At 43.5% G+C, this 72,089-nt stretch overlaps 1 protein-coding gene across 1 annotated transcript; it reads left to right on the forward strand.

Annotated features, from left to right (window-relative positions):
• The first annotated feature begins 2,756 nt into the window (after nucleotides 1-2,756).
• On the forward strand, nucleotides 2,757-47,963 carry LOC311231370 (uncharacterized protein). The gene is made up of 16 exons (XM_084317939.1): nucleotides 2,757-3,025; nucleotides 4,718-4,782; nucleotides 4,941-5,086; nucleotides 10,376-10,638; nucleotides 10,912-10,976; nucleotides 11,191-11,336; nucleotides 14,172-14,434; nucleotides 14,714-14,778; nucleotides 14,994-15,139; nucleotides 18,765-19,027; nucleotides 35,537-35,601; nucleotides 36,751-36,896; nucleotides 37,409-37,671; nucleotides 42,038-42,102; nucleotides 42,316-42,461; nucleotides 44,526-47,963. Exons 1-16 carry the CDS (start codon nucleotides 2,948-2,950, stop codon nucleotides 44,675-44,677), a joined length of 2,337 nt encoding a protein of 778 aa, XP_084174065.1. The 5' UTR covers nucleotides 2,757-2,947; the 3' UTR covers nucleotides 44,678-47,963.
• Nucleotides 47,964-72,089: the final 24,126 nt, after the last annotated feature.

Consider the following 72,089-nt stretch of genomic DNA (forward strand, 5'->3'; position numbering starts at 1 on the left):
ACCTCCAACAACTACAACAGTTGCTCCAACAACCACAACAGATGCTCCAACAACCACAACAGTTGCTCCAAAAACTACAACAGCACCTCCCACATCTACAACGGTTGGTCTGACGTCTAAATATTCTCGAACAACCACAACAGTTGTTCCGACAACTAAAACAGTTGCTCCATCAACTACGACAGCACATCCAACAACTACAACAGTTGCTCCAACAACCACAACAGTTGCACCAAGAACTACAACAGTTGCTCCAACAACTACAACAGCACCTTTAACAACTACAAAAGTTGCTCCAACAACTACAACAGTTACTCCAACAACCACAACAGTTGCTCTGACAACTACAACAGCACCTCCAACAACTACAACAGTTTCTCCAACAACTACATTAGTTGCTCCGACAACTACAACAGTTGCTCAAACAACTACAACAGCACCTCCAACAACTACAACAGTTTTTCTAACAACTACAACAATTGCTCCAACAACCAATACACTTGCTCTGATAAGTACAACAGCAACTCCAACAACGACAACAGTTGCTCCAACAACCACAACAGATGCTCCAACAACTACAACAGTTTCTCAAACAACTACAACTGTTGCTACTACAACTACAACAGCACCTCCAACAACGACAACAGTTTCTCCAACAACTACAACAGTTTCTCCAACAACTACAACAGTTGCTCCAACAACTACAACTATTTCTCCTACAACTACAACAACACCTCCAACAACTACAACAGTTTCTCCAACAACTACAACAGTTGCTCCAACAACTAACACAGTTGCTTCAACAACTACAACAGCACATCCAACTACTACAACTATTGCTCCTACAACTACAACAGCACCCCCAACAACTACAACCGTTTCTCCAACAACTACAACAGTTGCTCCCACAACTACAACAGCACCTCCAACTACTACAACTGTTGCTCCTACAATTACAACAGCACCCCCAACAACTACAACAGTTGCTCCCACAACTACAACAGTTGCTCCAACAACTACACCAGCACATCCAACTACTACAACAGTTTATCCAACAACTACAACTGTTGCTACTACAACTACAACAGCACCTCCAACAACTACAGCAGTTGCTCCAACAACTACAACAGTTGCTCCAACAACTACAACAGCTGCTCCAACAACTACAACAGTTGCTCCAACAAATACAACAGCACCTCCCACATCGGTTGGTCAGACTTCTACATTTTCTCCAACAACCACAACAGTTGCTCCCACAACTACAACAGCACCTCCACCTACTACAACTGTTGCTCCTACAATTACAACAGCACCCCCAACAACTACAACAGTTGCTCCAACAACTACAACTGCACCTCCAACAACTAGAACAGTTTCTCCAACAACTACAACAGTTGCTCCAACAACTACAACAGCACCTACAACTATTACAACTGTTGCTCCTACAATTACAATAGCACCCCCAACAACCACAACAGTTTCTCCAACAACCACAACAGTTGTTCCAACAACTACAACAGTCACTCCAACAACCACAACAGTTGCTCCAACAACTACAACAGCACCTCCAACTACTACAACTGTTACTCCTACAATTACAACAGCACCTCCAACAACTACAACAGTTGCTCCAACAACTACAACAGTCACTCCAACAATTACAACAGCACCTCCAACTACTACAACAGTTGCTCCAACAACTACAACAGCACCTCCAACTACTACAATTGTTACTCCTACAATTACAACAGCACCTCCAACAACTACAACAGTTTCTACAACAACTACAACAGTTGCTCCAACAACCATAACAGTTGTTCCAACAACTACAACAGTTGTTTCAACAACTACAACAGTTGCTCCAACAACTACAACAACTCCAACTACTACAACAGCTGCTCCAACAATTACAACAGCACCTCCAACTACTACAACAGTTGCTCCAACAACTACAACAGCACCTCCAACTACTACAATTGTTGCTCCTACAATTACAACAGCACCTCCAACAACTACAACAGTTTCTACAACAACTACAACAGTTGCTCCAACAACCACAACAGTTGTTCCAACAACTACAACAGTCACTCCAACAACCACAACAGTTGCTCCAACAACTACAACAGCACCTCCAACTACTACAACTGTTACTCCTACAATTACAACAGCACCTCCAACAACTACAACAGTTGCTCCAACAACTACAACAGTCACTCCAACAATTACAACAGCACCTCCAACAACTACAACAGTTTCTACAACAACTACAACAGTTGCTCCAACAACCACAACAGTTGTTCCAACAACTACAACAGTTGTTCCAACAACTACAACAGTTGCTCCAACAACTACAACAACTCCAACTACTACAACTGTTGCTCCAACAACTACGACAGCACTTCCAACATCTACAACTGTTGCTAGTACAACTACAACTGTTGCTCCAACAACCACAACAGTTGCTCCAACAACTACAACAGCACCTCCAACTACTACAACTGTTGCTCCTACAACTACAACAGCACCTCCTACAACTACAACAGTTTCTCCGACAACCACAACAGATGCTCCAACAACTACAACAGTTGCTCCAACAACTACAACAGCACCTCCAACTACTACAACTGTTGCTCCTACAACTACAACAGCACCTCCAACAACTACAACTGTTGCTACTACAACTACAACAGCACCTCCAACAACTACAACAGTTTCTCCTACAACTACTACAGTATCACCAACAACTCCAGCAGCCATAACCTCAGCAACAGAAACAACTTTAGCAGCAGAAATAACTTCAGCAGCAGTAACAACTTCAGCAGCAGCTACAACTTTGGCAACAGCAACAACTGCAGCAGTCATCACAATAGCTCCAGTTGTCACAACTACAGAATCCACAGCAGCCCCTACAAGCAATGAGGGAACATTGGGTTTGGGATTCAAAATAATGCGCACCTTTTCAAATGACCTTTTGAATCCTAACACTGTAGCATACAAGCAACTGGCTGCAAATATTATGACAGAGGTAAGCCTATCATTATGACAATATATTTTTTTAGCAGAGTAATAAGATTAATTATACAATGGCATGCAAATTTCTTGATTCTGATTGGCTGAAACAGTGAAGTTACCGGTTGTTATTTCGTATAACACACTCCACGTGACCCCAGAACCCGCCCACAACCGAATTACTTTTTTTCCGAATGAATCCGCCGTTCATTCTGTTGACAGAATCTGGCTACGGGGCAACAATAATGTGGTCAAGAGGCATGGTTTCTATCTTTAGCCTTTGGCGTGGTTTATTATTATTCACATGGTAAGCAGCAGTACTAGAGTTCTCCTCTCTCTGAGAGGCAGGTGGAAAAGAGATAGAGGGGGAGGAGACATCTCTTTAAATACTCGCCACCTGGTGGTATCATGAGTGGCTCCGCCTAGAGCGCCCTCTAGTGGAAACAGTTATATATGCAGTTAGACAGTTACTTGCAATCCTACATAGAACCTCTAACTTTAACACATTATTTTCTGAATGATACCAAGATGGCGGACAATAATCTTTATGAATCGATGTATTGATTTTCAAAAAAGATACAGTCACCTGGAATATGTTAGTTGTTTACACAATGTTTGATTACGTAATTGGTTTGTCATGACCCATTGTAAAACTAAATATAAATCGCAGGGGGGGGGGGGGTTCTGAGGCTGAGTGGTCTCTGTGTCGGTGTCCGTCGCGCAAAAGCTGCCTGGCAGTCTCATTGAATAATATAAGTCTGTAAACTTATACAGCAGGAGAAGCCGGAGAAGGAAAAAAGATATGCTGACATTGACGAAAACGAACTTATCATTGTACATTTTGATCTATGTACATGTATGATGTTACCCCGAATATTTAAAGCCAATCATTGTTTAAGAAGCACAGTGAGTTACCGGTTGTTATTTGATTGATTGATTGGAGATTGTATTAACAGATTGCAAAATGGGTACAATACAGTACAGCTCAATACACAATTGTTAAGGGGATGCAGACCAGAGAAAGACCTTCGTCTTGTTTACATCAGGGTTCCCCATTTTCAATTCATCATAACATATATGACATACATGACATACAGATAGACAGTACTGCTACATCTATACATTTATGACATACCAGATTTACAAATACAGTACTGTTTGTGATACAAGAAGAGTCTAAAAAAGAGAGTATATACATTTGATGAAGAAACTGTACATTGGAGGATGTTGGTAGGTAGGAGATTGGTAGGTGGGGGGGGGGGGGGGGGGGGGGGGGGTATTTCATATAACACACTCCACGTGACACCAGAACCTCAATGTAAATAAACCATAATCACCCTACAAAAACAGTACTGTATTTGTAAATCTGGTATGTCATAAATGTATAGATGTAGTCTATCTGTATGTCATGTATGTCTGTAAACTTGTGCATAACAGAGTGTGGCTCTATAGCAGAGTCAATTTATATGAAGTTTGTTGTTAGATGGCATGCTTTGTAGCAACCTCCCTCTGCTTCAAAAGGACACTGTCGCATGAAGCGTTTTCACAGGATGTCCCGGACACAATGGAAGTAATGCTTAATTAAAACAGTTAACATGTTCATTAATTATAATTATGTGCAGAAAAATGATTAAAGAAAAGATAACTAGTAAACTTTTCAGTGGCCATCTCAGTAACATCTGTCTGTCTCTCTCTTTCTCTATCCAAGGTGAACAGAGGTTACAGGATCATATATCCATCTACCTTTATAAGGTCAAGGGTGAATAAATTCTCGTAAGTGATCATTTATTCTAGAAATGTGTTGTCTAGAAAATATAGTACTTGGAATTACAGCTGCATCTTTAATGTGGAAGAATAAATATATAGCAACAATGGTCAATAAAAGGATTATTGAAAATTGAATGTTCTTTTTTCTTTTCTTTTGTTACTAGACAGGGGTCTGTGGTTGTCAACATGACACTAATCTTCCAAAACCAAAATGTGGCTCCTAATGCAACCAGTGCAGCTGAAGCACTGCAGACCTCACTGGCTGGCGGCAGCACCAACCTCAATGTAGATACAAGCTCTATTACCATTAGTAAGTATATACTTACTGTTTCAACCTAGCCAAGTGAAAAATCTGTATATCCTCCATACTAAAGGTATACTTTTAATAATAATGTAAGTGTGTTAAAAGTATATTTCTACCATTATGTACTTTTCTGAGAGTATACTTGAACTGTTAATAATTTTTTGTAATTTGTGTATGTAATATGTGCTTATTGTGTACTAATTAAAATAATACGTTAGTTGTACTTTAGTAACCAACCAACCTAAGTATCCATTTTGGACAAGACCTCTATTACTATTTTTTGCAGGTGAATCTGGTCAAATGACTGCTATCATTAACAGTTGCTGTAAAGAGATGTTGACAACAATGCAATTTCCATCCAAGGATAAAATAGTTTTCTTCTCTCTTATTGCAGCTAATACACATAGCCCATCTACCAATCTAACCACAACTACCAATGCAGCCACAACTACACCAGCACCTCTCACAACCACAAAAGTGCCGCCCACAACTAAAACATTTACTCCAACAACTACAACAGCACCTCCAACAACAGTTGGTCCAACAACCACAACAGTTGTTCCGACAACTACCACAGTTACTGCAGTTGGTCTAACAACTACCACAGTTGGTCTAACAACTGCAACAGTTGCTCCAACAACCACACAATTACCTCCCACAACTACAACAGTTGTTCCAACAACCACAACAGTTCCAACAACCACAACAGTTGTTCCGACAACTACAACATTTACTCCAACAACTACAACAGCACATCCTACAACAGTTGCTCCAACAACCACAACAGTTGTTCCGACAACTAGCACAGTTACTGCTAGGACATCGCATCCAACAACTACAACAGTTGCTACTACAACAGTTGGTCTAACCACTACAACAGTTGCTCCAACAACTACGACAGCACCTCCAACAACTACAACAGTTGCTCCAACAACCACAACAGTTGTTCCAACAACTACAACAGCAGCACCTCCAACTACTACAACTGTTGCTCCTACAACTACAACAGCACCTCCAACAACTACAACAGCACCTCCAACTACTAGAACTGTTGTTCCTACAACTACAACAGCACCTCCAAAAACTACAACAGTTTCTCCAACTACTAGAACTGTTGCATCTACAACTACAACAGCACCTCCAACAACTACAACAGTTTCTCCAACAACTACAACAGTTGTTCCAATAACTACAACAGTTGCTCCAACAACTACAACATCACCTCCAACTACTACAACTGTTGCTCCTACAACTACAACAGCACCTCCAACAACTACAACAGTTGTTCCAACAACTACAACAGTTGCTCCAACAACTACAACAGTTGCTCCAACAACTACAACAGCACCTCCAACTACTACAACAGTTGCTCCAACAACTACAACAGCACCTCCTACATCTACAACGGTTGGTCTGACAACTACCACTGTTGCTCCAACAACCACAACAGTTCCAACAACCACAACAGGTGTTCCGACAACTACAATATTTAATCCAACAACTACGACAGCACCTCCAACAACTACAACAGTTGCTCTGACAACTACAACAGCACCTCCAACAACTACAACAGTTTCTCCAACATCTACAACAGTTGCTCCAGCAACTACAACTGTTGCTCCGACAACTATGGCAGCACGTCCAACAACTACAAAAGTTGCTCCAACAACTACAACAGTTGGTCTGACAACTACAACAGTTGCTCCAACAACCACAACAGTGGTTCCGACAACTACAACAGTTGCTCCAACAACTACGACAGCACGTCCAATAATGACAACTGTTGATACTACAACTATAACATCAACTCCAACAACTCCAACAGTTTCTCCAACAACTACAACAGGTGCTCTTACAACTACGACAGTTGCTCCAACAACAACAGTTGTTCCGACAACTACAACAGTTGCTCCGACAACCACAACAGATGCTCCAACAACTACAACAGTTGCTCCAACAACCACAACAGCACCTCCAAAAACTACAACAGTTTCTCCAACTACTAGAACTGTTGTTTCTACAACTACAACAGCACCTCCAACAACTACAACAGTTTCTCCAACAACTACAACAGTTGTTCCAATAACTACAACAGTTGCTCCAACAACTACAACATCACCTCCAACTACTACAACTGTTGCTCCGACAACTATGGCAGCACGTCCAACAACTACAAAAGTTGCTCCAACAACTACAACAGTTGGTCTGACAACTACAACAGTTGCTCCAACAACCACAACAGCACGTCCAACAATGACAACTGTTGATACTACAACTATAACATCAACTCCAACAACTCCAACAGTTTCTCCAACAACTACAACAGGTGCTCTTACAACTACGACAGTTGCTCCAACGACAACAGTTGTTCCGACAACTACAACAGTTGCTCCGACAACCACAACAGATGCTCCAACAACTACAACAGTTGCTCCAACAACTACAACAGCACCTCCAAAAACTACAACAGTTGTTCCAACAACTACAACAGGTGTTCCGACAACTACAATGTTTAATCCAACAACTACGACAGCACCTCCAACAACTACAACAGTTGCTCTGACAACTACAACACCACCTCCAACAACTACAACAGTTTCTCCAACATCTACAACAGTTGCTCCAACAACTACGACAGCACGTCCAACAATGACAACTGTTGATACTACAACTATAACATCAACTCCAACAACTCCAACAGTTTCTCCAACAACTACAACAGGTGCTCTTACAACTACGACAGTTGCTCCAACAACAACAGTTGTTCCGACAACTACAACAGTTGCTCCGACAACCACAACAGATGCTCCAACAACTACAACAGTTGCTCCAACAACTACGACAGCACCTCCAACAACTACAACAGTTGCTCCAACAACCACAACAGCACCTCCAAAAACTACAACAGTTTCTCCAACTACTAGAACTGTTGTTTCTACAACTACAACAGCACCTCCAACAACTACAACAGTTTCTCCAACAACTACAACAGTTGTTCCAATAACTACAACAGTTGCTCCAACAACTACAACATCACCTCCAACTACTACAACTGTTGCTCCTACAACTACAACAGGACCTCCAACAACTACAACAGTTGTTCCAACAACTACAACAGTTGCTCCAATAACTACAACAGTTGCTCCAACAACTACAACAGCACCTCCAACAACTACAACAGTTGCTCCAACAACTACAACAGCACCTCCTACATCTACAACGGTTGGTCTGACAACTACCACTGTTGCTCCAACAACCACAACAGTTCCAACAACCACAACAGGTGTTCCGACAACTACAATGTTTAATCCAACAACTACGACAGCACCTCCAACAACTACAACAGTTGCTCTGACAACTACAACACCACCTCCAACAACTACAACAGTTTCTCCAACATCTACAACAGTTGCTCCAGCAACTACAACTGTTGCTCCGACAACTATGGCAGCACGTCCAACAACTACAAAAGTTGCTCCAACAACTACAACAGTTGGTCTGACAACTACAACAGTTGCTCCAACAACCACAACAGCACGTCCAACAATGACAACTGTTGATACTACAACTATAACATCAACTCCAACAACTCCAACAGTTTCTCCAACAACTACAACAGGTGCTCTTACAACTACGACAGTTGCTCCAACGACAACAGTTGTTCCGACAACTACAACAGTTGCTCCGACAACCACAACAGATGCTCCAACAACTACAACAGTTGCTCCAACAACTACAACAGCACCTCCAAAAACTACAACAGTTGTTCCAACAACTACAACAGTTGCTCCAACAACTACAACAGTTGCTCCGACAACCACAACAGATGCTCCAACAACTACAACAGTTGCTCCAACAACTACAACAGCACCTCCAAAAACTACAACAGTTGTTCCAACAACTACAACAGTTGCTCCAACTACTACAACAGTTGTTCCAACAACCACAACAGTTCCAACAACCACAACAGTTGTTCCGACAACCACAACATTTGCTCCAACAACTACAACAGCACATCCAACAACTACAACAGTTGTTCTGACAACTACATCATTTACTCCAACAACTACAACAACAGCACATCCTACAACAGTTGTTCCTACAACCACAACAGGTCTTCCAACAACCACAACGGTTGTTCCGACAACTACAACATTTAATCCAACAACTACAACAGCACCTCCAACAACTACAACAGTTGCTCTGACAACTACGACAGTTGCTCCAACGACAACAGTTGTTCCGACAACTACAACAGTTTCTCCAACAACTACAACAGGTGCTCTTACAACTACGACAGTTGCTCCAACGACAACAGTTGTTCCGACAACTACAACAGTTGCTCCGACAACCACAACAGATGCTCCAACAACTACAACAGTTGCTCCAACAACTACAACAGCACCTCCAAAAACTACAACAGTTGTTCCAACAACTACAACAGTTGCTCCAGCAACTACAACTGTTGCTCCGACAACTACAACAGTTGCTCCAACAACTACAACAGCACCTCCAAAAACGACAACAGTTGTTCCCACGACTACAACAGTTGCTCCAACAACTACGACAGCACATCCAACAACGACAACGGTTGATACTACAACTATAACATCAACTCCAACAACTCCAACAGTTTCTCCAACAACTACAACAGGTGCTCTTATAACTACGACAGCTCCTCCAACAACAACAGTTTCTCCAACGACAACAGTTGTTCCGACAACTACAACAGCACCTCCAACATCTACAACAGTTTCTCTAACAACTACTACATTTAGTCTGACAACTACAACAGTTGCTCCAACAACCACAACAGTTGCTCCGACAACTACAACAGCACCTCCAACATCTACAACAGTAGCTCCAACAACCACAAAAGTTGTTCTGACAGTTAGAACAGTTACTCCAACAACTATGACAGCACATCCAACGACTACAACAGTTGGTCTGACAACTACAACAGTTGCTCCAACAACCACAACAGTGGTTCCGACAACTACAACAGTTGCTCCAACAACTATGACAGCACGTCCAACAATGACAACTGTTGATACTACAACTATAACATCAACTCCAACAACTCCAACAGTTTCTCCAACAACTACAACAGGTGCTCTTACAACTATGGCAGTTGCTCCAATGACAACAGTTGTTCCGACAACTACAACAGTTGCTCCAACAACCACATTGAATATGTTACAATGACTAATATAACTAAGCTTTGATGTGAAGTGATGTTTACAACAATGCAATTTGCATCCAATGATAATATCATTTTCATCTCTCTTATTACAGCTAGTACAGTTAGCACAACTACCAATGCAACATCAGCAGAAGCTTCAACAACCGCAGGATCCACAACTGTGATAGCACCTACAACAACTGCAGAAGCCATCACAATAGCTCCAGTTGTAACAACTACAGAATCCACAGCAGCCCCTACAAGTAATGAGGGGTCTTTGGGTTTGGGATTCAGAATGACGCGCACTTTTTCAAATGACCTTTTGGATTCTACCACTGTAGCATACCTGGAACTGGCTGCAATTATTACAACAGAGGTAAGCCAATCAATATGACATTACTTTGTATGTTGTATTTATTAATTTATACAGCTAAAACCAGCAGTGTGTAATGGGATACACAGTACATGTAAGTTAGTAACATAATCAAATCAAAGTATTTCAGATGTTCTACAAAAAGTTGATACACATCCTTAGTAAATCAGTTTTTTCATATAGCTTAACTTGTTTAACTTCACGTTCAAGTTAACTTCAGTGGCCATCTCAGTAACATATATCTACTGTATGTGTGTCTCTCTTTCTCTCCCCAAGGTGAACAAAGGTTACAGGATCATATATCCATCTACCTTCTTAAGGTCAAGGGTCAATCAATTCTCGTAAGTTTTGATTTATTCTAGGAATGCATTATTTAGAGAAGATAGTACTTAGAATTACAGCTGCATCTCAATGTCCAATAACTAATGTGTAGTAACGATTGTCAATAGAATCCCATAGAAAGTATTATGGGATGTCCTAAGTCTATACATTTTTGTAAACCCTCCAAGCAAGGCTAATGTTTTGTTCTTTTTTCTTATTTTCTTTTGTTACTAGACAGGGGTCTGTGGTTGTCAACATGACACTAATCTTCCAAAACCAAAATGTGGCTCCTAATGCAACCAGTGCAGCTGAAGCACTGCAGACCTCACTGGCTGACGGCAGCACCAACCTCAATGTAGATACAAGCTCTATTACCATAAGTAAGTAAGATGTGCTTATTGTGTACAAATTAAAATAATATGTTAGTTGTACTTTAGTAACCAACCAACCTAAGTATCCATTTTGTACAAGTCCTCTATTACTGTTTTTTTGCAGGTGAATCTGGTCAAATGACTGCTATCACTAACACTTGCTGTAAAGAGATGTTAACAACAATGCAATTTCCATCCAAGGATAAAATTGTTTTCTTCTCTCTTATTGCAGCTAATACACATAGCCCATCTACCAATCCAACCACAACTACCAATACAGCCACAACTACAACAGCACCTCTCACAACCACAAAAGTACCGCCCACAACTAAAACATTTACTCCAACAACTACAACAGCACCTCCAACAACAGTTGGTCCAACAACCACAACAGTTGTTCCGACAACTACCACAGTTACTGCAGTTGCTACTACAACAGTTGGTCTAACAACTACCACAGTTGGTCTAACAACTGCAACAGTTACTCCAACAACCACACAATTACCTCCCACAACTACAACAGTTGTTCCAACAACCACAGCAGTTCCAACAACCACAACAGTTGTTCCGACAACTACAACATTTACTCCAACAACTACAACAGCACATCCAACAACTACAACATTTACTCCAAAAACTACAACAGCACATCCTACAACAATTGCTCCAACAACCACAACAGTTGTTCCGACAACTAGCACAGATACTGTTAGGACATCACATCCAACAACTACAACAGTTGCTACTACAACAGTTGGTCTAACAACTACAACAGTTGCTCCATCAACTACGACAGCACCTCCAACAACCACAACAGTTGTTCCAACAACTACAACAGCAGCACCTCCAACTACTATAACTGTTGCTCCTACAACTACAACAGCACCTCCAACAACTACAACAGTTGCTCCAACAACTACAACAGCACCTCCAAAAACTACAACAGTTGTTCCAACAACTACAACAGTTGCTCCAACTACTACAACAGTTGTTCCAACAACCACAACAGTTCCAACAACCACAACAGTTGTTCTGACAACTACAACTCTTAATCCAACAACTACGACAGCACCTCCAGCAACTACAACAGTTGCTCTGACAACTACGACAGCACCTCCAACAACTACAACAGTTTCTCCAAAATCTACAATAGTTGCTCCAGCAACTACAACTGTTGCTCCGACAACTATGGCAGCACGTCCAACAACTACAAAAGTTGCTCCAACAACTACAACAGTTGCTCCAACAACTACAACAGCACCTCCAAAAACTACAACAGTTGTTCCAACAACTACAACAGTTGCTCCAACGACTACAACAGTTGCTCCAACAACTACAACAGCACCTCCAACTACTACAACAGTTGTTCCAACAACCACAACAGTTCCAACAACCACAACAGTTGTTCCGACAACTACAACATCTAATCCAACAACTACGACAGCACCTCCAACAACTACAACAGTTGCTCTGACAACTACGACAGCACCTCCAACAACTACAACAGTTTCTCCAAAATCTACAACAGTTGCTCCAGCAACTACAACTGTTGCTCCGACAACTATGGCAGCACGTCCAACAACTACAAAAGTTGCTCCAACAACTACAACAGTTGGTCTGACAACTACAACAGTTGCTCCAACAACCACAACAGTGGTTCCCACGACTACAACAGTTGCTCCAACAACTACGACAGCACATCCAACAATGACAACGGTTGATACTACAACTATAACATCAACTCCAACAACTCCAACAGTTTCTCCAACAACTACAACAGGTGCTCTTATAACTACGACAGCTCCTCCAACAACAACAGTTTCTCCAACGACAACAGTTGTTCCGACAACTACAACAGCACCTCCAACATCTACAACAGTTTCTCTAACAACTACTACATTTAGTCTGACAACTACAACAGTTGCTCCAACAACCACAACAGTTGCTCCGACAACTACAACTTTACCTCCAACAACTACAACAGTTTCGACGACAAGTACAACAGCACCTCCAACATCTACAACAGTAGCTCCAACAACCACAAAAGTTGTTCTGACAGTTAGAACAGTTACTCCAACAACTATGACAGCACATCCAACGACTACAACAGTTGGTCTGACAACTACAACAGTTGCTCCAACAACCACAACAGTGGTTCCGACAACTACAACAGTTGCTCCAACAACTATGACAGCACGTCCAACAATGACAACTGTTGATACTACAACTATAACATCAACTCCAACAACTCCAACAGTGTCTCCAACAACTACAACAGGTGCTCTTACAACTATGGCAGTTGCTCCAATGACAACAGTTGTTCCGACAACTACAACAGTTGCTCCAACAACCACATTGAATATGTTACAATGACTAATATAACTAAGCTTTGTTGTGAAGTGATGTTTACAACAATGCAATTTGCGTCCAATGATAATATCGTTTTCATCTCTCTTATTACAGCTAGTACAGTTAGCACAACTACCAATGCAACATCAGCAGAAGCGGCGTTATTTAAATCCAAGTTATTATTATTATTGTATTATTATCTATAATTACTGTTTCAACCTATCCAAGTTGAACCTGTGCATATATTTTCCATACTGAAAGTATATTTTTTGTATATTAAGTGTGTTGAAATATATTTCTACCCTTATGTACTATTCTGAGAGTATACTTGCAATTGCATTTTTCTAACTTTTTATGTGTTATCATGTACTAATTCAAAGCATATGTTGATATGATCATTAATAATGCTATAAGTGTAATTTTAAGTACACTTAAAAAAAATTATTTTGCCATTTTCATCCAATGATAATATCGTTTTCATCTCTCTTATTGCAGCTAGTACAGTTAGCACAACTACCAATGCAACATCAGCAGAAGCTCCAACAACCGCAGGATCCACAACTGTGATAGCACCTACAACAACTGCAGAAGCCATCACAATAGCTCCAGTTGTAACAACTACAGAATCCACAGCAGCCCCTACAAGTAATGAGGGGTCTTTGGGTTTGGGATTCAGAATGACGCGCACCTTTACAAATGACCTTTTGGATTCTACCACTGTAGCATACCTGGAACTGGCTGCAAATATTACAACAGAGGTAAGCCCATCAATATGACATTACTTTGTATGTTGTATTTGTTTATTTATACAGCTAAAACCAGCAGTGTGTAATGGGATACACAGTACATGTAAGTTAGTAACATAATCAAGTCAAAGTATTTCAGATGTTCTACAAAAAAAACAAGTTGATACACATCCTTAGTAAATCAGTTTTTTCATATAGCTTAACTTGTTTAACTTCACGTTCAAGTTAACTTCAGTGGCCATCTCAGTAACAGATATCTACTGTATGTGTGTCTCTCTTTCTCTCCCCAAGGTGAACAAAGGTTACAGGATCATATATCCATCTACCTTCTTAAGGTCAAGGGTCAATCAATTCTCGTAAGTTATGATTTATTCTAAGAATGCATTGTTTAGAGAAGATAGTACTTAGAATTACAGCTGCATCTTTAATGTCCAATAACTAATGTGTAGTAACGATGGTCAATAGAATCCCATAGAAAGGATTATGGGCTGTCCTAAGTCTATACATTTTTGTAAACCCTCCAAGCAAGGCTAATGTTTTGTTCTTTTTTCTTCTTTTCTTTTGTTACTAGACAAGGGTCTGTGGTTGTCAACATGACATTGATCTTCCAGAACCAAACTGTGCTTCCTAATGCAACCAGTGCAACTGAAGCACTGCAGACCTCACTGGCTGACGGCAGCACCAACCTCAATGTAGATACAAGCTCTATTACCATAAGTAAGTATCTAACTATTTCCTTGGCCTCCTTCAAGACAGTCCTGAAAACCCATTTGTTCACAAAGGTCTATGGTCTCTACTAGTCGTTTCCCTGTCCTTTATTGTCATTATTATTTATTTAGTTAATTCCTTATTTGTCTTTTTTGTTGCCTTGTAAAGCGTCTTTAGTTTTCTTGAACGGCGTTATTTAAATCCAAGTTATTATTATTATTATTATTATTATTATTATTATTATTATTATTATTATTATTATTATTATTATTATTATTATTATTATTATTATTATTATTATTATTATTATTATTATTGTATTATTGTATTATTATCTATAATTACTGTTTCAACCTATCCAAGTTGAACCTGTGCATATATTTTCCATACTGAAAGTATATTTTTTGTATATTAAGTGTGTTGAAATATATTTCTACCCTTATGTACTATTCTGAGAGTATAGTTCAAGTTCAAGTTCTTTAATAGTTGTCATACAGAAGTACAGAATACTTTCATACAAAATGCTTCTTACTGTTACGCTCCAGAGACTGTGCTAGACAAGATAGTATCAAATAACATAATAACATAATATAGCATGAATTTAGAAGAAGAAAATGAGGTCACAGTGTTCGGTATAGACATATGTACAATGTTCTGAGTTACCATATAATATACAATACACAATACTATGCAGTGTACTAATGTACAGTACTATCTAGTGCAAAGCAGAAATGGGATGAGTTACAATTTTAGGTACAATTTACAGTAAGGTGTACGAGTTGTAGTGCAATCCTTCATCCATAAATATAAAGTGTGGGGAGTGGGTGCTACAGTGTGTTTGTTTAAAGTGGGTGTGTGCTATAAGTGTGTGGAGTGGGTGCTACAGTGTGTTTGTTTAAAGTGAGTGTGTGCGTGTGGATGTGTGTGCTATGTGCGTTTGGTGGTTGTTGTTGTGTAGTGTTCATTCATTGTTCGTTTAGCAGCCTGATGGCCTGGGGATAGAAGCTTCTTCTGAGTCTTTCTGTGCTCGCCTTGAGACTCCTGTATCGCTTGCCTGACCGCAGCAGTTCAAAGAGGCAGTTGTTCGGGTGACTGGAGTCTTTAATGATTCTCTTAGCCTTGCCCTTGCAACGCTTGTAGTAAATGTTCTGGAGGGTGGGGAGCCCCCCTCCAATTGTGCGTTCGGCTGAACGTGTCACTCTTTGTAGTCTGCTTTTGTCTTGTGCAGTGCTATTCCCAAACCAGGAGGTGATGTTGCCGGTCAAGATGCTCTCTATTGTACATGAGTAGAAGTTCTTAAGGATCTTCTGGCTGACTTGGAACTTCCTTAGGCGCCTGAGGAAGTAGAGGCGTTGTCGTGCCTTCTTCACAACACTGTTAATGTGTGTGGTCCATGTCAAGTCCTCGGATATGTAGGCTCCGAGGTACTTAAAGCTGTTGACTCTCTCAACCGGTGCCCCGTCGATGCTGAGGGGGCTGTAGTCCTTGACCCCCGACCTCCTGAAGTCCACAATCATCTCCTTTGTTTTGCTGACGTTCAGGGAGAGGCTGTTTTCCTGGCACCATCCCGCCAGGACCTTGACCTCTTCCAGGTAGGCCCTCTCGTCGTTGGCAGAGATCAGGCCCACCACCACTGTGTCGTCAGCAAATTTGACGATTGTATTGCTACTCCGCTGAGCCACACAGTCGTGTGTGTACAGGGAGTAGAGGAGGGGACTCAGAACACAGCCCTGGGGGGCCCCTATGTTGAGGGTGATGGATGAGGAGGTGCAGTTGCCTGCTCTCACCACCTGGGGTCTGCCAGTCAGGAAGTCCAAGACCCACTGGCAGAGGTCATAGCCCAAGCCCAGGTCCCTGAGCTTGGCTATGAGTATGGAGGGGACTATGGTATTGAATGCCGAGCTGTAGTCGATGAATAGCATTCTCACATAGTTCCCCTGCCTCTTGTCCAGGTGTGATGCTGCTGTGTGCAGCACATGGGATATGGCGTCCTCCGTGGACCTGTTGGGGCGGTATGCAAATTGCAGGGGGTCCATGTTGATGGGGAGGGAGGAGCAGATGTAGCCCTTTACTAGCTTCTCGAAGCACTTCATGGCTATGGAGGTGAGAGCTACAGGGCGGTAGTCGTTGAGGCAAGCAGGCTTGGATTTTTTGGGTACAGGGATAATAGTGGACTTCTTCAGGCAGGTGGGGATGACAGCCTGTTCTAAGGACAGGTTAAATATGTCAGTGAATACTGGGGCCAGTTGGTCGGCACAGACTTTTAGGACGCGGCCGGGGATGCCGTCTGGACCTGCTGCCTTCCTGATATTCACTTTTTTAAAGGTCCGCCTCACCTCATGCTCTGTTACCCTGAACACTGCGCCTCCATCAGCAGCCGACCCCCCCCCCCCCATTGCCGAGGCTTGTGAGCTGGTGTTGTTATTACCAGCATCAAACCGCGCATAGAAGGTATTGAGGTCATTTGCTAAGGAGATGTCACTGTTCAGTTTGAGGGAGGCGCCTTTGTAGTCTGTCATCGTTTTGAGCCCCTGCCACATAGCTCTAGAGTCAGCTTGTTCAAACTGGAGTTCAATTTTATCCCTGTAGCGTCGTTTGGCCTCTGACACTGTCCTCCTTACGTTGTATCGCGCCACCTTGTGGTCATTCATGTTGCCTGCCTCTAGGCCGTCGTTGTATGCTTTGGTGCGCTCTCTCAGAGCTTCACGGACGGATTTGTCTACCCAGGGTTTTTGATTTGGGTAAACTTTCATTTTGGTAGTGGGGATTGTTTCTTTCACCCTAGTACAAACATAGTCCAGCACTGTCTCCGTGTAGGCATTAATGTTATCTGTGTCGCGGAACACAATCCAGTCTGTGTGGTGAAACACTGACCGGATCGTCTCCTCTGACGTCACATCCCATTTCTGCACCTCTCGCGAGACTACGGGAGTACTTTTAATTCTCTGTCTGTACTTTGGTGAAAGAAAAATGGATGCGTGATCTGACTTACCAAAGCCACTATCAGAATGAGCCTTGTAGCCACCTTTAAATTGCGTGTAACAGTGATCTAGGATGTTACCGCCTCTGGTGTTGCAAGTCACATGCTGATAGAAGTCAGGCAATACCTTTCTCAGATTGGCGCTATTGAAATCTCCCAGAACTAAAATGGCGGCGTTAACATTCGCCACTTGGATTCTATTTACCTCGTCGTGTAGTCTGGAGAGCGCAACCTTGTTGCTGGCTTGCGGTGGAATATACACTCCGACCAGGACGATCGCCGTTAACTCCCTCGGGAGGAAGAAAGGACGACACTTGATGGTTATATATTCCAGTTCTGGGGAGCAGTGGTTGGATAATTCCTTCACGTTAGTTGGGTCGCTCCAATTTTTGTTAAACATGAAGGCAATACCTCCTCCACGTTTACCGGACTCTGATGATGTCCGATCCTTGCGATGGATAAAGAAGTGATCAGCCGGTTGAATTGTATACTTTCAATGCATCTTTCTTACATTTTATGTGTTATCATGTACTAATTCAAAGCATAGTTGATATGATCATTAATATGCTATAAGTGTAATTTTAAGTACACTTAAAAAAACGATTTTGCCATTTTCATCCAATGATAATATCGTTTTCATCTCTCTTATTGCAGCTAGTACAGTTAGCACAACTACCAATGCAACATCAGCAGAAGCTCCAACAACCGCAGGATCCACAACTGTGATAGCACCTACAGCAACTGCAGAAGCCATCACAATAGCTCCAGTTGTAACAACTACAGAATCCACAGCAGCCCCTACAAGTAATGAGGGGTCTTTAGGTTTGGGATTCAGAATGACGCACACCTTTTCAAATGACCTTTTGGATTCTACCACTGTAGCATACCTGGAACTGGCTGCAAATATTACAACAGAGGTAAGCCCATCAATATGACATTACTTTGTATGTTGTATTTATTTATTTATTTATTTATTTATTTATTTATTTATTTATTTATTTATTTATTTATTTATTTATTTATTTATTTATTTATTTATTTATTTATTTATTTATTTATTTATTTATTTATTTATTTATTTATTTATTTATTTATTTATTTATTTATTTATTTATTTATTTATTTATTTATTTATTTATTTATTTATTTATTTATTTATTTATTTATTTATTTATTTATTTATTTATTTATTTATTTATTTATTTATTTATACAGCTAAAACCAGCTGTGTGTAATGGGATACACAGTACATGTAAGTTAGTAACATAATCAAGTCAAAGTATTTCAGATGTTCTACAAAAAAAACGATAGGTTATAACTATAACCAAGTTCTGTGAGTAATGGTGACGCTCAGCGTCACTACTGCACTATACTTCACTCGTGCACGCGCACTGAATAAAAAATTCCACAATGTACCTTTACATCCCAACATTCGTCTGGCCACACCCCCATCCGCTTACCTACATAAGCAGGGGTGTGGTCACCTACTCACCTCCTTCCCAAGCTTTCACCACAAGGTGAGATCAAGGGCCGCAGCGGCGTCTGACGCTGAGCGTCACCATTACTCACAGAACTTGGTTATAGTTATAACCTATCGTTCTGTTTCGTATGGTTCTCGCTCAGCGTCACAGGGAGGCTGAGCGAGAGCCATAGCCCGACAAATGTACCCCGCTGAGGCCCCCCACAACCATCAGACCGGGGAGGACCGAGCCCCCCCGACCCTCCCTAATGGAGGATACCCCCCCTATTGGAGGTTCACGGGAGGGCGACGGATCCGACCGTGCGAAGAGACACTCAAGCAACTCAACGCACAGGGTGAGCAGACCGTGGCTTGACCCCACGACTACACACACGCACAACCCGCATGCCACCCGGGAACGAACGGAAGGAACAACCTCGTTACTGCCCCCAGAATCACGGAGTCAAGAGCAAACCCAACCCCGTGGCAAGGCCGTAGCAGCGGAGCGCGAAGGAAGACCCAGACCAACTTAAGGGACTGGTTCCCCTGGAAAACGGGGGCCCGGAGAGGTCAATGACGCCAGGCATCAAGACCCCACCAGGCGGTCACTTAGTGACACCGCCCCCCACATCGCCAGCGTATTCGGATAAGGCCCCTCCAAGAGCGGGCCCTTTCCCCCCAATAGCACACCGCCTGGCACACTGACCCTGCAGAACAGGCAGTCAGCATGGCTGTAAGCACACAAAAAAGGTTAAACAAACAGAAGCAGGCAGCGCACCGGGGAAACCAGGCAACAGGCTGTAACCTGAGCCTGGAGCACTGCGGACGAGACAGGCGCCAAAGGAGTCAGCTGAAAACAGCCCCCCCGGCGGAAGGGGCGTATGCTGGCGTTGTTGCATGACAAAGCCTCCATTAAAAAAAAAACACCCAGAGGGGTTGAGGCAGAGAAGGCTGACATGATTGGCAGACGTCATGAACGTGCAGGGGCACACTCAACCGGATAACCCGGGAGTTGACACTGCTCCAACACACCAGGGAATCAACCACCCTGTCGTTACCCTATGCGGTGGTTGTTCCTATAACCCCTCAAGAAAAAACTCCAAAACACACCTGTGTTTCAGTTTTCAAAAAAGGGTTATTCCAGGCCTACGGGTCGACGAAACATTACTTCGGACCGGGCCCGGCGGCACGGGAAGCACAGGGTTACCAGAGGAGGTCAAAGACCACCCCAACAGCCCCCTCTTCGCCACGCGTGAGAGAGGAGCGAAAAGAATGGAGAACCAGCCCTAAGCACACCGCACTTGGTATTCCCAGGCGGTCTCCCAACCAAGTACTAACCAGGACCGAACCTGCGTAGCGGCCGAGATCGGATGAGATCGGGCGTGTACAGGTTGGCATGGCCGTAAGCCATTACGATAGTGCAGAGTACAATATGTACCCAACAAGGGTCTCCATAGCGCCTAACCCTGTGACACCCGGACCGACCTGGCATTTTTCCCCCTGAAAAAAGCACAAGTCCCTCAGGGTACCAGAACAGCAGATCTGCATCCCCGGTGGACAACGGGTTAACTGACCTGGACCAGCGTGACCAGACCAGTCCCGTGTCCTAACCACGCCGACATGCCCACTCCAGGAGAGGGGGTAGGTATGCGTGTCGATCTAAAACATGAAAAGAGGGTGCCACCCAGACGGTCCCCATTTAGACCGTGCTCAGTGGCCCACCCCAACTGGCGCTCGGAAGAGACAAAACTCCATCCCAGTTGCCCTATAAAAACGCAGTTTTAACAAGCAACCAAGGCGCACTTAGCCCCTCTGTGATTCTGTCACAGAAACACACCTGAGCCAGCACTATGTATGCGTCGAGACCCAAACACATCAATGGATAGTCTAGCAAGACACCAAACATTGTTCCTCCAAGTCGCCTGGGAGAACGACACGGAGCTGTCGTGCTTCATGTACCTTCCTCTTTTTATTCAAAAAAGAAAGAACACAGACCGACATGAATCCCTCGTGACGCCGCTGAGGGTAAAAACAGTTTACATTTTCACATCCCACCACCCTCCCATAGGGAGGAGACGGAAATCCCCAGAGAGACTTCCCACGCGAGCTGTATAGATTGAAAAGAATATATTGCAACATTGAGCCATGTAAGATTTTGGTTTAGGGCTCTCCGAGGAGGAGGCACTGAACCAATACACACTCAGTAATCGAATTGAATCGAATACACACACAATAGAGCAGGACTCCTTTTTGAAGTTCTACTCACCTTGACAATCTGAGGAGGAGGCTCTGCACTCTGAGGAGGCTCCCTCACATGGAAGGAGAGTCCTAACTCACAGAAGGCCCGAGTAGGAGCTTCGTGAGGAGGAGCCCTGACCACTCCCTGAAACAGATCCATCATATGGACCTGAACAGCTCACGGAAGTCTTACCAACAGAGACGCGCACAGTGACGTACTCTATGGCGGGGGAATTTCTGCGGTGCACACGCCCAATATTCCAGGGCGTGGGACCAGGAAACTCCCTCCCCCCCCCCCCTCTTACCCTGTAACGTGCCGAACAGCAACATGACAGGAACCTTGAAGGACAGGAGGTTGTAACTCCTGCCCGTCAAAAGGGGAGGAAAGGATTACCAGTTCACCCCTTTACGACCCCACACCCATGATACGATGTAATGACAAAAAAGAGCATGACACAGTCACAGTCAGCTACATGAAGTGTCTAACAGCTTCACACAGCTCATGTGCTAACCTGCTATCTGATTTTTACTAAGGAAAAAACACAGAATAGAGAGGGCCCCCTTAAGAGCCCCGGTACCAGACTTACACATGTGCTTCTGTGGCCAACCTAACCCAGTTGTAGATCACACGACACACACAACCCTTTATCACCACAAAAAATGGCAATACACTCTACAGAGGAACGCCGTTTTTCATAATGAGAGAATACACAATTCTCGATTAGTATCGGCCACAGGCCTTGCTAAGCACACACGAAAAGTGACCAAACAATCTTTTCTTTAGGAAAATATAGTTTCTCAAGCGGTTTTAGCACAACCCCAGCAACCAAGCTAAGGGTTACATCGTATCCCACCACACAGTGACACAATATATTGTAACATGTCTGAGAGGAGGGTGGGGAAGTCCCCAGGGAACCGGGGGGATCACTCCTCCTACCTTACCCTTAATACGGCCAGTTGAACAGGTAAACCCGTTAATATGTGAACACACTGTTCATTGTCATTACAGGCTGAGAAAAGAATTCATTCTTCACTCATATGTCACTGAGCATAGCTTTATAGGTTAATTTAACCCCCTTAGTTGTGAGTACACGGTACATGAACACACATGATGTTTCTCAACACAACAAACCAGATCATTTTTACATCTGTAACAAACAACCCGATTTGCATGGAGAAGCTAATACCAGTGACAAGATAATTCACACACAACTCGCGTCGTATCCTAAATGTATTGCAGCAACACCCGTTTTGGAAAACATCGTTATTACAAAACATTAGAAGGGAAGGAAGAAGACGCATTTTAAGGTCTGGTCAGGACCTTCCTTACCGTGAGCGCAGACCACGCAAACTGCAGTCTCTAACAGGGCACCGATAGTAAACACAGCTTCCTGTGTTGACGACACGGGCAGCGTCGCTGCCCCACCCCGCCGCTACGGTTCTCCTTGTTGACGCAGTCCTCGCCGGCCGGGCTCCCGGTAGGTTCGACTAACATCCTCTGTCAAAGATGACGTCGTAGTCAGAGTGTTTAAAGCATGTTATAGTCTCAGAACGTTCAACAGTGTAGCATTAAGCTAACAGCCTATCGGCTGATAGCCACAAGCTAACGTATACCAGCCTGGTAAACACAGCGAGCTAACGCCGCAGCTAACAGCTGCGCGGCTAACAGGTAGGCCACAACTAGCACGCAAGCTAAGCAGCTATCACCTAAACTCGTACACAAACGATATAACAAGCCACACTTCCGACAGGCCGCCGTCTGAAACCCTCCTCACCTTTAAGAGAGAAGAGAAAAAGAGATGTCAACACAGTTTACAACGGTGATTTTACCAGACATCCGGCGGAGCCAGCACAAGTCCCATCTGGGTTGCAGCCGACTTGAACATGGATCTTCCGATAACGAACATCCATGCCCACATTTCCTCGTTAGGGTCAGTGATGTACCTGAACGCGTTCAATGAACGATCGTTCATGAACGCGTTCGTATTTTGGGCGCACGTGAACTGAACGTACTGATTATCCTCTAAATGAACGTAATTGAGAACGCGTTCATTCTCAGCGCTGTGTAACGGAGTTCAAAAGTGCGTTCATTCTCAGCACTCTGTTATAACGGCGTTCAAAGATGTGCCAGATTTCATATGTATTTCAGCCGAAAACCCAGTTAAAACACACCGTAAACAGGCTTTAAAATTATGTGGAAAACCAACCGATCTGGCAACGCGCCTGTACACCCCCTGCTACGTCATCAGACTCATCACAACAACAGCTGAATCTGTGAGCAGAAGCCGAGAGCTGCGCAGCAGCAGGTCGAGAGCAGCACTCGCTCAGAGAACTCTACCTCTAGATGTCGGCGCTTGGGGATTTAAAATAGTTTAACGTTAAAGTCAGTACTGACTCAGACGGAAACAATCTAACGTTTGTCTGTAAACTTTGTCCACCCGGTTTGAAGAAGCAAGTCCCCACATCGACGCGACGATGTCGACAGCAACATTGAGAATATGCAAACGTCCTGTTTTAGTTTTCATAATAAAGACAATTCAAGCTAAGTTGTTCCTCATGTTTTTGAAAATATACTGTAGAGATGAAAGCTGCAGTGTGGACTGAATGTGCGGTGGCAAAGCGTTATGGAAATGCCAGTATTCTGATTGCTGTCTGTGTGGTTCAATATTTTTTACAAATAATAGTTTGCAGCAACGTATTGAAAAAAGAACTAACAAAATGGGCCGTTCAATATCTCCTTTATGTTCGAAATGTCAAACAGACCTGGGTACCTACAGGCTACAGTCTATCACTACTTTTGGGAATCTAAGTGTTTATCCAGGTTCTGGGGCCAAGTGATTGATTGATTGATTGAACACTTTTATTAACATATTGCAGAATGGGTACAGTATAGTACAGCTCAGTCATGAATTGAAAATGGGGGACCCTGATGTAAACAAGACGAAAGTCTTTCTCTGGTCTGCATCCCCTTAACAATTGTATGTATTGAGCTGTACTGTATCAGGGTCCCCCATTTTCAATTAATCAGGACATACATGACATACAGATAGACAGTACTGCTACATCTATACATTTATGACATACCAGATTTGCAAATACAGTACTGTTTGTGATACAAAAAGAGTCCAGAAAAGAGAGTAGGCCTATATACATTTGACATAGAAACTGTACATTGGAGGAGGTTTGGGGGGGGGGGTTGGGTAGGAGGGGTGACACCCTTTACAATTCAAACTATTTGATAAACTTCTACTTTCAGCCCGGAAATGCATTCTGATAAACTGGATTAAGGATAAGCCTCCATTTTTACAAATGTGGTATAGAGAGATCTTCGGTGTGCTACCCCATGAAAGACACTGTGCAATGCATAGAGGCAACAATGCTTCCTTTCAGGAGGTGTGGGCCCCACTATTAGACTATTTTCCTGCTGAAATTTCTCGGATCCTTCTAAAGGCCCAGTGCCCCATTGTATGGACAGACCTAGGATAGGAAAAAATAAATATATGTCTACATGTGAATGGGCTCGAGGCAAGTGCAATAATGTACAGTGCCTGTCTTGGTTTGCTTTTCCTTTTTGCTTGTTTTTCTTTTTGTTTTGTTTTTGCTTGCTTATGGTGTGGATGATGGCATAGAGATGAACTGGAGGACCCCCCCCCTCCATTGTCCCAATGTGTGTTTTTGTAATGTAAGTAACTGTACGTGAAAAATCTATATAAAAAAATATATATATCAAAAAAGAACTAAAAAGAACTAAATTAGTTCATTTTTGAAACCATGAACTTTAGTTCAAAATCTTGAATTATGAACTATGAACTGAACTAGTTCATGTAGAAAGTGAACTTTCCCAACACTGGTTAGGGTATACTCTTATTTGTATATGAAAGATGGGGCCTACACGGTGACAGAGAAGCATCCACTCGTCCAGAGAATCCTGGGATCACCAGTTACTGGTCGTGGCCCACTAGTTGACTATAATGGGCTTCAAACCAAGATCCTCCGCCGTCGCCTAAGAGGCTGAACAGAGGACCCTAATCTGGGGCCGGTTTTCGTAAACATTGTCACCTAGCCCCCATAGCACTAACAGACAAGTGGTGCTCGCAAGCAAACATTACTCACCCAACCTGGAACCCACCGCTTCTCACAACAGTCGGTGCGTCCTACAGTCCAGCTGTGTTGCTGGAGGGTCTTACCCCATCCAACCGCAGCAAGGAGGGTTGTAGTTGGGAAGCATGTCAGCGGCGTGAGCTCCTAATACGAAAAAACCGATGGAGTTGTGGAATGACCATCATCTTCCAGACACTCCAGTAACGAAGACAATATCGCCGTATTTTCTCGAAAATAGTGAGAGAGAAAATAAAGATATGATGTCAACGTATCTCTTGTTTTCCAACTTTCTTCTACTAACAACCTCGTCAAGTGGGGATTGATTGATTGATTGATTGAAAACTTTATTAACAGATTGCAGAATGGGTACAATACAGTACAGCTCAATACATACAATTGTTAAGGGGATGCAGACCAGAGAAAGACTTTCGTCTTGTTTACATCAGGGTCCCCCATTTTCAATTCATCAGGACATATATGACATACATGACATACAGATAGTCAGTACTGCTACATCTATACATTTATGACATACCAGATTTGCAAATACAGTACTGTTTGTGATACAGAAGGAGTCAAGAAAAGGGAGTATATACATTTGACGTAGAAACTGTACATTGGAGGAGGTTGGGTGGGGTTGTGTGGGGGGGGGTTGGGTACATTGGGATATTGACAACCATACTGGGTAATTTACATTGGAGGTGGTTGGGGGGGGGGGGGGAGAAACACTGTATAAACAAGCAAAACTGTACATTGAGGGGGGGGGGGGACACTGTACAAAAAAGCAAAATTGTACATTGGACTATTGACAAAACCATACTAGGTAAATGACTGTACATTGGAGGGGGTTGGGTTAGGACATTTACAGGGGCCAGTTTTGAATAGCAGTCTCCCGTAGGTGTCCTTTGAGAGTGGTTTTGAAAGTGGGTAGAGATTCACATTCCTTTACAGCTTTGGGTAGGGCGTTCCACATTGATGTGGCATAATTGCGAAACGTGTTTAGTCCCTTATTTGAGCCGAATCTGGGTTTAACATGATTTGTGGAGCTCCCTCTGGTGTTGTGATCGTGGTATTCACTGACCTTTGGGAAGTATTTTGACATGTACATGGGTACCTTGGTCATGTAGTGTATCTTGTAGACCAGGCCCATTGCAAGTTGCTGTACTCTGTCGTCTACTCTAAGCCATCCTAGGTTGTCAAAGTGGGCAGGGGTGAGGTGGGTTCTAGGAGTAAGGTCAAGCAGTAGTCTGACCAGTTTGTTTTGAGATGTTTGTAATTTTGTTTTTAGCGCCCTTGAGGTGCTTTGGTACCATGAGGTGCAAGCATAGTCGTAGTACCCTTGAATGAGTGCTCCTGCCAGAGTCTTCAGAGTATTCTTGTTTACCAGAGAGGAGAGCCGGTACAAGAATCGAGTTCGTTGGTTGACTTTTTTTATTACATTGGATGCCATTTTGTCACAGGAGAGATTAGCCTCTAGGATGGAACCCAGGTAGGTAATTTCATCTTTCCTTGTGACAATATTGTCACCCACTGTAACTGAGAAGCCGTCGGTCTTGCTGAGTTTGTTATTTGAACCGAAGAGAATGGACTCTGTAACTGAGGGGTTACAAAACCCTGACTGTATTAAAGATTGTGATAGATTAAACCACTGCTAGTTATGTACTTTAATTACTGGCCAGACAGTACATAAAATATAGATGGTGAACACCCACAAGAACACGGCATTGACAAAGAAATAGTATTTGAGGGTATTTTATTATTATTATGCAACATTAGGTTACAGAATGAGAATTAGGGTCGTGCTTGTATGGCGAAGAATATGTGTAAAGTCAGTCAATAGCATGAGTCACTAAGAATAGCAGGAATCCTACGATGGGTCTAAGTTGACACCACCTGTCGTATAATAGCAACTATAGAAGGCAACGCTGATACCGCCTGGAGACAATGGGTTCCCTCCGGGGGTGTAAGGCCTGGAGGGTAGAGGAATGTTCGGATACTCAGTCTGATTCAATGAAGATTAAAGAGACTCCAAGTACAGGAGTCGGTCCTTGTAAATCCCTCGATCAGCAGCAAAGCAATAATTGTAATCCAAATGCTCGATAGCATTGATGACAGCTAGCCAGCCTCCGTCCACGAGGCCAGCCCGAGTTGTAATCCTCACGAGGTTGAATCCCAAACGATAGTGGAAATCAACGATGCTCTTCTCCGGGTAACACGTTCCAAATCAATATAATCCAACCAGTAATGGTTCTGCAATCGCCGACTCTGGTTCTCCTGTGCACATGTCCAATGCTACACACGAACGAACTGGGTTGCACGATATTCAATAAATGAACGACTATTTACTTCACATTAAACTAGGTCGAACTTGACGTTACTGCATTAAACTCTGACACTTTACTATTCTATTCGCACATGTTCTAAACGCACGGTTGCTCACTTCACTGTTACCGAACTTGTCACACTGCTGCTTTAGACGAACTTGTCACACTGCTTGCTTAGACGAACTGCTGCTGTGCGCACCTGCGCCAGCATATATACTTAAGTGGCTTTCTAGTTCCAAACCTAACCACTTTAGTCTGAATCAATACACTGCCAAGGGCATGTCCTGACTTGCCCCAAACTCGCCCCTTGCACCTGTCTGAGTGCGAGACTGCCTGGCGCCTGGGGGCGCTGTCCAATAAGGAGAGCGAATATTACTCTGGTTTGAACGCAGGTAAAGGGATATTCCGTGTATATATATAAATAATATACAAAGTATATCAAACAATAAAGGTAGATTCTCAGTTTAATCTGGCCCTTCACAACAGCCGCCTCCTAATTAGTCCGCACCTAATTAGTTAAGGGAGACAGATTAATAGTCCAGTCAACTGCTCAATGTCTGTTGTGAGGAGTAAGGCAATCTACAAAGTCGGTGGGTCATGATCGTCATCAGGGGAGTCAGGGAGCTCTGGCAACTCTATCAGCCTCGCCACGGGTCGGGTGTAAGTCCGCCCTTGGACAATAACTTCTGCCGCTCTGACCTTCCCATCGGCACCAGTGATCACTTTGCTTACGCGGCTGGCCGGCCACGCAGCTCGGGGTAGTGACGGGTCCATGATCATAACGACTGTGTCCACCTTCAGGTTGTCCCTGTCCTTTACCCACTTCTGACGGGCTGGACGGGATGGTAGGTCGCTTAGGAGGAAGCGGGCCCGAGACTGGTTGATCTGTGCTTGGCTGTGTCTCCACATCCTCCGTCTGTTCCTCTTGTTCTTTCGGTGCCCCGTCTGAGGAGGGGCCGGGTCCGGCCGCCCCCTCAATAGGTAGCTTGGGGTGCTGGGTTCGAGGTCAGCTACGTCGCTTGGAGCGCAGCTGAGGGGGGTGGAGTTCGGAACTCCCTCTTCTTGGGCCCACTGTTCTCTCACAGGCCCCTCGTCTAATGTCAATAGCCTCTCAACGGGCTGTACGAGAGAGTGGCCTGTGTCGCTCACCTTTGTGTGCAGGCAGCGTGTAGACGTGGGTTGACTGTCAAGTCCGTAGAGGGGGCCCTGGAGCGTCCACCCCAGTCGGGTCTGAACCGCGACTGGGCATCCTTTAGGTCCGATGTGGGCCGCCTCGATTGGGACAAGGAGGTCCGCGTGGTCGGAGCCTATGAGCAGGGTCGGTGTGGCGCCGTCGATGAGCGGTATAGGTAGTCTGCGTAGGTGCGCGTACTTCGCCATCAGCTGTGGGATGGGGTAGTTGTAGCTTGACAGGCCTATGTCATGGCCTGTAAATGCCTTAGTAATGCTGTACCGCTTCGCGGGCTGCCCGACCGCTGCTATCGTGAATGAGACGTTCTTGCCCTTTATGGTTTTCAGGTCTCGCTGAATAGTACGGAGTGTCATTGTTTCTTTGGTACCCCGCAGGCCCAACTGGGCTGCGGCGGAAGCGAGGAGGAGAGTCTTTTCAGACCCATCATCTAGGACGGCGTAAGTGTCCATGACCTTGTCCTCATAGCTTAGGAGCACTCTGACCACTTTGATGAGCACTCGGGGGGTCCCGCTATGCTTGGGGTCTATGTGGAGCATTCCTGTTGGTCGGTTGCCTTGTTTGGCTAATCTTCGCTGGTGGGCCCAGCACAGTGATGCGCGGTGAGCGGCGCCCGCCTGGTCCGCCTCACGCCACTGATCAATTTGGACGGGGTTCAGTGTCTTGGATTCGTCGCACTGTGCCAGCCAGTGTCCGCCGTCGCAGTAAGTACAGACGATCTCCCATTCCTCTCTGGCGGGGGAGTTGTAACTCGGCGGTGGTGGCGCTGACTCGGGGTAGTACGGGTGGCACTGTGGGTCCCCGTGTCTGCTGCGACAGTCGGGACACCAGGGGGTGGTTTCAGGACTGGTCTGTGGTGACACCGCCTCGGCCTGGTACATCACTGTGACGGGCCTACTTTGTTGTCCTGGCGGACGCTTGTTGCTGTCGTGCAGGACCTCCAGGTGGGCGCCGTCGCACTTGCTGCATCTTTTCTTTAGGCGGCACTCAGCTGCCATATGGCTGCGCGCCCAGCGGAAGCAGCGGCGGTTCGCTTTGATCCACTGACTCACCTCGTCAGCGGTCAGCCTCTTGAAGGTGTCACATTGAGACAGCCAATGTTCATTTTCACAGTACTGACAGACAGCCTTCCACTTCTCCTTGACGTGGGTGTTGTGGCTCGTCTGCCGTGGCTCAGCCTCGGCTTGGTGCATAACTGTCACGGACCGGCGGTTGTCATTGAACCTCAGCGGTCCATCTCTAGGGCTAGAGTCACTCCACACGAATGTGTCCAGTCTTAGACTGCTGACCTCCCTGGCGAGGAAATCAGCCAGGTCTAGGAGGGATGGTTCTGGGCCGTTGGGGTCACGGTGGTCTTTCTGCCGCCGAAAACGCTCTTGACGGGCTGGAGGGAGCTTCTCCAGTATCCGCTCCACGTTAGAATTTGCATACAGTTCATGTCTCCCCTTCTCCTTTTGGGACCCCAGCATCCCCACGAGGGATTGTACCTTGATAGAGAGGTCATCCAGTGCTCTATTGTCTTTGGCTGGGGGGAGGCGGTCGATCTCTCGTATTTCTTGGATCACGTAATCCCATATGCGTCCATAGCGAGCGTCGAGGGCCACCAGAGCTGCGGAGTATGGGGTGCTTGAGTTGGAATGTGCCAGCGCTATGTTATGCGCTCTGGGCACCTTGAGATGCTTGAGGAGGATGGCATATTTGTACGACTCGTCGTGGACATCGGACATCATAGTCTCCAAACACATGCGTAATTCCGTGTACTGTGCTCTGTCCTCGCGCGTAAAGTCTGGGAACGTCGGTGCGCCAAGGTAAGATGCCATGGATGGCTGGGACACCGATGAGCGTAGGGGGAGAGGCCTCCTGGGCGAGTCTCCCCGTACGTGGGGTCGTGGGTTAGTGCTGGGTGGGTACCAGAGGCCGGGCCCCCAGGTGCTGCTCCTCGGTGCTGACTGTGTATTAAACTCAACCTTGGTTTGGGTCGGGGGTTCGTAACGCAGTGGCTCGGGGCTGGGGTCGGGGCTGTACTGGGCCTCCTGGTCCAAGATGGGTTCGTGCTGGTGGGCTTGATATCCCTCCTCTTCCTCCGCTAGGTCCTGGAGTCTTCTAGTTAGTTTCTCGGCGACGTAGGCGGGATCTTCCCGTTGGCTGGGTCCCGTATAGACCGGTCGGGGAGGGGGCTCGGCGACGTAGGCAGGTTCTTCCTGCTGGCTGGGTCCCGTGTAGACTGGTTGCGGAGGGGGCTCGGCAACGTAGGCAGGTTCTTCCTGCTGGCTGGGTCCCGTGTAGATTTGTCGGGGAGGGGAAGGTGCCCTCGACCCGTGTCGTGATGATCTCCGGGAGCTCCGGGTGGAGGAGTGAGGGGTCACCCTCTGGAGTAGTTGCTCCACCATCTGCGCCTGCAGCCGGTCTCTTTCCATCTCGCGCTGTGCATTGGCGGTGTCGCGCTGTGCATCGCGTTGCGCGTGGGCGGCGTCGCGCTGAATGTTTTCTTCAGCCTGGAGGCGCCTCTCTTCCAGTCTGATGGTCTCGCGCTCGTTCTGTTGTTGTGCTTGGAGACGTTCTCTTTGTAGTGCAGAATGTTCGCGCTCACTCTGTTGTTGCGCTTGGCGGCGCTCTCGTTCCGCTGCAGAGTGTTCGCGCTCACTAAGTGCTTGTGCTTGAAGACGGTCGCGCTCACCCTGGATACGGTCTCTTTCAGTTGAAGCTGTCAGCGTGGCGATCAAGGCTTGCGCCAGTCTCTGGTCAGCCTCGCTGGGGGATGACACTGGTGGAGGTGATCGGGCGCTGACAGGGCTTGGGGGAGACCTGTCCTCCTGGCGCGCTCCGAGGTCTATCTCTTGAGCGCGGTACTCTGGTCGTGGTTGCGCGCCGAAGGCTGTCTCGGGTACGCGCTCTTGGGTTGGTTGTGCACCGGGGTCTATCCCTGGAGCGCTTTCTTGGTCCTGGAGCGCTCCGGGGTCTATCCCGGTGACGCTGTCTGGAGGTATAGTCACGTCATGTCCCGCTTGGTCCCCCCCGTGAGCTAAGTCAGTTTCGTTTGAACTTTCTGGGGTCTCTACTGGCAGGGCCGCCAAGTCGATAGGAGTGGGCATGCTTAAACTATCCGTTTTATCCGTATTTAACGTCTGTTTAGATAAGCTAGGGGGTCAAACGAAAGCGAAGTCCTCTAGATATGGAGGTGGCTGACGTTTGCGCTGCGGGCGTTCTAGCTTGGGGAGCCGTTTAGAGAGTGTCCACCGCTGGCCATGTCAATATTAATATTATATTAAATATTACACTGATACCATCCGGCTCGAAGGACCAATTGTAACTGAGGGGTTACAAAACCCTGACTGTATTAAAGATTGTGATAGATTAAACCACTGCTAGTTATGTACTTTAATTACTGGCCAGACAGTACATCAAATATAGATGGTGAACACCCACAAGAACACGGCATTGACAAAGAAATAGTATTTGAGGGTATTTTATTATTATTATGCAACATTAGGTTACAGAATGAGAATTAGGGTTGCGCTTGTATGGCGAAGAATATGCGTAAAGTCAGTCAATAGCATGAGTCACTAAGAATAGCAGGAATCCTACGATGGGTCTAAGTTGACACCACCTGTCGTATAATAGCAACTATGGAAGGCAACGCTGATACCGCCTGGAGACAATGGGTTCCCTCCGGGGGTGTAAGGCCTGGAGGGTAGAGGAATGTTCGGATACTCAGTCTGATTCAATGAAGAATAAAGAGACTCCAAGTACAGGAGTCGGTCCTTGTAAATCCCTCGATCAGCAGCAAAGCAATAATTGTAATCCAAATGCTCGATAGCATTGATGACAGCTAGCCAGCCTCCGTCCACGAGGCCAGCCCGAGTTGTAATCCTCACGAGGTTGAATCCCAAACAATAGTGGAAATCAACGATGCTCTTCTCCGGGTAACACGTTCCAAATCAATATAATCCAACCAGTAATGGTTCTGCAATCGCCGACTCTGGTTCTCCTGTGCACATGTCCAATGCTACACACGAACGAACTGGGTTGCACGATATACAATAAATGAACGACTATTTACTTCACATTAAACTAGGTTGAACTTGACGTTACTGCATTAAACTCTGACACTTTACTATTCTATTCGCACATGTTCTAAACGCACGGTTGCTCACTTCACTGTTACCGAACTTGTCACACTGCTGCTTTAGACGAACTTGTCACACTGCTTGCTTAGACGAACTGCTGCTGTGCGCACCTGCGCCAGCATATATACTTAAGTGGCTTTCTAGTTCCAAACCTAACCACTTTAGTCTGAATCAATACACTGCCAAGGGCATGTCCTGACTTGCCCCAAACTCGCCCCTTGCACCTGTCTGAGTGCGAGACTGCCTGGCGCCTGGGGGCGCTGTCCAATAAGGAGAGCGAATATTACTCTGGTTTGAACGCAGGTAAAGGGATATTCCGTGTATATATATAAATAATATACAAAGTATATCAAACAATAAAGGTAGATTCTCAGTTTAATCTGGCCCTTCACAACAGACTCTGTTTTGCCCATGTGTAATGATAGTTTGTTATCAGCGAGCCATATGCAGATTTTGCCTAGTTCCGAGCTGAGGGTTTTTTCAACCTGTAACTTGTTCTTGTCAGAGACCAGCAGGGCTGAGTCGTCCGCAAACAGGAACAAGTTGCAGTCACAAGCTGACGACATGTCATTTGCATAAATTAGGAACAGTAGCGGTCCTAGTATGCTTCCTTGTGGAACACCACAGCTCACTGTGAGGGGGGGGGGATAGGGTACCGTTTACATCCACCATCTGTTCCCTCCCCTCAAGGTAGGATTGCATCCAGCTCACTGATAGACTATCAAAACCAATTGCTTTTAGCTTGTCAATCAGAATGGAGTGATTATCAGTGTCGAAGGCCTTTTGTAGGTCCAGCATGACCATGCCGCAGTATTTGCCTGCGTCCACCTCTTGTTTGATGTGGTCATTCAAATAGAGAAGGCATGTGTCAGTGGAGTGGGATGTTCTGAAGCCAGATTGGAATTCGTAGATTCGATTTTTTTCCGCTAGGTACTTTTCGACCTGTTCGTAGACTATTTTTTCCATGACTTTCGAGATGGAGGTGAGAATAGAAACAGGGCGGTAGTTGCCTGGGTCTAATTTGCTGCCCTTTTTGTGCAGAGGGGTCACCCTCGCAATTTTGAAGTTCTTGGGGACGTGTCCCTGTTTTATGGAGAGGTTTATTATGTGTGTGATGGCGGCTGCTGAGTCTCTGAGGAATTTAGAGGGGATGTTGTCATGGCCAGTGGCCTTGTTAGGTTGGAGGGCGCTCAGTTTATTGAGTACCTCATCTGTTGTTACCATTTCCAGCTTGAAGTCGTCCTTGTGGACCCCTAGGTTTTTGTAGTAAGCTACTATGTGTTCTACCCCATAAAGCCCTGAGTGGGAGGGTAGTTTGTTTACCAGTGTTGTGGCTATGTTTGTGAAGAAAATGTTTAAGTAATAGGCTACATCCAGCTAGTCTGTGATGAGCGTGTTGTCCGTTTTTATGTTTATGTTTGAGAATCTGGTTTTAAGTTTTTTACTGCATCCTAGTTGATTATTGAGTAATTTCCAAAGTTCACGTGGTTTGTTTTTGTTTTCCTCAGTTTTGTCATTGATGAAATTCTTTTTTGCAGTTTTGATCATGGAGTTTACGTCGTTTCTTAGTCTGTTTCTTTCTAGTTTGAGTTCAGTCACGTGGGCTTGGAGTTCACTGCTCGTGCTTTTGGTAAGCTTTGACTGACTTTTACGAAACTCAGAGTTTTTTTTTGATCTACCGAAGGCACTTCCTTGTGGTGAAAGCGAAGAAGGAGGTGAGTAGGTGACCACACCCCTGCTTATGTACGAATGTTGGGATGTAAAGGTACATTGTGGAATTTTTTATTCAGTGCGCGTGCACGAGTGAAGTATAGTGCAGTAGTGACGCTGAGCGAGAACCATACGAAACAGAACAAGTTGATACACATCCTTAGTAAATCAGTTTTTTCATATAGCTTAACTTGTTTAACTTCACGTTCAAGTTAACTTCAGTGGCCATCTCAGTAACATATATCTACTGTATGTGTGTCTCTCTTTCTCTCCCCAAGGTGAACAAAGGTTACAGGATCATATATCCATCTACCTTCTTAAGGTCAAGGGTCAATCAATTCTCGTAAGTTATGATTTATTCTAAGAATGCATTGTTTAGAGAAGATAGTACTTAGAATTACAGCTGCATCTTTAATGTGTAGTAACTAGGGATGACCCGATCACGTTTTTTGCCACCGATACCGATCACCGATCGTCTTGAGCCATATCGGCCGATACCGATCCGATACCGATCGTTTTTGATTAAAAACAAATTAAAAATTATTTTATATAATTTTTTTCTTTTTTTTATAAAATATATATATTATATAATTAGACTTGTACTTGTATTATCTGCGAGACATCGCCACCACGCAACAAGCTCCACTGTCTGTGTGTACTCTAGTAGCCTCCAGCTACGGCCAGGATTCTCCGGAGCTGCAGCTGGACCTATACTCGAGTAGCCTCGAGCTACGGCCAGGATTCTCCTGCGCTGCAGCTAGAACCTAGTATTGGTATAACGTTAAATAACATTGAGCAAGCCCTCAGCTCGAATACGCGTCGAATCAGTGTTATAAGACATTGATATCAGGAGCTATCTGTAGCTACTGCTAGCCGGATATAACGTTGATACAGCGCCTCAGTGAATTATTTAGTTCAATGGGACATTTCGTTTTGAACAGTGAACTAATTTGCGCTAACGTGAGCTAACAGAGTATCATACACGTCTCTAATAGACTATTGCTGGAGCATTTGTTGATATCAGGAGCTATCGGTAGCTGGCCGGCTAGATACCGTTTGGTTAGACAATGCCTCATCATGTATTAAACTAAAAGTGAATAGTTGACTGGGTCATTTTGTAACGTTAGCTCAGGAAGACGCCGTCCTCCCCTCCCACTAGACTAGACTAGACTAGACCCGTGTTTACATGCGTGCGGGAGGGGCTGGAGGGGGAAGCAGACGCCGCACCACCCGGTGTCTGAAACAGAACTCAGCGGATGAGATCGGTTTTGACGATCGGCGAAAATAAAGCATTATCACCGATCACCGATCGCATATTTATACTGATTATCGGCCATCGGTGGCCGATCGATCGGGGCATCCCTAGTAGTAACGATGGTCAATAGAATCCCATAGAAAGGATTATGGGATGTCCTAAGTCTATACATTTTTGTAAACCCTCCAAGCAAGGCTAATGTTTTGTTCTTTTTTTCTTCTTTTCTTTTGTTACTAGACAAGGGTCTGTGGTTGTCAACATGACATTGATCTTCCAGAACCAAACTGTGCTTCCTAATGCAACCAGTGCAACTGAAGCACTGCAGACCTCACTGGCTGACGGCAGCACCAACCTCAATGTAGATACAAGCTCTATTACCATAAGTAAGTATCTAACTATTTCCTTGGCCTCCTTCAAGACAGTCCTGAAAACCCATTTGTTCACGAAGGTCTATGGTCTCTACTAGTCGTTTCCCTGTCCTTTATTGTCATTATTATTTATTTAGTTAATTCCTTATTTGTCTTTTTTGTTGCCATGTAAAGCGTCTTTGGTTTTCTTGAACGGCGTTATTTAAATCCAAGTTATTATTATTATTGTATTATTATCTATAATTACTGTTTCAACCTATCCAAGTTAAACCTGTGCATATATTTTCCATACTGAAAGTATATTTTTAGTATATTAAGTGTGTTGAAATATATTTCTACCCTTATGTACTATTCTGAGAGTATACTTGCAATGCATTTTTCTTACTTTTTGTGTTATCATGTACTAATTCAAAGCATAGTTGATATGATCATTAATATGCTATAAATGTAATTTTAAGTACACTTAAAAAAAACGATTTTGCCATTTTCATCCAATGATAATATCGTTGTCATCTCTCTTATTGCAGCTAGTACAGTTAGCACAACTACCAATGCAACATCAGCAGAAGCTCCAACAACCGCAGGATCCACAACTGTGATAGCACCTACAACAACTGCAGAAGCCATCACAATAGCTCCAGTTGTAACAACTACAGAATCCACAGCAGCCCCTACAAGCAACGAGGGGTCTTTGGGTTTGGGATTCAGAATGACGCGCACCTTTTCAAATGACCTTTTGGATTCTACCACTGTAGCATACCTGGAACTGGCTGCAAATATTACAACAGAGGTAAGCCCATCAATATGACATTACTTTGTATGTTGTATTTATTTATTTATTTATTTATTTATTTATTTATTTATTTATTTATTTATTTATTTATTTATTTATTTATTTATTTATTTATTTATTTATTTATTTATTTATTTATTTATTTATTTATTTATTTATTTATTTATTTATTTATTTATTTATTTATTTATTTATTTATTTATTTATTTATTTATTTATCTATTTATCTATTTATCTATTTATCTATTTATTTATTTATTTATTTATTTATTTATTTATTTATTTATTTATTTATTTATTTATTTATTTATTTATTTATTTATTTATTTATTTATTTATTTATTTATTTATTTATTTATTTATTTATTTATTTATTTATTTATTTATTTATTTGTTTATTTATTTATTTATTTATTTATTTATTTATTTATTTATTTATTTATTTATTTATACAAAACCAGCAGTGTGTGATGATATAAACTATGTGAGATCAAGCGTGTGAGATCAAGCGTGTGAGATCAAGCGCGTTCCTGTAGTAACGCGAGAGGTGAAGCGTTGGTCTGTGGAATCAGAGGACACGCTCCAAGCTGCACTCAAATGCACAGACTGGGACGTGTTCCGCAATAACACAGACAATATTAATGACTACACCGAAACAGTGCTGGACTTTGTTTGTACTTTTGTAAAAGAAACAATCCCCTCTACCACAATTAGAGTTTACCCAAACCAAAAGCCCTGGGTAGACAAATCCGTCCGTGAGGCTCTGAAAGCGCGCACCTCAGCTTATAACGCCGGGCTTGTGACAGGCAACATGAATGAACACAAGGCGGCAAGACACAACGTAAGGAGGACAGTAATAGAGGCAAAATGGCGCTACAGGGATTAAGATTAAGATTTGTTTATTAAGGACAATGCAAATTAATGAACATCATTTACATGAGTGTATGCATAACATCACAGCATGATAGGGACGTAAATATGCCGGGAATAGCACAAGGCTAATTTCCACCCGTAGTCCTAACATAAAACAAACACAAAACGGACCTTACAACGTTCATTCATAAACTGACATCACTGACATGACCACACTAACATGACATTCAGTCAGTACAACATCACTAACATCCCTAATGAGTGCATATTTGGCTGTCTAACAGCCATTTCCTGAGTTGGCCCCTAAAGGTGGACAGGGTGGTACAATCCCTTAAGGCAGGGGTCTCAAACTCAATTTACCTGGGGGCCGCTGGAGGTAGAGTCTGGGTGAGGCTGGGCCGCATCAAATATTCCACAAAAAAGGGTTTCAGGTATTCCAAAAAAAAGTACAACTGATCCAATCTTCTCAATCTTTAGCAATAACATTTCAGAACATGAACAGTTCTTCAGAACATTAACGGTTCTTCAGAACATAGGCTTCTCAGTGGTGTCAGTGGACTCATCCACAGCTATGGAAATGCACTGCATTTTTTTATTCTATCACAAAGCTGTTTAATCAAATCACCAGCCAGTATTTCAGTTATTCTGGTTGCTGTGCTATCTGAGGGGGAATTGCTTTTGTTTGCCTTCAAACATGGTCTCCATCACTTCAGTCATACATTATTTTATTATGTATGCATCAGAGAATGGCTTCTTGTGTTTAGCCAAAACCCTTGCCACTGAGTGAGGACTTGGTTGCTTTTTCTCGTTGTGACATAGATTTAACAATAATTCTGCTTGCAGCTTGATATGATGATTTCATTCAATTTATTTTTGTGGTTCTTAGCACTGAATTTTGAGGAAATCAAAATAACTGTTTTGTTTCGTAGTAGCGTTTCAAATTGCCACTCTTCACAAGAGCTACCGTTTCTTGGCATATTAGGCTGTAAAGTTTAAACTTTACAGCACTGACAAAGTTGAACAAAGTGCTGTACAAGTCCCACAACATTAAACAAAAATATATATATATTTTATTATTATTATTATAATTTTTCTTTTTAAACTTTGATGTCAAGTAGGGGGCCGCAAAATATCATCCAGCGGGCCGCAATTGGCCTGCGGGCCGCGAGTTTGAGACCCCTGTCTTAAGGGGACTGTAAGGCTGTTCCATGTTCCACTTCCCTTTATAGGTTGAAACTTCAGTTGAAACTTCAGTTGAAAGGATAAGGTTGAACTTGAGTTTGAACAGGCTGATTCCAGAGGTATGTGGCAGGGCCTCAGAACGATGACAGATTACAAAGGCACCTTCCTCAAGCTGAACAGTGACATCTCCTTGGCAAATGATCTCAATACCTTCTATGCGAGGTTTGAGGCTGTGAATAACAACACCAGCCTACAAACAACTGCAATGGAGGGGGCGGGGGGGACTGCCGATGGAGACTCAGTGTTCAGGATAACAGAACATGAGGTGAGGAGGACCTTTAAGAAAGTGAATATCAGGAAGGCAGCAGGACCGGACGGTATCCCCGGCCGCGTCCTAAAAGTCTATGCCGCCCAATTGGCCCCGGTATTCACTGACATATTTAATCTGTCCTTAGAACAGGTTGTCATCCCCATCTGTCTGAAGAAGTTCACTATTATCCCTGTACCCAAAAAATCCACGCCCGCTAGCCTCAACGACTACCGCCCTGTAGCTCTCACCTCCATAGCCATGAAGTGCTTTGAGAAGCTTGTGAAGGGCTACATCTGTTCCTCCCTTCCCATCAACCTGGACCCCCTGCAATTTGCATATTGCCTCAACAGGTCCACGGAGGACGCCATAGCCCATGTGCTGCACACAGCAGCATCACACCTGGACAAGAGGCAGGGGAACTATGTGAGAATGCTATTCATCGACTACAGCTCAGCATTCAATACCATAGTCCCCTCCAAACTCATAGCCAAGCTCAGGGACCTGGGCTTGAACTATGACCTCTGCCAGTGGGTCTTGGACTTCCTGACAGGTAGACCTCAGGTGGTGAGAGCAGGCAACTGCACCTCCTCATCCATCACCCTCAACATAGGGGGCCCCCAGGGCTGTGTTCTGAGTCCCCTCCTCTACTCGCTGTACACACACGACTGTGTGGCACAGCGGAACAACAACACAATCATCAAATTTGCTGACGACACAGTAGTGGTGGGCCCGATCTCTGCAAACGATGAGAGGGCCTACCTGGAAGAGGTAGAGAATCTGGCATGGTGGTGTCAGGAGAACTGCCTCTCCCTGAACGTCAGCAAAACAAAAGAGATGATTGTGGACTTTAGGAGGTCGGGGGTCAGAGACTAAAGCCCCCTCAGCATAGACGGGGCACCGGCCGAGAGAGTGAACCGTTTTAAGTACCTCGGAGTCCACATATCCGAGGACTTGACATGGACTACACACATTGACAGTGTAGTGAAGAAGGCACAGCAACGCCTCTACTTCCTTAGGTGCCTAGTGAGTCAGAAGATCCTTAAGAACTTCTACTCATGCACAATAGAGAGCATCCTGACTGGCAATATCACCTCCTGGTTTGGGAATAGCACCGCACAAGACCGTAGCAGACTACAGAGAGTGGCCCGTTCAGCCGAACGCACAATTGGAGGTGGGCTTCCCACTCTCCAAGACATTTACAACAAGCGTTGCAGGGGTAAGGCTAAGATAATAATCAAAGACTCTAGCCACCGAAACAACTGCCTCTTTGAACTGCTGCGGTCAGGCAAGCGATACCGGAGTCTCATGGCAAGCACAGAGAGACTCAGAAGGAGCTTCTATCCCCAGGCCATCAGGATGCTCAACGACAATAACACTATGTAACAAACCATCAAATACACTCACAGCACACACATCCACACATACACACTCACTTTAAATAAACAACTCACTGTAGCACCCACTTTACCCACTTTAGACACTTTAACACACTTTATATTTATTGGTAAAGAGATTTGCACTACAACTCATACCTCATTGCACCTTACCCTAAGTTGTACCTCATCCCATTTCTGCATTGTACTGTATATTGTATTGTAACTCAGTTAAAAAAAATCTACTTTGTATTGTATATTGTATATATGTACTGTATATTGAACACTTTTGTTAACACTTGTTTATGTACTTTTGACTTTCTATTTTATACTATTTTATTCTATTTTATCTAGCACACCCTCAGGAGCAAAACAGGAAAAAGCATTTCATATACAAGTATTCTGTATTTTTGTATGGCAACTAATAAAGAAACTTGAACTTGTAACACATTCAAATAAAATCAGTATAACATTTCTATATTTTTTTAAACAAGTTGCTACACATCCTTAGTAAATATTTTTTTTCCTGTAGCTTAACTTGTTTAACTTCAAGTTCAAGTTAACTTCAGTGGCCATCTCAGTAACAGATATCTACTGTATGTGTGTCTCTCTTTCTCTCCCCAAGGTGAACAAAGGTTACAGGATCATATATCCATCTACCTTCTTAAGGTCAAGGGTCAATCAATTCTCGTAAGTTATGATTTATTCTACGACTGCATTATTTAGAGAATCTAGTACTTAGAATTACAGCTGCATATTTAATGTCCAAGAACTAATGTATAGTAACGATGGTCAATAGAATCCCATAGAAATGATTATGGGATGTCCAGAGGACTTCATTTTGTAAACCCTCCAAGCAAGGCTAATATTTTGTAATTTTTTCTTCTTTGCTATTGTTACTAGACAGGGGTCTGTGGTTGTCAACATGACATTGATCTTCCAGAACCAAACTGTGGTTCCTAATGCAGCCAGTGCAACTGAAGCACTGCAGACCTCACTGGCTGATGGCAGCACCAACCTCAATATAGATACAAGCTCTATTACCATAAGTAAGTATCTAACAATTTCCTTGGACTCCTTCAAAACAGTCCTGAAAACCCATTTGTTTCACGAAGGCCTATGGTCTCTAGTCGTTTCCCTGTCCTTTATTGTCATTATTATTTATTTAGTTAATTCCTTGTGACTTTTTTATTGCCTTGTAAAGCATCTTTGGTTTTCTTGAAAGGCGTTATTTTAATCCAAGTTATTATTATTATTTTATTATTAACTATAAGTAAAATACGTATATTTTTTTTATTTTAAGTGTGTTGAAATGTGTATATTTCTACCCTTGTGTACTATTCTGAGAGCATACTTGCAATGCATTTTTTGTACTTATTACGTATCATGTACTAATTCAAAGCATATGTTAATATGATTATTAATATGCTGTAAGTGTAATTTTAAGTACACTTAAAAAAAACAAGATGTTTACCAAACTTAAAGGAAAACTCCAACATTTTGGGAAATTAGCTTATTTAACATCTTCCCTGGAGTTAGACAAGAAGATACATACCTTTTTTGTCTCTGTGCGTGCATTTAGCTTTGGGAACAGTCGCTCCGTTAGAGTAGCTTAGCTTCATCACTGGAAGTGGAGGAGATCCGGAGCTTCATCACTGGAAGTGGGGGAGATCCGGAGCCTGACGTTCCCTTACACTGTATACAGTCACGAAATACACTCCAAATACAACTCCAAAACGTTCATGTAGACATGTTGTGACCTGTGTATTCACCATGTGGAGAAATAAAAAATAATTGAATTAGACAATTACGTTTTATAAGCAAATATACTCTGAACTATTTTTTGCCTAACCACTCCTCTCTGAGCGCAGTCAGTGATTTCAACGTGTCGTCGTGATTGTTGACATTCTCATTCATTCAAAGGATCCGAACCGATTGAAGTTTATGGATACCATGACTTAAAATCCTCTTACCTTGACGATTAAAAGCCTCCCCAATTTAGAAAACAGTAATCCAATGGCTGGTATTGATAATATACTACTAACTACTGGACGCTCTGAGCTAACCGGAGCTAACACAGAACAGGATGGTAAAGCATATATAATGACTTCCTTTCTGGGGTTTTCAAAATAAAAGTGCAACGTTTATAGCAGCGGAAAACGTTTATTTTGTACATTATCGAACGTTAACACGAACCTAAACTAACGTTACAACTAACCTAAAGTTAGTTTAGGTTCGTGTTAACGTTAGATAATGTACAAAATAAACGTTTTCCGCTGCTATAAACGTTGCACTTTTATTTTGAAAACCCCAGAAAGGAAGTCATTATATATGCTTTACCATCCTGTTCTGTGTTAGCTCCGGTTAGCTCAGAGCGTCCAGTAGTTAGTAGTATATTATCAATACCAGCCATTGGATTACTGTTTTCTAAATTGGGGAGGCTTTTAATCGTCAAGGTAATAGGATTTTAAGTCATGGTATCCATAAACTTCAATCGGTTCGGATCCTTTGAATGAATGAGGATGTCAACAATCACGACGACACGTTGAAATCACTGACTGCGCTCAGAGAGGAGTGGTTAGGCAAAAAATAGTTCAGAGTATATTTGCTTATAAAACGTAATTGTCTAATTCAATTATTTTTTATTTCTCCACGTGGTGAATACACAGGTCACAACATGTTTACATGAACGTTTTGGAGTTGTATTTGGAGTGTATTTCGTGACTGTATACAGTGTAAGGGAACGTCAGGCTCCGGATCTCCCCCACTTCCAGTGATGAAGCTCCGGATCTCCCCCACTTCCAGTGATGAAGCTAAGCTACGCTAACGGAGCGACTGTTCCCAAAGCTAAATGCACGCACAGAGACAAAAAAGGTATCTTCTTGTCTAACTCCAGGGAATATGTTAAATAAGCTAATTTCCCAAAATGTTGGAGTTTTCCTTTAAGTTGTGCTTTAGTAACCAACCAAAATACTCATTCTGTGCAAGGCCTCTAGGGCAATTTTCACAGGTGAATCTGTTACAATGACTACTATTACTAACCTTTGCTGTGAAGTTTTGTTGACAGCAATGCAATTTTCATCCAATGATAATATGCTTTTCTTTTCTTGCAGCTAATACAGTTAGCACAACTACCAATGCAACTACAACTACCACAGCTACTACAGCTACTTCAAGAGCCCATACTTTGAAAATGACTCTGAGAAACAGAGTTTGGCTACCCATATTCTTAACCATCCTCGCAAGACTGTTTCATTGTCTATAAACCCTGATATGTTGCTGTGTGAGCAAATGGACATATTGACTATTGACTATAGTAAGGGAGATCAGCTATTAAAGATACCATCAGTCATCACTGGACCTTGGGAAAACGGGCATTACAATTATTATTAGGGGTGTAATTTTACCGAACCTTCGGTTCAGTACTCGCTGTGTACCGAACGAATACACGAATACAACGTTATTTTAAGCACTAACGGAATGCACCTGCAGAACTGTTTTTGCGTGCAGAACTAAATTCAAAACTCCAAGTTCACCCCTTCCCAAAATATAACTTGCAAAGGGCCTGATGTTGCTCGTTCAGCCCACGCACACCACTGAGAGATTACCTGTCATTTAGTCATCATAGTATGGCGAACACAAACGACAAGCCAGAGCTAGAAGACCCCCCCCCCCACACACACACACACACATATATGCACTCACCCTCTCTCTCTCAGTGCGTGAGGAGGATTGGTGCTAGATTGAGAAGGGGCTGTCTCTCGGAGATCAAATTAAGGAACGTTTACGGCATATCGAACGGACATTCATACACAGCAACGCACCTCCTAACAATGTGTGATAAACATGAAGCGATATCCCATTTCATTGGCATGAAACGGGAAATAGTAATCAAACCATTAGGGACCTGCATGACACTTCTTTCTCTATTCAATACAGTTTTACTCTGAGGCAGGGAGGGGCAACTGGCGGCCTGTGGGCCGCGTGCGGCCCTCACCGACGCTCCATGGCCAATATCCGAATATTGATCAATTATTATTGTTTTCAGCTGTTAAATACACACCGGTAGATCACGGGCTGATTTCAAGTAGACTGTGAGATTATTTTTATATAACATTGAGTATATGTTGTCACGTCGCGGCTGAGATGAGGCTTGCTTTAGCGCAGAGCTTTCCTCTCATTTCATTATAGACACAGACCAGCGCGGACCTTCAATGACATGCAATTGTAATTTCATTAGACACAGACCAGCACGGACCTTCAATGACATGCAATATAATTGACGCAATCAATGGGCTAATGTTAGCTGCTAACTAAGTTATCCCATAACAAGGCTAAGCTAACTAGTGTTAGCCGCTAACCCTGGAAACGCTCAAAGCGGACTCCAGGACACCAGTTCCATTCGTGAGGTAAGCGGGTGGGTTATATTGACAAGGCTTGACAACAGAGGTTCAAAGATAACTTCATATTTATTGGTTATTCGTTTCTTTATATCGGGCATCCAGTTTCCATCTCCGTTATTGACCATTTTCGCGATGTTTGCGGACCCATCGTGTGTTCTGTATTATAGCTATGGAGACAATAGTATGGCTCATTTGACAGGCATTGTTTATAGTCCAACACTGACAAACAAGTTCATTTCTACATACTTTAGTTTGTGCGCTATTCCACGCTAAACATCGCCCCTTTTCAAAATAATCCAGTCTTTTTTCTAGATTGCGAGATATGACGTGTTATATGTGTAACAGATGGTATCGTGAAGCGCAGTCAAGAAGGGCTGGGGTGAGTAGCGGTGCTATGGGTTAAACTCACTCTCACATCCTCAAAAGACGCATAAACCCATTACTTAGAAGTGAATTCACCTTTTGGTATAGCGGTCTGTGTTGTTGCCTGCGACGTGAGAGACCGGGGTTCGACTCCCACTCGGGGCATCGAAGTTTGAGGTGACGTTGTCACAACCGTTACATATGCATATGCCCAAATCGTTCGGGTTGCTCGCCTGAAACCTATATTATTTCCAAATCAAAGGTATATACCATATATGTTTCTTCACAAAAGGGGGGGAAACCCTGCATCGTTTGATTGATATCGGTTGATATCGGTATCGGAAATTAAGAGTTGGACAATATCGGTATATCGGTATCGGTAAAAAAGCCAATATCGAGCATCCCTAGTTTCAGGCGATCAAATCTCCGACAGATTGCTGTGTTCAGATTCACTGTGAGGGGGAGGTGTTCCTGCAGCCAGATGCACAAAGAGTGAGAGACCCCGTTCAAAAGGTAGGCGATACAATCGTCATTGCAATTTTAACGTAGGAAGTGGTGACAGGGAGACACAGGCAGGTGTTTAGAATGGGGACATCGAAAGAAATATCAAAGAATCTAAAAACGAGAAAACTAGTTTTTGGCACTGAATGGTTGGATTTGAAACACGAGAATACTTGTTTTTGCTGCAGAAAGAGTTCATTTGAATATAGAATAATATTTGTTGGCAGTAACTGCACACTACATCACCCCTGACTGGAACATGGAAAGCCAAACTTCCCCCACTGTACCGAAAACCTGTACCGAACCATGACTTCAAAACCGAGGTACATACCAAACCGTTATTATTATTCTATACTTTTAAACACAGCATGAATGGTAACCCAATAAATATGATACAAATCCAGTGGACAAATATTTAGAAATGAACATGGTTAGCAATACTAGTTCTATATACAGTAGGCCTACTGTGTGTGACGGAGCGGCATATTATCATACATACATTCATTACATATTATCATACATACATACATTCATTCATTCATATTATCATACATACCTTCATATTAGGGGTGTAACGGTACACAAAAACCACGGTTCGGTACGTACCTCGGTTTTGAAGTCAAGGTTCGGTACGGGTTTTCGGTACAGTGGTTCCACTCAGGGGTGATGTAGTGTGCAGTAACTAATTGTACTTGTAGGGCTGTCAACGAATATTCTATATTGAAATGAATAATCTACTTTTTTATAATTATATTAGATAGCGAAAATAACAGCCCCGGGTGGGCGGTCGTTAGTGGTTAACATACCATTGTATTAATTCGGTACACAGCCGTTCGGTATGGTACGGTAGACACTGAAACAGTTCGGTACGGATACGTGTACCTTTACACCCCTACTTCATATACATTATCAAACATACATGCATATTCATTGATCTTGTCATGCATGCATTCATGCAATATAAATAAATGTATCATATCATGTTGTCATACATTAATGCATATGTACATTCATGCATAGTACATTCATGTTTGTTTGTTTGTTTGTTGGGTTGTATTTATATATTTATTTTTTGGGTTGTTTGGGATATTAATGTATCGTGTGTAGAACTTAATTAATTGATGTGCAGCACCTGTTTAGTTTAGTTAATTAATTATGTGTGGCACAATACTTTTATTATTATTAATTAATTAATTTCTTTACACTTGTTTTCGTTGATCTTCTACAGTGTATGTTGCTACCCCTGGTAAAATGCTGTATTTATTTAATCTGTTTTGTTTTTGTTGCAATAAAATACATTTAATACTCAAGTTTCAAGTTCAAGTTTCTTTATTAGTTGTCATACAGAAGTACAGAATACTTTTATACAAAATGCTTCTTTCTGTTACGCTCCAGAGACTGTGCTAGACAAAAATAGATAAGTATGTGTTCAGTGTTCAGCATATACATATATACAATGTACAATACAAAGTAGAAGTAACTGAGTTACAATACAATATACTATACAGTGCAAAGCAGAAATGGGATGAGGTACAATTTAGGTACAATTTACAGTAAGGTGTAATGAGGTATGGGTTGTAGTGCAAATTCTTTACCAATAAATATAAAGTGTATTTAGGTGTTCTAAAGTGGGCAAAGTGGGTGCTGCAGTGACTTGTTTGTTTAAAGTGAGTGTGTGCGTGTGGATGTGTGTGCTGTGAGTGCATTTGATGGTTGTTACATAGTGTTATTGTTCGTTGAGCATCCTGATGGTCTGGGGATAGAAGCTCCTTCTAAGTCTCTCTGTGCTTGCCATGAGACTCCGGTATCGCTTGCCTGACCGCAGCAGTTCAAAGAGGCAGTTGTTTGGGTGGCTGGAGTCTTTGATAATTCTCTTAGCCTTACCCATGCACTGCTTGGGTAAGGACATGCACACAGCAGCATCACACCTGGACAAGAGGAAGGGGAACTATGTGAGAATGCTATTCATCGACTACAGCTCGGCATTCAATACCATAGTCCCCTCCAAACTCATAGCCAAGCTCAGGGACCTGGGCTTGAACTATGACCTCTGCCAGTGGGTCTTGGACTTCCTGACGGGCAGACCCCAGGTGGTGAGAGAAAATGGGGGACCCTGATGGAAACAAGACAAACGTCTTTCTCAGGTCTGCATCCCCTTAACAATTGTATGTATTGAGCCGTACTGTATTGTACCCATTCTGCAATCTGTTAAATAAAGTTTTCATTCATTCATTCATTCAGAGCAGGCAACTGCACCTCCTCATCCATCACCCTCAACATAGGGGCCCCCCAGGGCTGTGTTCTGAGTCCCCTCCTCTACTCCCTGGAGAGTGGGAAGCCCCCCTCCAATTGTGCGTTCGGCTGAACAGGCCACTCTCTGTAGTCTGCTGCGGTCTTGTGCGGTGCTATTCCCAAACCAGGAGGTGATATTGCAGTCAGGATGCTCTCTATTGTGCATGAGTAGAAGTTCTTAAGGATCTTCTGACTGACTTGGAACTTCCTTAGGTGCCTGAGGAAGTAGAGGCGTTGCTGTGCCTTCTTCACAAAACTGTCAATGTGTGTGGTCCATGTCAAGTCCTCGGATATGTGGACTCTGAGGTACTTAAAACTGTTCACTCTCTCAACCGGTGCCCTGTCGATGTTGAGGGGGCTGTAGTCCCTGACCCCCGATCTCCTAAAGTCCACAATCATCTCCTTTGTTTTGCTGACGTTCAGGGAGAGGCTGTTCTCTTGACACCATCCCGCTAGAACCTTAACCTCCGCCAGGTAGGCCCTCTTGTCGTTTGCAGAGATCAGGCCCACCACTACTGTGTCGTCAGCAAATGTGATGATTGTGTTGTTGTTCCGCTGTGCCACACAGTCATGTGTGTACAGCGAGTAGAGGAGGGGACTCAGGACACAGCCCTGGGGGGCCCCTATGTTGAGAGTGATGGATGAGGAGGTGCAGTTGCCTGCTCTCACCACCTGGGGTCTGCCCATCAGGAAGTCCAAGACCCACTGGCAGAGGTCATAGTTCAAGCCCAGGTTCCTGAGCATGGCTATGAGTTTGGAGGGGACTATGGTATTGAATGCTGAGCTGTAGTCGATGAATAGCATTCTCACATAGTTCCCCTGCCTCTTGTCCATGCTGCTGTGTGCAGCACATGGGCTATGGCATCCTCCGTGGACCTGTTGGGGCGATATGCAAATTGCAGGGGGTCCAGGTTGATGGGGAGGGAGGAGCAGATGTAGCCCTTCACTAGCTTCTCAAAGCACTTCATGGCTATGGAGGTGAGAGCTACAGGGCGGTAGTCGTTGAGGCAAGCAGGCTTGGATTTTTTGGGTACAGGGATAATGGTGGACTTCTTCAGACAGGTGGGGATGACAGCCTGTTCTAAGGACACGTTAAATATGTCAGTGAATACCGGGGCCAGTTGGTCGGCACAGACTTTTAGGACGCGGCCGGAGCTGCTGCCTTCCTGATATTCACTTTCTTAAAGGTCCTCCTCATATGATGGCCTAAAGATGTGTTTCCTGTTTATGTTCATGTTCATGTTAAGATGCATTAAGTTATGTATTTGTCAACTTGTCAATGCAATTAAACTTTCAAATTTAGTTCTGCCTTCTTGTCTTCTTTTTAAGATTTTTCCCATTAAAACACATGGTTGGTTGTCACAATGTGTCAGAGTGTCTTTGATAGGTGATTAACTCTTTGTTACAATACGTTGGAAAATGAGAGGGATACACATTTCAAGCCAACATCTTAAAGGAAAACTCCAACATTTTGGAAAATTAGCCTACGGTATTTGCCATCTACCCTGGAGTTAGACAAGAAGATACATACATTTTTCTTCTCTGTGCATGCAGTAGGAGTTGGAAGACGTGGAGAACTAGGCTAATGGAGGAACCTACTTCCAGTGACTGACGCTAAGCTAGGCTAACGGTGCACATCTTCCTACTCCTACTGCATGCACAGAGAAGAAAAAGGTATGTATCTTAACACTCCAACATTTTGGGAACCCTGGAGTTAGACAAGAAGATGCATACCTTTTTCTTCTCTGTGCATGCAGTAGGAGTAGGAAGACGTTGGGAACTAGGCTAATGGAGGAACCTACTTCCAGTGACTGACGCTAAGCTAGGCTAACGGTGCACGTCTTCCTACTCCTACTGCATGCACAGAGAATAAAAAAGGTATGTATCTTCTTGTCTAACTCCTGGGTAGATGGCAAATAAGCTAATTTCCCAAAATGTTGGAGTTTTCCTTTAAGCTTCAATTTAATGTAGGAATGACTATTGAAAGATATTTTGATTATGAGCAATTCACACTAGAGTAAAAAGTGTGACAACTATCCCTGTTCTCCCCTACAGAATGAGCTGGATGCACATGGAGTGGAGGGGGAAATATATGCAAAGCTTAGAACACAGCTGTGGTACACAAACATAAGAAATAAACACTGTACAGTACAATTACATCAGTCACAAGTTGAAATAGTCGACCAATGCAGATCTCACACCAGTACAGTACTCATTTATTTATATATACTCCAGTTTAATCACTTGTACATTGTATATTGTTGTACTGAACTTGTGCATATAATCCCAATACAGGGGAAGTATGTGTGTGTGTTTACAGTTTCATTCCCCTTCATATAATAAATATAATTTACTTTTGGAAAACGTTGTGTTTATTCCTGCCGGGACCTGCACTGACTGGACGGGTTGGCTTCACAACAGCCCGGTCCAGCTATTTGTGTTATTATAGACCTGTTTAAGACAGTCTGCCACAACATTTTAAAGTGTGTGAAGAGACTGAAGTTGTGATGTATTGAATATCAGGTGGAAGAGCCTAGAGTTGTGAATGTCTTAAGATGCCATGTTTATCATACTGTGTTCCACTGCACATGCGAGGCAGGACTTCAGAAGACATACGTTTATGAAGTGTTTTGCTCGTAATGTCACAAATACATAAATTTTACATTTAGGGAGGAAGGAAATAAACAGAAGCCACAGGCTTCAACCGAGCAGGCCGCTGTCAGACAGGAACACTCCCATCTCCTTCAGGTCACTGGTGAAGGTTATAACTCCCATTGGGAGACACACCGATCAGAGCCGTAAGTGTGGTGCGTCCTTTGTAATGACTGTACAGATAGGGTGAAGTCATCATGCCTGCAACAAATAAAACAAACAGTACATTAAGAATAAATATACATAGGGTATATACAGCATTATTGTATGCCATCATATTGATTGAAAATTGTATTAACAGATTGCAGAATGGGTACAATACAGTACAGCTCAATACACACAATTGTTAAGGGGATGCAGACTTTCGTCTTTCAGGGTCCCCCATTTTTCAATTAATCATAACATATATGACATACATGACATACAGGTAGACAGTACTGTTACATCTAGACAGTATGACATACCAGAACATTCACTTGCCATCCTTCTTATTACTGTACTGGCATCCAAAAATACTTTAATTTAGAGGTAATTCACACCTCGACCATGTTACTATCACAAGATAGCGACTTAACAATAACATTATCAGCTGTGGAAACCAGTGGCGTCGTTAGCCCTGGGCTTCCGGGGCTTTAGCCCCGGATGTTTTTCTCCTAGCCCCGGATCTAAAAAAAAAAAAGAAAAAAAAATTGTTTACATTTTTTTTTTTTACTTTTTTTTTTTTTTTTTTTGTCAGCATCCCCATTGTCTGTGCTGAATGTTTGTTAGTGTTTGGTATTTTTTGTTGGTTTTTTATTACTTTTAAACATTTTTAGTAAGTAGTTTTCATTTGATCCTATAATTCTTTCATTCACCGATTTGTGGACTTTTTTTTTAGTGTCCTGAAAGGCGCCTTATAAATCAAATGCATTATTATTATTATTATTATTATTATTATTATTATTATTATCATCCAGGAGGGAAAAGACACTTTGGATAGTAGGGACTGCATCTCTGCCTGTCCTGACCAGGAAACACTTTGCAACTGTGATCTCCTCTGGCAATAGTTGGATATTGTAATGTGTGGCGAGGGGTTGCAGCAATTCCACTGAGAGAAACTGGTCTGAGGCTGGATAACATGCCTGTATGCCTCTCATAAGTTGTTATCCAACTCATGAGAACCTGCTCTCAAGCTCTTGCAGCATTCTGTCGACGACTGGATAGAACAGTCTCTGTCTCAGCTGACCTCCTGAGCTGAGGTCTGAGCTTGTGCCACAAGATGACTCAACTACATACTCGCCCATCCTTTTCTGCTTCCTCCTTTGGCTGGTAGTATGTTCCTCAATCCAAAGGCCATTACATATGGCCCAGTGGCGGTTGGAATGCCCCACGGGCCCCGAGGCGAGATTGACAGCTCGGGCCCCCCCCCCCCCCCCCGATATTTATTGTATTATAAAAAAAAAAAAAAAAAAAAAAAAAAAAAAAAATCCAACATGAAACAAAACATATCACAATACAATAATAATACGTCAAATGTATATACTCTCTTTTCTGGACTCTTTTCGTATCACAAACAGTACTGTATTTGCAAATCTGGTATGTCATGTATAGATGTAGCACTACTGTCTATCTGTATGTCATTATGTTATAATGAATTGAAAATGGGGGACCCTGATGTAAACAAGACGAAAGTGTTTCTCTGGTCTGCATCCCCTTAACAATTGTATGTATTGAGCTGTACTGTATTGTACCCATTCTGCAATCTGTTAAATAAAGTTTTCATTCATTCACCATGACATGTTTAGGTATTTGGCCAGATCCAGCTTGTCTGTGATGAGAGTGTTTTCTGTCTTTATGATTGACTATCATCATTAGATATTTCAGTTTCGTTATTACAGTAGCTGGCTAACAGTACGTTAGTTGACTAATACCAGAGTCAGAATTGGGTAATATGCCGACTACTGGCAGTGATGCGACCTATGTTACCACATAACTTTTGTCATCTCTGGTACTATGCAGTGCACTATGCAAAACGGCAAAGAGATAGGTAACGTTCGTTAAGTGCCAAATTACCATCATCATGATACACCCTCACATAATTCACAAAGTGTTCACATGCGCCACCCATGTGGTAACCTAGAAATACCATAGATTGTGGCTAGGTGGTAACGTATATGTTTTCTATGATCACTATGAATTGAAAATGGGGGACCCTGATGTAAACAAGACAAACGTCTTTCTCTGGTCTGCATCCCCTTAACGAGCCGTACTGTATTGTACCCATTCTGCAATCTGTTAAATAAAGTTTTCATTCATTCATTCACATTACGTTAGTTAGCATCCAAGCTAGCGTGATAACGTTAGTAGTACTAGGTAGCTTACCTGCAATAATGTTGTCATCGTCCTGGACAGATAAGACTTGTTAAATCATAATATATCCACACTTTGTGCTGGTAAATGTCCCCTTTAGCTGCTCGGCGTCGTCGGATTTTAATACACCACGGTGGTGATGTGGGGGACCCTGATGTAAACAAGACGAAAGTCTTTCTCTGGTCTGCATCCCCTTAACAATTGTATGTATTGAGCTGTACTGTACTGTACCCATTCTGCAATCTGTTAATAAAGTTTTCATTCATTCATGTTTCAGGTGACTTATTATGTTGTGTTTCTCTGATGTCGCGTTCACGTTACGTGGGAAGAAGCGGAAGAACCAGAGGACATCTCGTTGCTACAACTAGGAAGCCTTCACGCATTGACTCGATCAAAACGCCCACATCCATACTTCCGCAATTCGTGACGCGAAGTGGGAGATATCGGGGTCTATAAAAAATCCCATATGTCCTAGTAGGAATTACAACTAGGAGGCTGACGTGAATGGTTTTTCCCAGTCGGAAGCTGATTCTTCCGATTCTTCCCACGTAACGTGAACGCGACATCAGAGAAAAATATCACCTCCGCGCTTCTACGTGGCTACGTCACAGCCAAGGAAAGGGAGCGCTGGATTTGTGCAAAACGCCCTGTTCCTAAACCACACGCTATCAGTCGTACTCGTACCACAGTACTGGCAAAACGGGAGGAGCCTAGAATCAAAACAAACGCACCAGTCCCAGGTGCCGTTACCACCAGTTGTGTTCGATCCAGTCCCACACGCGAACGGCAACTCCATTCAGTCCCGGGCCTGGGCCCGGGGCCGGAGGGGGGGCCGGGGCCCGGGCCCCCCCTCCCGCCAGACGGTGGGCGGGCCCTAAGGCCGCTGCCTCCCCTGCCGCGCCTATAGCTCCGCCCCTGATATGGCCTTTGTCCTGTCATACATGTCCACTGCCATCTCTGAGGTGCGATAACCTTTGAGTGTGTCCTGCACTGTGCTTTTAAATAGTACAGATATTGAAGATGTGCACTTTAACGCAGCAGCACCTGGAGCCATCCATACCCATGTCCAGTGTCCTATAATAAGCTTTAATCGAACCTCGGATAGTCCGGTTGGTTTGGGGTGGTGTGAAAGCTCATTCACTCTTGCAAGTGAACCCTGCTGCGGTTCATTTGAGATGTGAATGCAAAGCGGACCAAAGGCAGGAAAAGACCCAAAAACAGAATCTTTTTTTTATGAGAAGACTGAAACATATGTATATAATGAAACACACAATAGTTTTTTTTCGATTGCCTAAGCATGATTTTGAAAACGGGGCCCGGTGTTTCAAAACACACAATTAGCACAACCACACACACAATTATCAGAACACCTCAGATCCTTTGCTAAATTAAACACTTGTCAAAACCATACACTAATTTTGTTACCATATGAAACACACATTACATAATGACTTAATTCTGTTTGAACCAGTTACACACACTGCTGTGCTTAACCTAAAACACAATTAGCAATTCTACTTCTCAGTGATTAGAGTACTGTAAGTGAAGTACGCAGAGAATGTGCAAATATACAATAAATTCACCAAACACTACACAAGACCAATGCTGTAGACTGATGAAAATATAATTTATTTATCTACATATACCCAAATCAATGATGCAGACTGATGAAAATATAAATGTTCTCTCCATATAACCAAATCAGTCAACATTTCAACATGGAGAATCACAACAATACATGTCCCAGTTTTCATGCTACTATGTGCATAACACTGTAAGCTCAGCAAATATCAGACAAACATAAAATACTGTATCCAGTACAAGTTAAAATTACAGTAATACAATTTTTTTTTTTTTAAATCTAAACAGAAAATACTAGACATTATCTCTTTGCCTAGCTGGATCTGGCAAGATAATTTTTTGTTGTGATTCTCCATGTTGACATGTTGACTGATTTGGGAAAATGGGAGAACATTTATATTTTCATCAGTCTGCATCATTGGTTGTCTTGTGTAGTGTTTGGTGAATGTATTGTATATTTTCACGTTCTCTGTGTACAGTACTTCACTCTCCTTCCATTTTGGTTGAAGACAGGTGAACTCACCTGCTGCATTTTTATAGTGCTTAAACCTGATTGTGTATCTACAATTAAGCAATGGTGTGTTTGTGCATCTGATGGCTGTGTTAACCAATTGGCTCATATGTGTGGTAATTTGACATTCTGTGTCTAATGTAATGCAAGTGTGTTTAGTGCTTTGCAAATCACTGTGTGTATTGTTTTGCAAAAAGTGAGGCTGACATTGTAGGGGTGCAAATCTGGGCCTATATTTTGCTCCTTGAGTGTAAGGTTTTGATAATTGTGTAATACTTTTGATTTGAGTGTTTATGCAATTGAAGAAAACTGTAAAGACTAGAGATGAACTGTTTATTTATTTTGTACATAGGCTGTGCATATGTTTGTTTGTTTGTTTATTTGCTTATGTGTATGATTCTTAACTGTGTTTTTATTTTGTTATTGGTGTATATGTGTATGTATATATTTGTAATCATGTAGGGGCTTCTTTGACCAGATCAATGTTTTATCTGGCTAAATAAATAAATAAATAAGAAACTGATGATTTGGTCCTGTTAACTTTGAATTTTCTATGGGGACTGCCCAGATCCCTCTCATGGACCTGGACCTCACTTTGAGAACCTCTAATGATTCTAGTTATTCAGTATTCATCTCTAATTACTCTAAAATTGCGTATTTCTGTGCTTAAAAAAAAATTAAAAAAAAAAAGTTTTCTAACCCTAAAAACGCCCCTGCTGGAAACGAGTGATAATGGTCATTTGTTTATTTATGGATCCCCATTAGTCTACACCTATGGGTGAAAGACTATTCTTCCTGGGGTCCTAACACACAACCTACAACATTACAGTACATACAGTAACAAAAACTATTAAAAAAAGTAACGTTAGCTGTGAGTTGATTGATTGAAAACTTTATTAACAGATTGCAGAATGGGTACATTAGCGAGTTAGCGAGCAAATATGTCGACAGATCATGTTAACTTGCTGAAATATTTTGGTCATACACTTACAATCTTTAGCAGCTGGGAAATACATTATTTGATGTCTTCAGGGGTGACCCATTTTCACGTTGATTAAACGTTACACATTACATCCTGCTAAATTAATGTTAGCTAATGTTACGCCAGTGTTGAAAAGCCTTGATGTCGCATTCAACATGTGTCTGTCGTTTCGAGGGACCATAACGTTAACTTGACAGCAATGTGGATATGCTTTATTTGAGCAGTTGCTAACGTTACCTTATTTGTTTGTCATTCTGACATAACTGCAGTAAACAAACGTTAGGTTATGGCTAGTTCTGTGAGTATTGGTGACACTTGGCGTCACTACTGCACTGTACCTCGCTCGTGCACGCGCACTGAATAAAAAATTCCACAATGTACCTTTACATCCCAACATCCGTCTGGCCACACCCCTATCAGCTTACCTACATAAGCAGGGCTGGGGGCACATACTCGCCTCCTTCCCAAGCTTTCACCACAAGGTGAGATCAAGGGCAGCAGCGGCGTCTGACGCCGAGCGTCACCAATACTCACAGAACTTGGTTATAGCCATAACCTAACGTTCTGTATCGTATGGCTCCGCTCGGCGTCACTACTGCACAAGGGAGGCCGAGCGAGAGCCATCGCCCGACAAATGTACCCCGCTGAGGCCCCCCACAACCATCAGATCGGGGAGGACCGAGCCCCCCCGACCCCCCCTAATGGAGGGCACCCCCCCTATTGGAGGTTCCCGGGAGGGCGACGGACCCGACCGTGCGAAGAGGCACTCAAGCAACTCAACGCACAGGGTGAGCAGACCGTGGCTTGACCCCACGACTACACACACGTACAACCCGCATGCCACCCGGGAACGAACGGAAGGAACAACCTCGTTACTGCCCCAAGAAATCACGGGGTCAAGAGCAAACCCAACCCTGTGGCAAGGCCGTAGCAGCGGAGCGCGAAGGAAGACCCAGACCCACCGAAGGGACTGGATCCCCTGGAAAACGGGGGCCCGGAGAGGTCAATGACGCCAGGCATCAAGACCCCACCAGGCGGTCACTTAGTGACACCGCCCCCCACATCGCCAGCGTATTCGGATCAGGCCCTTCCAAGAGCGGGCCCTTTCCCCCCAATAGCACACTGCCTGGCATACTGACCCTGCAGAACAGGCAGTCAGCACGGCCGTAAGCACTCAAAAGGTTAACCAACGGAAGCAGGCAGCGTACCGGGGAAACCAGGCAACAGGCTGTAACCCGAGCCTGGAGCACTGTGGACGAGACAGGCGCCAAAGGAGTCAGCTGAAAACAGCCGCCCCGGCGGAAGGGCCGTATGCTGGCGTTGTTGATCACCATGACAAAGCCTCCTTAAAAAAAAAAACACCCAGAGGGGTTGAGGCAGAGAAGGCTGACATGATTGGCAGACGTCATGAACGTGCAGGGGCACACTCAACCGGACAACCCGGGAGTTGACACTGCTCCAACACACCAGGGAACCAACCACCCTGTCGTTACCCTATGCGGTGGTTGTCCCTATAACCCCTCAGGAAAAACTCCAAAACACACCTGCGGGTATCATACCGCAGTACAAGTGTTGCAGTTTTTCAAAAAAGGGTTATTCCAGGCCTACGGGTCGACGAAACATTACTTCGGACCGGGCCCGGCGGCACGGGAAGCACAGAGTTACCAGAGAAGGTCCAAGACCACCCCAACAGCCCCCTCCACGCCACGCGTGAGAGAGGAGCGAAAAGAATGGAGAACCAGCCCTAAGCACACCGCACTTGGTATTCCCAGGCGGTCTCCCAACCAAGTACTAACCAGGACCGAACCTGCGTAGCGGCCGAGATCTGACGAGATCGGGCATGTACAGGTTGGCATGGCCGTAAGCCATTACGACAGTGCAGAGTACAATATATACCCAACAAGGGTCTCCATAGCGCCTAACCCTGTGACACCCGGACCGACCTGGCATTTTTCCCCCCGAAAAAAGCACAAGTCCCTCAGGGTACCAGAACAGCAGATCTGCATCTCCGGCGGACAACGGGTTAACTGACCTGGACCAGCGTGACCAGACCAGTCCCGCGTCCTAATCACGCCGACATGCCCACTCCAGGAGAGTGGGTAGGTATGCGTGTCGATCTAAAACATGAAAAGAGGGCGCCACCCAGACGGTCCCCATTTAGACCGTGCTCAGTGGCCCACCCCAAGGGCGTGAGACCCCTCTACATATGTTCAGATCTATTCCGTTAACATCCCCCAGATATGAACGAGAATTCATCGAGACAACCTAGTAAACTGGCGCTCGGAAGAGACAAAACTCCATCCCAGTTGCCCTATAAAAACGCTGTTTTAACAAGCAACCAAGGCGCACTTAGCCCCTGTGTGATCCTGTAACAGAAACACACCGAGCCAGCACTATGTATGCGTCGAGACCCAAACACATCAATGGATAGTCTAGCCAGACACCAAACATTGTTCCTCCAAGTCGCCTGGGAGAATGACACGGAGCCGTCGTGCTTCATGTACCTTCCTCTTTTTATCCAAAAAAGAAAGAACACAGACTGACATGAATCCCTCGTGACGCAGGCTGAGGGTAAAAATTGTGTACATTTTTACATCCCACCACCCTCCCATAGGGAGGAGACGGAAATCCCCAGAGAGACTTCCCACGCGAGCTGTATAGATTGAAAAGAATATATTGCAACATTGAGCCATGTAAAATTTTGGTTTAGGGCTCTACGAGGAGGAGGCACTGAACCCATACACACTCAATAATCGAATTGAATCGAATACACACACAATAGAGCAGGACTGCTTTTTGGAGTTCTACTCACCTTGACAATCTGAGGAGGAGGCTCTGCACTCTGAGGAGGCTCCCTCACATGGAAGGAGAGTCCTAACTCACAGAAGGCCCGAGTAGGAGCTTCGTGAGGAGGAGCCCTGACCCCTCCCTGAAACAGATCCATTATGGACCTGAACAGCTCACGGAAATCTTACCAACAGAGACGCGCACAGTGACGTACTCTGTGGCGGGGGAATTTCTGCGGTGCACACGCCCAATATTCCAGGGCGTGGGACCAGGAAACCCCCCCCCCCCCCCCCTCTTACCCTGTAACGTGCCGAACAGCAACGTGACAGGAACCTTGAAGGACAGGAGGTCTTAACCCCTGCCCATAAAAGGAGGGGAGGAAAGGATTACCAGTTCACCCCTTTACGACCCCACACCCATGATACGATGTAACGACAAAAAAGAGTATGACACAGTCATAGTCAGCTACATGAAGCGTCTAACAGCTTCACACAGCTCATGTGCTAACCTGCTATCTGATTTTTACTAAAAAAAAACACAGAATAGAGAGGGCCCCCTTAAGAGCCCCGGTACCAGACTTACACATGTGCTTCTGTGGCCAACCCAACCCAGTTGTAGATCACAAGATACACACAACCCTTTACCACCACAAAAAATGGCAATACACTCTACAGAGGAACGCCGTTTTTCATAATGAGAGAATACACAATTCTCGATTAGTATCGGCCACAGGCCTTGCTAAGCACACACGAAAAGTGACCAAACAATCTTTTCTTTTAGGAAAATACAGTTCCTCAAGCAGTTTTAGCACAACCCCAGCTAAGGGTTACATCGTACAGTGACACAATATATTGTAAACAACATGTCTGAGAGGAGGGTGAGGAAGTCCCCAGGGAACCGGGGGGAACACCCCTCCTACCTTACCCTTAATACGGCCAGTTGAACAGGTAAACCTGTTAATATGTGAACACACTGTTCATTGTCATTACAGGCTGAGAAAAGAATTCATTCTTCACTCATATGTCACTAAGCATAGCTTTATAGGTTAGTTCAACCCCCTTAGTTGTGAGTACACGGTACATGAACACACATGATGTTTCTCAACAAACCAGATCATTTTTACATCTGTAACAAACAACCTGATTTGCATGGAGAAGCTAATACCAGTGACAAGACAATTCACACACAACTCGCGTCGTATCCTAAATGTAGTGCAGCAACACTCGTTTTGGAAAACATCGTTATTTACAAAACATTTAGAAGGGAAAGAAAGAAGAAGTGTTCAAGGTCCGGTCGGGACCTTTCCTACCATGAGCGCAGACCAAGCGAACTGCAGCCTCTAACAGGGCACCGATAGTAAACACAGTATCTGTGTTGACGACACGGGCAGCGTCGCTGCTCCATCCCGCCGCTACGGTTCTCCTTGTTGACGCAGTCCTCGCCGGCCGGGCTCCGGGTAGGTTCGACTAACATCCTCTGTCAAAGAAGACGTCGTAGTCAGAGTGTTTAAAGCATGTTATAGTCACAGAACGTTCAACAGTGTAGCATTAAGCTAACAGCCGAACGGCTGATAGCCACAAGCTAACGTATACCAGCCTGGTAAACACAGCGAGCCAACGCCGCAGCTAACAGCTCCGCGGCTAACAGGTAGGCCACAACTAGCACGCAAGCTAAGCAGCTACACCTGAACCCGTACACAAACAATATAACAAGCCACACTTCCGACAGGTCGCCGTCTCAAACCCTCCTCCCCTTTAAAGGGGAACTCCACTTTTTTTGGAAATTAGCTTATTTAACATCTTCCCTGGAGTTAGACAAGAAGATGCATACCTTTTTTGTCTCTGTGCGTGCATTTTAGCTTTGGGAATAGACGCTCCGTTAGCATAGCTTAGCTTCATCACTGGAAGTGAGGCAGGACAGTAGCCTTACAGTGCCTTACAGTGTATTGCAAGGTCTGACATTGTATAAAAGAAGCAGTGAAGCCAGACCAGCACTCTCAGGTTCAAAATTTAATGGCAGCCTGAAACAAACATGTTTCGGAAATATGTATTCCTTCTTCAGTGTTATAGCTTGCAATGGACTTGCAGTCAAGATAATGGTTATATACACACAGGTGGTTAATTGGCAGGAAATGACATCACAGCGCAGGTGTGCCTGAGTCTATTGGTCCTCAATGACAAAAGAAAAGACCTATCAAAATAGAGTCTGTTAGTAAATACAAATTATACAAATATACCATGTATAAAAGACATATACAAAGGCATAAAAAACACAAAAGCAAAAGCAAAAATTGCATTACATTACCCTACCAGAAACTTGCTATGTAACATGCCCGTAGTTTATAGGGCTAATTTAGCCCCTATACTTTTTTCTTTTTTCTTTTAAGCATCAAAGGATAAACATACCTCTTGCAGGAAACAACCACTTGGATTAAACCATATAGATAAAAGGTACTTAAAGGAAACAGGTTAAAACGTTCTCTTCATTCATTCCTCTAGGTTCTATGCAATCAAACAGGTGGATATAATAACATTCCCGTTGTAACAGTAACTTATGTCTGTCTCCCCCTCTCGCGGGCCTTGTATTTTTTTTGTATTTACTAACAGACTCTATTTTGATAGGTCTTTTCTTTTGTCATTGAGGACCAATAGACTCAGGCACACCTGCGCTGTGATGTCATTTCCTGCCAATTAACCACCTGTGTGTATATAACCATTATCTTGACTGCAAGTCCATTGCAAGCTATAACACTGAAGAAGGAATACATATTTCCGAAACATGTTTGTTTCAGGCTGCCATTAAATTTTGAACCTGAGAGTGCTGGTCTGGCTTCACTGCTTCTTTTATATAATACTTAATGGGATTTCAGCACCCAGTGTCGTATCTTGAGAGCGCGGTCTAACTTGACATTTGATTCATAGCTACCCTGGTAGCTTTTGAGACCAGCGGCTCCAATCCTTAGTTTTTTTCTCTTTTTTTTTACATATTTAGCAGCTTACGCTGAAAAATGGAGAACAAAGGCTACGCTTATTCCAAAGTGGATAGTGACAGAATATGTCGCTTATTTCCAGTGCCAGAGAGTTCGGCACCCCCACCCAAAGGAAGAGAGGCACTGGCCTTGTCTCTTTCCAGACTACGGCAGAGAGAGACTCGTACCCTGCTCCATGGTACGACCCTTACCAAATACTGGCAGGATGACATCATTCCGAGGGGCCTGCGTATCTCCAAGGAACCCACACTAGGAAGAGAATCTCCTGAATTTTGTGACAAGTGGTGTTCGATCCTTGACAAGTGCTCCATGGATCTAATGCTCTTGATTATTGATAACGAAGGCTTCAAATTAGCCAAGGTCAGAGCTGAACTTTCCTCGTTAGAGGCTGAAATCAAAACGGTTTTAACGCCTGACCAGCTGACCGAAATGCTCGAGTCAGTACACCAGAAGCTCGACAAGTACAAATTGGACATCGAACTGCACAAGAGAGCTAAGAGGAGAAGAGATGAGCAAGATTACGCAACGCAAATGGTGTATCCATGGCTCCATCATCCCCACTCCAGGAACCGTAGGCAGAATTGGCAGCCTAGAGACCAACAACGGCATTCTGATTCTTCCTCCACAGCGGCGAGCTCAGACGAGACGCCCTCTCAAGGCAGATACCCTCTTCGAAGCCAGTCGAATTTTCGCGGAGAGCAGGACGCTCCTCTCCCTCCCAGACCGGCGAGGGATCCCGTAGGAAGACGAGGAGGAGCCAAAGAAAGAAATCCACGGTTCCGGTGATAAACATTGATTCTAACATTGATTCTAATATAGTAAACATTTCTGACGCACATTTGAGCGACCCACATCACAATATCCTCTCTAAAGGTTTATCGTTTGTCCCGGCTCGGAAAGCGGACTCCTTTACCACCAAAGTTGAGTTATTTAAGTTTTTTAGAAACATTAAGTTAAGAGCATTTTATGCCAGAGGTTTGGATAAGAGAACTCAATATGTTACTAATGAAAATGTGCCTATATGTGATGATGTTGATGAAAGGCCAGAAACAGAGCCGGATACCATTTGCTCCAAAAGAAAGGTATTTAAACCACGCAGCGTGTTTACCCCTCATCTCAACCCACCCTCAGTGGAGACATTCTGCAGATTGGTACAACTTGATGTCCTTAAATTATGTGAAACCAGTCACAAAGCCCACCTTTACCCTAATTTATTAGAATCAGAGTCAGCAGCTCTCAAGGATCTTATTAAGAACGATGATTTAATTTTTAGGAAAGCCGATAAAGGTTCCGGAATCGTGCTCCAAAATAAGAGTTTGTATGTATCCGAGATCAATAGACAATTGAACGATATTGAGGTTTATACCCTTTTAAATACAGACCCAGTATTTAAATTTTCCGCGGAAATTAAGACTACCCTTAAAAGCCTTAGATTGGCAGAGGTGATTACAGAAAATGAATTTAAGTTTATGTTCGTAGAGTACCCAGTTACGCCTATTATTTACACTTTACCGAAGATCCATAAGGATCTGGTTAACCCTCCTGGTCGACCGATCGTCTCTGGTATAGGTTCCGCTACAGAAAAAATCTCGCAATTTGTTGACTCGCATATTAAGGATTTGGCCTCTTCTCAGCGTGGTTATTTGAAAGACACTACTACATTTTTGAACAAACTTTCGACCTGTAATATTAGTCCCTTGGACTTATTAGTTACCATAGACGTAGTCAGTTTATACCCCAGCATTCCACATGCTGACGCGCTGGACGCACTGAGTTTTTATCTAAACTCGAGAGAGGAATTACTCCCCTCCACAGAAGCACTAGTTAATCTAGCCGACCTAGTACTAACTCGGAATTATTTTAGATTCCAAGATAAATACTACTTGCAAAACAGAGGCCTCAGCATGGGCTCCCCAGCCGCTGTGAACCTAGCCAATCTGTACATGTCCAAGTATGAGTCTGACCACATTTTTAATAATAACCCGTTTGAGAAATTCGTCAAATCCTATATGAGATATATCGATGATATGTTCTTTATTTGGTCTGGTACATCGTCTGATCTTGAAGCCTTCCTTGAGTACTTGAACACCTGCAGAGAAACTATAAAGTTTACATTAAAGTCTGATATACATACTTTACCTTTCCTAGATGTTTTGATCAAGAAAGCCCCGGATGGTATTTCTTTACATACAGAGGTCTTCAAAAAGGAGACAGACCGTAACTCATTCTTACATTATTCCAGTTACCACACTCCTGCCTTGAAAAATAGTCTACCTTTCAGCCAAATACTCCGTTATAGGAGAATTTGCGACACTGAAGATAGATTTACTGCACAAGCAGAAGTTCTAAGAAGCAGTTTTCATGACAGAGGCTATAGTGTCGATTTGACACGTAAAGCCCTGAATAAAACCAAGCTGATTGATAGGGCCTCGTTGTTTATCCCCAAAAAGAAAAAAGAAAACACAGACAAAGTATCTTTCGTGTCCACTTTTAGCCCCATTACGAAAGGCATACGGAGCATTGTCAATAAATATTGGCATATTCTACAGTCGGATCCAATAATAGGGACAGCGTTTCAACATTCGCCTAATTACTTTTATAAAAGACAAGCGAATTTATCCAACCTATTAGTTAAAACCGACTTGCCCGTAAGGAAACCTACACATTTTTTGTCTAATATCCCTGATGGAAATTTTCCATGTCAAGCCTGTGTACAGTGTCAAGGCATGATCAAAGAGAAATTTTACACGCACCCGAAAACGAACAAAAAAATACCTGTTAAAGGGCGTATCACGTGTAATTCAGCCAATCTTGTGTATCTACTAAAATGCCCGTGTGATTTTTCTTATGTGGGGAAGACAACCAGAGCCTTTAAAACAAGAATCAGTGAACATAAGTGTTCAGTGAGAAATTCAGATATAAAGTCGTCAGTAGCTAGACACTTTTCCAGGTGTAAACATACCGTTAACGATCTCAGATACATGGGACTTGAGTTAGTCAACAGGCCCGCGAGAGGGGGAGACAGACATAAGTTACTGTTACAACGGGAATGTTATTATATCCACCTGTTTGATTGCATAGAACCTAGAGGAATGAATGAAGAGAACGTTTTAACCTGTTTCCTTTAAGTACCTTTTATCTATATGGTTTAATCCAAGTGGTTGTTTCCTGCAAGAGGTATGTTTATCCTTTGATGCTTAAAAGAAAAAAGAAAAAAGTATAGGGGCTAAATTAGCCCTATAAACTACGGGCATGTTACATAGCAAGTTTCTGGTAGGGTAATGTAATGCAATTTTTGCTTTTGCTTTTGTGTTTTTTATGCCTTTGTATATGTCTTTTATACATGGTATATTTGTATAATTTGTATTTACTAACAGACTCTATTTTGATAGGTCTTTTCTTTTGTCATTGAGGACCAATAGACTCAGGCACACCTGCGCTGTGAATGTCATTTCCTGCCAATTAACCACCTGTGTGTATATAACCATTATCTTGACTGCAAGTCCATTGCAAGCTATAACACTGAAGAAGGAATACATATTTCCGAAACATGTTTGTTTCAGGCTGCCATTAAATTTTGAACCTGAGAGTGCTGGTCTGGCTTCACTGCTTCTTTTATATAATACTTAATGGGATTTCAGCACCCAGTGTCGTATCTTGAGAGCGCGGTCTAACTTGACATTTAAGGTCTGACATTGACCAAACTTGATATGCATGACCTTGGTGGGCTCTAGGTCAACTCCTGAAAAGGGGGTCAATGTCAGACCTTGCAATCAAAAGTTAGGGGGCGCACTGAAATTATGGCAAGGGTTATTAGCCCCCTAACTTTTGATTGCAAAGTCTGACATTGACCCCCTTTTCAGGAGTTGACCTAGAGCCCACCAAGGTCATGCATATCAAGTTTGGTCAATGTCAGACCTTGCAATACACTGTAAGGCACTGTAAGGCTACTGTCCTGCCTCACTTCCAGTGATGAAGCTAAGCTATGCTAACGGAGCGTCTATTCCCAAAGCTAAAATGCACACACAGAGACAAAAAAGGTATGCATCTTCTTGTCTAACTCCAGGGAAGATGTTAAATAAGCTAATTTCCAAAAAAAGTGGAGTTCCCCTTTAAGAGAGAAGAGAAAAAGAGATGTCAACACAGTTTACAACAGTGATTTTACCAGACATCCGGCGGAGCCAGCACAAGTCCCATCTGGGCTGTAGCCGACTTGAACATGGATCTTCCGATAACGAACATCCATGCCCACATTTCCTTGTTAGGGTATACTGCCCTGTCAAGGCTAACCGCAGTAACTCGAAAAAAGTCAAAATTTAGTTATGAGTGAAATTGAACTTGTCAATAAATGTTTTATCTTGTGACCAAGTTTCAGATGTTAATGTCGCTCAGTTTTGAAGATATGGGGTTTTAAAAACTGCAGTAACTATAAAATCACACTCAAAACCCAGGCAGACCGCAGTAACTTCCAAACTGAGAAAAACCTAGCCATTTTGAAAATGAAATTTAACACCTGAATATATTGGAATGATTATGATCCAAATAAAATGGCTAGGTTAAGTTATGAAAGCTGGAGGGAAAACAACATTGTATTTGAAGTTACTGCACTTTGCCTGTACATTACCTATATAATTATTTAAGGAAATCGTGCAGCAGAGTGCAGTATCTGCTTTTTTGGGGTTAATTAAAATAATTATGTCATATTTTTGTATGCCTAAAGATTACTTCATTAATACATGTTAAATCTGGGTACTATCATCTATCTACCTATAACACATTTTGGATGGCAAGTCAAAAAACTTTAAAGCCATTTTTCTCAGTTTCACTGTTTGGAAGTTACTGCGGTCTGCCTTGACAGGGCAGTATACTCTCATTTGTATATGAAAGATGGGGCCTACACGGTGACAGAGAAGCATCCACTCGTCCAGAGAATCCTGGGATCACCAGTTACTGGTCGTGGCCCACTAGTTGACTATAATGGGCTTCAAACCAAGATCCTCCGCCATCGCCTAAAAGGCTGAACAGAAGGACCCTAATCTGGGTCCGGTTTTCGTAAACATTGTCAGCTAGCCCCTGAAGTGGATTTCCCAAGCTATTTCGGTTCTGCTCTGCTCAGAACCGGGTTGCTTTAGTACTCTGCGTTGTGATTCATTAGCTTTAAAGCTCTGGGAATCACTTCTATCTTCCAGCGATGCAGGCAGAAGGAATTAGGAGGAAAAGGGTTATATAACAGCTGTTTAATCAAAGTTTAAGAGTGTATACAAATTACAATAAGAATGCTATAGTTGTGATCAAAAACACTATGCCGTAATTAATCAAAACTAGGCTAATGAGAATGCTAGTTGATAAGTTGTTGAAAGTCTTTGTTTTCTGCTGATAACAAAGAGTTGGTTTTCCCTCCAAAAAGTTCCTTTTTTTCTTGCTCGCCTGCTGTCTTGTGGATGAGAGGGTAGAAACGTCTTGTCCTGTGGTTGGGTTTTTCAGAGTCCTTTTCCCCCCCATCACACCCAGATCTTATAGCCAAAAACCTGCAGGATCCTGTGATGTCATCAGAATGACATCACCAAATTCTTTCCTCCAATCCCAGGCCTGCTAAGCTTGCATTTGAAAAATAGGGGTTTGGCTTAATAGGCAAACCCCCTTCACATAAACCCAGATATATTCTTGCTTTACCACAAAGTCTGCTGACTTTCAATAAATTGCTACCAAATCTAATCATTCTGTTAGCTTACATCAATATTTTATAAACTGAATAGACTATAACTGAATAACAGATTAACTTAGAACTGGATAGAATAGACTACAAATCTATACCATAGATCAGAATAGAATAGACCAGAATAAAACTGATTAGCATTGATGAAGAGGATAGAACAATCAATTAATCAAATTGAACATAATTGAAAACAGCACAGACACATTAACTAATTGTAGACATTGAATTTCTGCAAACTGTAGTTCAGATCAATACAAAATGCTCATATCTCTGATCTGTGTGTGTGTGTGTGTGTGTGTGTGTCTATGTGTGTGTGTGTGTGTGTGTGTGTGTGTGTGTCTGTGTGTGTGTGTATGTGAATGTGTGTGTGTGTGAGTCTATGTGTGTCTGTGTGTGTGTGTGTGTGTGTGTATGTGAATGTGTGTCACAGGATACTCCAGCGAGATAGCATGTTTACGTGATCAGTTGGTCTTTTGTTCCGATCTACAGAGCCCCATTGTCTTAAACTCTTCCAAGGGCATGGCAGATGGCCCTTGGGTTCCTGTCGTATTTGACCACTCACTCCATATGTAAATCGACCTCTGTGTGCCCACAATGGCAATCAGTCTATGTAAACACACACACAATCTATGAATTATTGTTTGAGGGCCAAGTATTTCTACACATTAGTTAATCATGAGATCTATGTTGGGAATTTACCACAGTTCCCCACTTGGATAGTTTACCTATCCTTAATATGTCAAACATAGATATCAATCTCTACACACTACTATCTAGATAATACTTAAAACATTTTAAATCATATTAGGATAAAATATATATGGTTTGCCACACTCAGATCCTAAAATTCAAATTAGCCATTTCAGTTTTTGTGATCGTGTGCACAGTCTTTAACAACCTGTTCTCGTACCAAGATCAATTTCCATTGGTTTCAACTGTGAGTTGTCAAATTCTGACTTGGAGCATTGAGGAGGGGGGGGGGTCAATGTTTTCTAGATTGACCTGGCCCCCTCCTTATTTCTCAGAGCTGGTGCAGTTCACGACTGCTGAATGCTACAACCAACTCTGGGAGGTGGAATTTAGACATCATCCCACCCCATCTTCTGTCGAGACCTCATGCCTCGTGCTGAACTCTATAGGGGTAGGACCCCCTGCTGTATTGCTGGTTCAGTTGAACCCGGAGCTCTTTCCTCGGGTGTCGCTGTCACGGCTGTGAGGAGGTCATTGCTGGCTGCTCAACCCCCGTTGACCCTCGGATTAGTGGAAGAGGTTTGTTTCTCCTCCCCTCCACCTGGTCGTTGATAGGGGCGATAGTAGCTCCACCCCTTCGCTTGTTGACCCCCTGGTCAATAGTTGAGGCCTTGCTTCTGTTGACAGCCGGAGTTGTTGCTGAGGCCTAGCCGCCTGTCTCCTCGTTGGTTGCCTGTCGTTTCCCTCTGAAGCCTCAAGACTCGGTCACTGCGTTGGCCGAGACTCTCCCGGCCCGAGAGGTAGGCGTCTCCTGGTTCTCCGCAGTGTTGTGGTTCCCCATGGAACCGCTGGGTAGACACTAGCCAGTGTCCTGGATCAACAGTACCGATGGAGTCCTTGTCTTCCTTGTACCACACTCTGATGACTGTTGTCTCCCCAATCTCCCATCCGTATCCTGCAGTGAATATATATCGCTTCGGGGGACAGTGCAGGTCACTTCTTACCACAACAATTGATTGAGAATCCATACTTTTCCTCCCTCAGACTCTCTTTACTGGTCTGAGCTTTGACAACTTCCTTTTCCAAATCATTTATCTATATATTTCATGGCTTCTAGATCATAAAATTTCAAAATTCTGAAAAATTCACATGGCTCTCATTATATTATGCTGTCAAAACAGTATACTCCTCCACCTCTCGATGTGGAATACACATTCAAACATCGTTACCTTCGTCCTCTGGACAGCTGCACCCGGACCGGACGGTCAGCACTGACACATCCACTCTCCCAGTAATCCTGTGTGTATGGCAACAAATCACAGTCCGCCTTAAACACACATCTTCCACACCACAAGCCAATTATCAATTGCACATGTTCACACCCTACACAAGACTAATTTGGCCAATAGCGACCAAACCTATTGAGCTTCATCAATGTACAGAGAATCATGCTTCCCAACACTTTCACCAATCACGACACACCCCAGCCCTTAAAACCGGGTATTCAATGGGCGGAGAACAAAAATCCATAACTAGCTCATGTTCCTTCACTTTGTTCCCAGTCCATTTTACAGACATATACTACCCTGTCCTGATGTGTCGAGATCACTCCCAGCTTGCCAGGTACCCTAAGAAAAAATATACAGAAAGAAAGAAAACAGAAAACACACAAAGAAAACGCTTTGACCCTTTTAACCTCCTTCCAGTTAAGAGTACCCTCCTCCCGTTCGGATGCACTCCTTCCCCTACTTAGATGCACCTCTCCCCGTAAGGTTTAGGCAGTCCGCTACGACGGTACAACCAGCTCCTTTCTTAGGACTGCCTTGTCCGACGTCGGCCCCTCTCCCCCAACAGAGATGCAGGTCTCCACTTCCGGCGGTAAGGTCTCCTCTCATGAACGGAAGAAGCCCCCTTATTTTACCTTCAGGTGCAGTTTAAGGCTGGGTCCCTTTCCAATCTTAGGAGAGACAATCCAGATTCCTCTGAATTGACACCCCTCATCCCTCTGCTTCCCAGCATTTTCTTTTCAAAAACACTGATCACAGAAGCACAACTCGCCTACTAACCCTGTATCGGCTAGTAAGGTTACTGTGGCCTGACTGTACATTGAGCCAGGTGCATTTATGGTCTCTGCCATAACGCTCTCCCAACCGGCTGGTGACCCAGTCGATAGCGACCTCATAGTCCGTCATCAAGTCAGGACCCCAAGCGGCTGACTGTCCATAGTACCTATCAGCCACTCAGTTTAGAAACCGACGGTCTTGTCCCCACCCCGCTTGCTCTGGGCATGGAAATATTGACCGTTTTCGCCAGCCTTGCCTGTTCACGGCAGGAGCTGTGCCCCCTCCGGTGCACCGCCATGCTCCTAGGTGTGGACTGTCGCCCACGTACCACCCAGTGCCCACCAGCGTTTCCGTTAGCCGGTAATTACCGGTATTTGACTGGCAAAATATGTTGAAGTCCGAATATTTAAATATCTCCGGTCATAATGTCCGGTGGAAATAATTCCTCTAAGCACAATTTTATTATTTGAATTGTATTAAAATAGGCTAAAATTAAATAGCCTATGCGATGAACAAAACAATCAATTCATTTGTTTCATTGTGCTTCGCTCTAATAAAGCGCGGATGGCGCCGCTCGGATGTGAATCTTTTTTTTTCTTTTTTTGAGCCTGTCTGGCCACCATAATAACAACAAACAGCTATACGAGCGAGAGAGAGAGATGGCCAAACAAGCTAAACCTAACAAATATTTCATGAAACCAAGCACAAGCAGGTCTAATAATAATGACATTGACAACGAAGATGAGTCTTCTGAAGTCACAGAGACCGCCGATGCTCCCGCGGAAAATAAACAAATGT

This window comes from Notolepis coatsorum, assembly GCF_963971535.1.
Source record: "Notolepis coatsorum genome assembly, chromosome: 7".
NCBI lineage: Eukaryota > Metazoa > Chordata > Actinopteri > Aulopiformes > Paralepididae > Notolepis > Notolepis coatsorum.

What these genes read in the sequence shown, in the direction of transcription:
- LOC311231370 (XM_084317939.1), top strand. Translation starts at nt 2,948, where the DNA reads ATGCGCACCTTTTCAAATGACCTTTTGAATCCTAACACTGTAGCATAC. An exon ending in TACAAGCTCTATTACCATTA is followed by an intron (nt 5,087 to 10,375) that starts GTAAGTATATAC and finishes CTCTTATTACAG; the next exon opens with CTAGTACAGTTAGCACAACT. An exon ending in TACAAGCTCTATTACCATAA is followed by an intron (nt 36,897 to 37,408) that starts GTAAGTATCTAA and finishes CTCTTATTGCAG; the next exon opens with CTAGTACAGTTAGCACAACT.